At 42.1% G+C, this 72089-nt stretch overlaps 1 protein-coding gene and 3 long non-coding RNA genes across 4 annotated transcripts; 3 read left to right on the top strand and 1 right to left on the bottom strand.

Annotated features, from left to right (window-relative positions):
• Positions 1 to 6930: 6930 nt before the first annotated feature.
• On the top strand, positions 6931 to 9798 carry LOC124607160. Its single transcript, XR_006978785.1, has 2 exons — positions 6931 to 7078; positions 9511 to 9798. It is a non-coding gene; the product is annotated as an uncharacterized LOC124607160 (long non-coding RNA).
• A 13484-nt stretch (positions 9799 to 23282) lies between these two features.
• LOC124605250 lies at positions 23283 to 26050 on the top strand. The gene is made up of 2 exons (XM_047136807.1): positions 23283 to 23495; positions 25760 to 26050. Exons 1-2 carry the CDS (start codon positions 23298 to 23300, stop codon positions 25952 to 25954), a joined length of 393 nt encoding a protein of 130 aa, XP_046992763.1. The 5' UTR covers positions 23283 to 23297; the 3' UTR covers positions 25955 to 26050.
• A 27342-nt stretch (positions 26051 to 53392) lies between these two features.
• On the top strand, positions 53393 to 55824 carry LOC124606975. The gene is made up of 2 exons (XR_006978754.1): positions 53393 to 53597; positions 55542 to 55824. It is a non-coding gene; the product is annotated as an uncharacterized LOC124606975 (long non-coding RNA).
• Positions 55825 to 66788: 10964 nt separating this feature from the next.
• LOC124606976 lies at positions 66789 to 68956 on the bottom strand. The gene is made up of 2 exons (XR_006978755.1): positions 68827 to 68956; positions 66789 to 67071 (listed from the first exon to the last, which is right to left on the bottom strand). It is a non-coding gene; the product is annotated as an uncharacterized LOC124606976 (long non-coding RNA).
• Between the last annotated feature and the right edge of the window lie 3133 nt (positions 68957 to 72089).

Below are 72089 nucleotides of genomic sequence, written 5' to 3'. Positions count from 1 at the left end.
TTCTGGGGCTATATCAAGGACAGAGTCTTCGTCACACCAGCTCCTGACTTTGACGAACTGAAGGCTAGGATACAAGCTACTGTGGCTACTGCGACAGAATACCTGTTACGAAACACCTAGCGGGAACTGGAATACCGCCTCGACTTTCTCCGAGTTACAAAGGGAGCACACGTTGAGGTTTACTAACGTAAGTGGTAAGTGGTCTTAAAAAAAAACTAGTAACACTAACCTATGTAAAGGCATCAAGTGTAACTTATGTCAAACGGTTATTCTGTTATAAATTGTTATAATCAGGGCAAGACTTGGTGCTCACCCTATATATATATGTTTTGCTCTCCTGTTTTGCACCTCCTTCTTAAGCCATTCCCATGTCTTGGAAATAGGGCAATCAGAGCGCTACTAAGCCAAGGTACACACTCACGCACATGTACACACACACACACACACACACACACACACACACACACACATAATGGGACGGAGATAGAGAGGGGGGGAAAGATATTTTGATCTCCCAATCGCATCCCAATATTTTACTGCCATAGTTAATGAAACAGGCAACTGCTACATACCCGAGAGCCACTGTCTCGTTCTGTTAGTTCGGTATCCGATATTCTGCTCCGGTCTTGTTCTCATAGATCGAACTGTAACACTCAAGATGTTACAACAGTAGTTGGATCTCTGACTCGCTACTCCACCATATTTGTTTTCGTAGTTCAACCATCCATCAGCTTTGTTGTCGTAGTTGAGTGTACCATCTTCGTTCCCATAGTCCTATCTCTGCCTCCTGTGCTCCACCATCATTGTTCTTGTAGTCCGTTCCTTGTACCCATGGGCATAACGTTAGGGCCTGCAATGCGAGCGGGTCCAGATATTTCAAGGGCTCACAGAAGAGCAAAGAAAATATGATTTGTATTGTTATCTAGATTAAAAATAAATATAAAAATAAAATATGTACAAACTTAAATACGGAGACATGTATAAGATAAATGGTCAAGTCAAATGGCAGCCTGCAGAGGAATAGTCAGATCAAAACGGTTTCGTAGAATCGGTCAACGTCGAGTCGATTTTAGCATAGCTAGATGAGTGTGTAAACTATGCTTGACCTTGCCGTCTCTCTTAAAACTAAATTTTCAGCATGTTCCTCGGTACTCACAAAAGAAAACTGCATGTTAGTTACAACAAAGCAATAACAATATATACCAAAATATCACATTTAGGTAGAAAATTATTTTTACATTATGTATAGTGTTCAACAATTTGTACTTAGCAAAAATTTTTCGAAATATTTCGCTTTTGTAACGCCATTTTTCAGAAATCAACGTAAGTTTTGCACACCAGTGTATTACAGAAGACGTTGTTCCCAGAATGAACATGTGCTGAAAGTAAAAAGAGGGTGAATAATTGTTTTGAATAACGCAGTGCTTTGCTAGCCATGATGGTCTTGGATGTGGTACGTCCTTTTTTTGCTCCAACTTTTGAACTGACTTGCTCACCCAGTGGGAGGGACATCTATTATGATGAGAACTCAGATTCATGGTATTTTATTTCGCGTATGCGTCTTTTACTTCTGGCAATGATTTGTTACAGAAGAATTTGCGAAGGTACACAGATGTTTCAAGAATCGATACTAAACTTTTTCTGTATATGACTGGATAGGTCAGTTCGAAGTGCAGAGGAAGCTAAAGACATATCTGCTTTAACTAGATCCCCGGATAGTAACGTACCAGAACGTTCAAAAATCTTCAAGTTGCGTAAAGCTGTATATTGTCTGTAACAAGAGGTGAATTCAAGGTCACTGGTCTGGTTCGCTATTACGATAACATCCTGTTTTATCGTGATCGTCTTTCAGATTTCGGTTTCCTTAGTGTTCTGACGTAGAGTAGTGACGATGTTCCTCTCTGTAAGACTGTCTCAAGATGGCGAAACAGGCCATAGCTGTTAAAGTTATGCGATTGTGAAAGCAAATAATTATTGTTTTGCATAATATATGAGGTTTTCTATTTACTGGTTGTGACAGTGATAAATACTATAGAAACAGAAAGATGCACAGAGGTCAGCATTTCCCCATAGCCAATCTACAGACTGCTTTCCCGCTCTAATAAGTGCGGTCGCTTCAAGAAGTGATCATTTGCATACAATCGCCAAATGACGACGTCGTCGACAGTCTATTGCTTTTACGTTATGACAACAAACAATCATAACGACTTTTTAAAATCGAGGAGTAGCTACTCTGTTGCCATGTTAGGTTAGCAGTCTGACCTATTAACGCTGCTGTAAGAAGGCTCGTACAATCACAAGGTGGCGACAAAGTAGTTGCAACGAAGCCTAGCTCAATTGAATAGCCGAAAGAAAGACTAACGGCAGACCTCGATGTAGTGCAAAAGTAATCGTACTTTCGAAAATTGAGACTCTAACCATCTATACAGGGTGGTCCATTGATCGTGAGCGGCCAAATATCTCACGAAATAAGCGTCAAACGAAAAAACTACAAAGAACGAAACTCGTCTAGCTTGAAGGGGGGAACCAGATGACGCTATGGTCGGCCTGCTAGATGGCGCTGCCATAGGTCAAACGGATATCAACGGCGTTTTTTTTTAAAGTAGGAACCCCCATTTTTATTACATATTCGTCTAATACGTAAAGAAATATGAATGTTTAAGTTGGACCACTTTTTTTCGCTTTGTGATACATGGCGCTTTAATAGTCACAAACATATGGCTCACAATTTCAGACGAACAGTTGGTAACAGGTAGGTTTTTTAAATTAAAATACAGAACCTAGGTACGTTTGAACATTTTATTTCGGTTGTTCCAATGTGATACTTGTACCTTTGTGACCTTATCATTTCTGAGAACGCATGCTGTTACATCGTGATTACCTGTAAATACCACATTAATGCAATAAATGCTCAAAATTATGTCCGTCAACCTCAATACATTTGGCAATACGTGTAACGACATTGCTGTCAACAGCGGGTAGTTCGCCTTCCGTAATGTTCGCACAAATTAATAGCATATATCCTTCAACTTTCCCCACAGAAAGAAATTCGGGGACGTCAGATCCGGTGAACGTGCGAGCCAGGGTATGGTGCTTCGATGACCAATCTCATTGTCATGAAATATGCTATTCATTACCGCTTCACCGCACGCGAGCTATGTGCCGGACATCCATCATGCTGGAAGTACATCGCCATTCTGTCAAGCAGCGAAACATCTTGTAGTAACATCGGTAGAACATTACGTAGGAAATCAGCATACATTGCACCATTTATATTGCCATCGATAAAACGGGGGCCCATTATCCTTCCTCCCATAATGCCGCACCATACATAACCCGCCAAGGTCGCTGATGTTCCAGTTTCGCAGCCATCGTGGGTTTTCCGTTGCCCCGTAGTGCATATTATTCTGGTTTACGTTACCGCTGTTGGTGAATGACGCTTCGTCGCTAAATAGAACGCGTGCAAAAAACCTGTGATCTTCGCGTAATTTCTCTTGTGCCCAGTGGCATAACTGTACACGACGTTCAAAGTCGTCGCCATGCAATTCCTGGTGCATAGAAATACGGTACGGGTCCAATCCATATTGATGTAGCATTCTCAACACCGACGTTTCTGAGGTTCCCGATTTTAGCTGTTACTGATGTGCGGATTAGCCGCCACAGCAGCTAAAACACATATTTGTTGCAGGACGTCGTTGAAGTTTCACATGTGGCTCAACACTTCCTGTTTCCTTAAATAACCTAACTATCCGGCGAACGGTCCGAACACTTGGATGATGTCGTCCAGGATACCGAGCAGCATACATAGCACACGCCCGTTGGGCATTTTGATCACAATAACCACACATCAACACGATATCGACCTTTTCCGCAGTTGGTAAACTGCCCATTTTAACATGGGTAATGTATCACGAAACAAATACCGTCCGCACTGGCGGAATGTTACGTGATACAACGTACTTATACGTTTGTGACTATTACAGCGTCATCTATCACAAAGCGAAAAAAGTGGTCCAACTAAAACATTTATATTTCTTTACGTACTACACAAATATGTAATACAAAATACGGGTTCCTATTTAAAACAACGAGATGATATCCGTTTGACTTATGGCAGCGCCATATAGCGGGCCAAGCGCCATCTGGTTTCCCCCTTCAAGCTAGACGAGTTTCGTTCTTTGTAGGTTTTTCGTTTGATGCTTATTTCGTGAGATATTTGGCCCGATCACTATCAATGGACCACCCTGTATAATAAATTCGCTGGAAGAGAACTCAACAGAGATTCTTTAACAAAACTTAAGTACTCACATACATTACCAAAGTACCTGGGAGTAACTCTTGGTAGAATGTATCTGTCAGATGACATCTACCAAAAACGGTTAGAAAATGGAAAATAAGAAACAAGAAAATCCAAAAGCTGTGTCGTACAACGTGGGAGCATCGCCACCCACTCCACATTCCTTTGCTCTTCATCTTGCCTTCCCAATCATTGAACATTGTATTCCACTTTGTATTCCACTTTGGCTAAACAGCCCACATGCAAAAAACTATAGCGAGCTAAATAACATTATGAGAATGATTGCTGATGTCTTCATGTAAAATCCGATACAATCGCTAGCACTAAACCATATTCTGCATCCTCAACTACAACTCATAAATGTTCTCCCAAAAGAGTACAAAAAGACATCGGATAGTAAAAATCTAGCAATGCCCCTGAAGTCACCGATGATGCCAACCAAACCGACTCCGCTCTAGACGACCGCAGACATAAACGACAAGGTTCGCTGTGGAAGATGAGAAAACATTGTCATTGCTAAACAGAATTAGAGCCCAACATGGCAAATGAGTATATTTGTTACACAAATGGGATAAGTAACACACTTTGTGACTGTGGAGTCTCCAAACTCGATAGATTACATAAGTATCCCAGATGGTTGTTCATTTGCATGCTGTTTTATTTCTACAGAGTGATTTTTTCCACCGGGTAGAAATTACGTGGATTGAACGATGAGAGCCGCCCCGTGTGGCCGAGCAGTTCTAGGCGCTTTAGTTCGGAACCGCACTGCTGTTACGGTCGCAGGTTCGAATCCTGCCTCGGGCATGGATGTGTGTGATGTCCTTAGGTTAGTTAGGTTTAAGTAGTTCTAAGTCTAGGGGACTGATGACCTCAGATGTTGAGTGCCATAGTGCTTAGAACTATTTGAACTATTTTTGATCGATGAGAGGATACGGAACAGAGAAGGTCTAACGAACTTATATCCAGTAATGCGTGGTTTCCATGCTGCAGACCATTTATTCGACCTTACTTTATTACAGAGACTGTGGTCTAATATGCGCTGTACCATGAGCCGCAGTTGCCGTATACACGGTTTCCTCCTAAAGGGTCGTACAGTTCCTCACACGTCTTGTCCTAGCGCCATCTCTTACCTTAGTAATTGGTAATGTTGTGTTCGACTAACTTCTCTTGCTGACTCACCTAGTGGTGGATATGATACACCGTTGTACACAATGGTTCCGTATTCCAATCGCGAGCAAGAGCTTGCCGACATGGTGTTTACTTACGGAAAGGCAAATGGCAACGGGTAGCGGGCAGCAAGGTTGTATCAAGAGACCGATCCCCACCGACAACAATGACAGCATTCAATGTTCGCAACAGTGTTTCGCCGTTTGTTTGAGACAGGGTCGTTTCAGGAAGCGGGAAATGAGCCCAAAATATTCGGACACACAGTGGAAGGCGACTGCCGTGTCAGTACCAGGCAGTTCGCCGGCCAGTACAGGGTAGGCCAAACGACAACGTGCACCATTTTCCATGACAATTGTTACTACCTTTATTACTTACAGCACATTCAGGGCTTACTAGCGACAGACTTTCCACATCGGATGCAGTTTCGTCACCGGTTTCTTCAAAAGGCAACCACGATTCCGGTATTTGTGTCCTCCACCTTTTAGATGACATGGTACCTTCAACTTTCATAACAGTTATCTGTGGGACAGTATGCAGAACCCCCATGGTATGGTGACAGCGAATCATGAGCATCCGTGTAACGAGAATGTGTGGATCGGGACAATTGGCTATCGTATTTTGGGGCCAGTCTTCCTTTCATGTCACTTAATAGGCCGGAACTACGGGTGTTTCTTGCGGGTGACTTTGCCTGCCCTGCTGGAAGAAGTGATATTAATGAGTCAAAGGGTTATGCAAGTGTTAAATGATTGTGCTCTAGTCCACTTAGCCATCAACGTTCGGACACGTCTCAGTCATGTCTTCTCGATCGATTGATAGGACGAGGGGGCCATGTTACATGGCCTGCTCGTTCACCGGATCTCACCTTGTGCGATTTTTGGTTATGAAGACATTTCACAAGTATCGTGCATGCAGAGCCAACTCCAGGTGTGGGGACATCGGAGCAGTGTATTCATGCTGCCTTCGACACTGTTCGGATGCAGCCTGGCCGTTGAGAGAGGCGCGTAAACGCAAGCGTTGAGGCACATAGAAACCATTTTCAACAATTTCTCTGTAACGATGCATGGATCAATAAATGGTCTCTAGCACGGAATCCATGCATTTCCGGACATAAGTTCATTAAATCTTATTTGTTCCGTATCCTCTCATCTATCAGCCCTAGAGTTGGAAAACGGTGGAAAAAATCACTCAGTTTATATGTATTATTTTCAATATATCAAGAAGCCATACGACAAATAAGGAAAAGTATCAGCAGAGAAATAAGTGATTCCAAATCAAGGAAACTAATGTGACTGGGAAGAGATGATCTCAGCCTCTGGCTGATAGTGCACCTGAAGTGTAAGAACGCGCCAGTGAAGAAAATACTCGTACTTACGCCCGGATTCAGTAATGCAACGTGACCGTTGGCACGCGCAAAAAACCAAGAGATAACAGCTTATCCAGAATCCCCGACGGCGAGACAAGGCGTCGCCCAAACCGACGTGTCCAGCGGGCAGCGGCAGGAGTCCAGCCGGCAGCCAAGGCCGCACCGCCCTATAAGAGCGGCCGCCGGCGCTACCCACAGTAGTCACTGCAGACCGCGCAGCACACACACCTCAAAGCACCATGAAGGCTTTCGTAAGTACCGGCCACAGTAGCTCCTAGCATAACGTAGGGGGCGACGAGGTCAGACACTCAGACTCGTATCAAACGTTGTATGTCGATAGAGTATCAACCAGAACGCCGATTTAGTTCGTGCTCTGTGTGCTGTCGTCTAGTAGAAAATGAAAGTAACCTCATACCCACGGAAAATAGGAAAAGCGTATGTATGGGGGAATGATTTGAACATCTCGTGTAGGTAAGTTGGTAGAGCGCCAGGTCATCGTACCGAAGATCCCCGTTCAAACCCGCCGGCACGTTTCTTCACCGTGTTTAGTCAAAGTGTTAGGTGCCCTCTGTAATTAAAAAAAACTGAATGAACGAATCAACGTTGATCTTAAATGGGTTCATGGAACGACCGCCACGAACAAATGCAACGAACAAAATGAGATAGAAAAACAGTTATGATGTTTCCTTAACTGCCTACATGGAAGAACATTTTCCTGACATGTAAAATGAGTTTTCGGAGTTTTCAGCAACGTTTTATTAGCAGTCTGCTTTCGCTGTGTTAGTTGAAAGTAGAAAACCTACAGAGTACATTTGTAAAGGTAGGTATGACGTCTCGTCCGACAGAAAACCATACCTATCTCTGCAAATGCACTCTTACTTTCAACTAACAAAGGCCGCGCGTGATTAGCCGAGCTGTCAAAGGCGTTGCAGTCCTGTACTGTGCGTCTGGTCCTGGCGGAGGTTCGAGTCCTCCCTCGGGCATGGGTGTGTCTGTTTGTCCTTAGGATAATTTGGGTTAAGGAGTATGTACGCTTAGGAACTGATGACCTTAGCAGTTAAGTCCCATAAAATTTCACACCGATCTGAACACATCATCTGCTGTCAAAAGAACGTTGCTACAAACTCCGGAAAGTTCTTGTAGATCTCAGCAATATGTTCTCCCATGTAACAGTTTCTCGCGTAAACAATTAAAACAAATAGTTATCAGTGGAGTATGAATGCGGTATCTTTGTTATGGTAACCTGGCGCTCTATCATCTCATCTACGCGAGATCTTCAAAGCATTCCCTCATACATATGCTTTTCATATGCTCCGTAGTTCTGGTGTCATTTTTAATTACCGATTACGCATCTTCTACTGGACGACAGCTCACAGCACGAACTAAATCGGTGTTTTAGTTGATACTCTATCGACACACAACGTTTGGTACCGATCTGATTGTCTGACATCTGGAGATTTGGGTGTATGTAAGAGAAAAATCAGACTACTACTTCTCTGCGTAAGATTCCTTTCACTGGTTCGTGTCATTTTCCTCACTATACGACCAGTCTCTCTAGGAGACTCTAATCGAATGTATACCCAGGTTTGAGAAGTTGTTAATGTCTTTACTGGCTAAATACAAGACATTGTGGTATCTGAGAGCCCAACACGTGAGGGTAGGTGTTCCGTAGCGATGTGAGAAGGGATCGCTAACGTTAATAACCTATGTTAAAGATTTAGAAAATATTGGTTGGTATATTCATCTGATACTTTCACGAGATAGTATTCATTGATACAAATTATGGCCATATCCAGCCCATTCTTAGCAACAAATTAACATGTACCAAAAAGTTATAGTGAGCTCTCACCGTGTCGGAACATTTACTTGTCCATTTCACAAAACGTCGTAATCATAGAGCTGCAATTGCAATTGAAATCACTTTTGTCAGTTACGGCAGTTGAAAGAGGTTGAGACTCTTGAGAGATTATAACTGTGTGCTGTACCAGTAATGGAAACTGAAACTTCCTTTCACACGCAATGCTATCTTTACACGACTGACCACCCACCCTCATAGTGGAAGTTCTACCAGTACCTCATACCTGAAGGTCGTTATATGGCCTATAACGGAACACCTAAGTTCTGCTTTAACTTGCGCTGATGTTCGCTGTTATAAATTTAAACGGTATTTGTAAAATCTAATTGTAAATGTATATCTCTCAGAGTATTAGGGAATGGCAGAAAAACTTGAACGGATGCTATTCTCAGTGAATGGAAATTTCAAATGGCATAGGCAAGTGGTAAAACATAAGTAAGCAGTTAGGAGACTCTGTGACGGTCACAATAAGCATTTCCCGTCAGATCACCGAAGTTAAGCGCTGTCGGGCTTGGCTAGCAGTTGGATGGGTCTGCCGAGCGCTTTTGACAAGCGGGATGCACTCAACCCTTGTGAGGCAAAGTGAGGGGCTACTTGATTGAGAAGTAGCCGCTACGGTCTCGTAAACAGACATACAGCTGGGGGAGCAGAGTGCTGACGACACACCCCTCCATATTGGCATCTAGTGACGCCTGTGGGCTGAGGATAACGCGGCTGCCGGTCGGTACCGTTCGAGCTCCAATTCCTCTTTACCAAGGTATATTATGATTGATTTTCTGTCACTAAAACTCTTTATGTTACATATATATGTGTTTCCCCTCCCCGCAGGTCTGCTCTTTCCTCGTAGTGCTGCTGGTGGCGGCCGTGTTCGCCCAGGAGAAGGCCAAGGAGACCCTGAAGGGCGCCGAGGCCTACTACGCCTACGCCGCCCCCTACGCCTACAGCGCCTTCGGCTACCCCGCCGTCAGCGCCTACTCCGCCTACCCTTACGCTGCCGCCGGCTACCCCTACTACTACCGCTGAACACGGACACGGCTTCTATGAGGATGCAGCTCTTACTTCATTGACTGCTGTACTCTCTTCCTTCCTTCAATAAATACAACTGTATTACAAAACGTAACATCCTGTCTTTTTACCTTACCATCCACTCAATGACATTCCGAATATCAGAAAATGAGAGGAAAAATACTTCTGGTAAAGTGCTAAGTATATCAGATATTCAGGCCATTTCTTTCATTCAAATAAACAGCCACCTGTGGCCAAATTCAATGCAAGAGACAGCAATAAATGTATTGATTTTACATTAGAAATTACGATATGAAATACATTCTCCTTCTTTGCATCTGTCATTAGACGAAACACAGAAAATTAAAATTAGAGTGACTTTTTCTAAGAATTTACTGGACAGTGTAGTGTACTAGATTGTATTCTAAGCCAGATCCCTTCCTTTCGTGCGCTGTGTGGTACAAATTAAATGTAATTGGCAGTGTCTCCTGTTCTGCCATCCAATCCCAGGCCCTTACACAATTATAATTTGGCACAGTCATCACAGCAAGTACTCTGCGTCCACAAAAACAATTATCGTATACAGAAGGTTATCAAAAATAGTTTTACACTTTTAAGAAACGGATTCCTCTCACCAAAACAAGAAACAACTTCATATAAACATAAACATGCTTCCGAAAATTGTTCATTTTTAGGGCTCCATATCTCAGTCGGTAAAGACGAACCCCATAGGATTACTTCGTTGTCCAACTGTATGTCTGACTGTTACGACCCCTTTTTTCAGGAACAGGCAGAGGAATCAAGTTGAGATTTATGTAACATGCCAAGGTCTACGATGCCTTGACGATATAAATAAAGCTTCTAAATCAAGAGAATCAAATGGTATGCCCATTTTTTGATATTCACAAATTCACTCATCTAAGCCCGTGCTGTACTTCCCTTTGACCGAAAATCATGAAATTTGGCCAGAAGCGAAGTTTCACAGTAAAAGTAAAGAAAAAACCTGAAAATTGTTAATTTGTAATTAGATCACACAAAAACATTTTTTTTATCATTACGAACGTACATTACACTGGTAATCCATCAAAAATCTCAGGAACTACTAAACGAATTATAATCTCATTTTCAGCAACAGGTAAAGTGATTCACCAGAAAGGTATCTGTATATATTTTATAAATATGTCATGCATCTGGCTGACCTATGATGGTGTGAAGCCCCTTGACGCTGTGAAAACGATGCCTGTGCCATCTAGCAGTGACGCCCAGTAGCATCGCAATTCCTTTACCGACTGCACTTCCACATGCAATCATTTCCTGCGACCACGACATGTAATGTATCCATGATGTAAAAAGCAAAATAATACTTCTAACTGATGTAAGATTGCGCTTCCATTCTTTAGGATGCGATTCCAATATGCCATAAAATATCCGTTGAAGTGTTCCACAGAGCCATTCGACACTTTCGTTACAACATTAGCCCTATGGCCGGCTGTAACTTTTTCTTCTCTGGAGACTTCCGTCAGATATTACCAGTAACTGAAGCAGAGACAAGTGAAGATGAAGTCAATGTATCTGCAATTGACAGTTAGTACAGTATGTTAATATATTTCCAAAATTAATAATATAAATGTAAAACTACCATACCGCGTGCAAATTACACGAAAATTTAAACTTAAAGTTTAAAATTAAAACATTCTCTAAATTCTTGGAGTTCCCAGGACCGTTACCTTGCCAGTATTGAAACTGATAACAGTCGAAAATCGTTCATATTCTTTACTCCCAGGTTGGATAATCTATCTATGCATGTACATAACATATATATGTTTGCATGGAACTCTCAGAGGGCAAGTGCTACTCACGCATATCAGTCCTTTTTTAGTTACTAACACGGTTTTATATTCAGTGCTTGTTCAAGTAAAATCAAAAACTTAAGTTTGTAAACAGGAATTATAAATCTTTTTGTTGAATAACCAAGTACTGATATCAATCAAGACAATGTACTGAGCCCCTCGTTGCATCCTTGAGGCCAATGTGTTGGCATGGAGTCACATTTACATTTGGCATTTATGTTACACTTTGTCCAATTTTACACAGTACTGTCCTAGTCTTATCTTAGTGTAGCTATGGAGAAAAACACATTTCTCCTAAGGAACCATGAAGCTAAGTACAGATGACAACTGAACACCTGGTAGAAACCTTTTGGCAACTTTTGCATTTGATACTGACGCAGCGTGTGAGATGGTGGAGCAGTGAGACAGTGGAATAAATTTGGAGACAGGGCGGATGAAACCCTGATCCTGTTGCTAGATTTAGGTTTTCCGTGGCTTCCATAAACAGTTTCAGTCTAATGTTGGGACTGTTATTTTGAAGAGGACACTGTTGAGTTCATTCCCCATCCGTCCCCAATAAGAGTGCGTGATGAGTAAAGTTGGAATGAACTGCGAAATTCAAAACCATAATACTATATGTTAAAAAGAATCTATGTAAGCTATGCGATCTTACCCAGAATTTGAAACTGAGACGTTCTGCTGCAACAATAATACCAGTAGAAATCAAGCAGAAAACTGAAAATACTCAAAAAAAGTGAAAGTGTACTTTAATAATAATGCCGTCTGCAACTAATCACAATATTTAAACTCGGGGATTTAACTTCGTGTTAGCACAAATGGCTGTGTTTTTCTAGTAGAAATAGCAGCTGAGATGAGTGAGACGAAGAGCAGTGGGCTTTCCTTTTCAATAAAAAACTAAAATACAGCTTTTATCCTTAGACTATCTAGAAGTAACTCCTAAAACTAAAATTTTGAGTTAATTAACACTATTTGAAATTGGTTGTTAGTTTATTCTATGCACTACAAGTAGCCTGTAGTGTCTGTTTTTCAGGTTAATGTACGACTCGTTCCGCATCTCCGAAGCTTTTCCGTTAAGATAAGAATTATGTACCACGATGTGTGTGTGAATGAATGTATGAATGAATTTATATGAAATGGCTTCCACCACAGAGCACAACCTATCTTGCAAAGTGAAGTAGTAGGCCTTCGGTGCTCTTCTGGCATTTGTCTGCCTTTTCTTCTGCATGTAGTAGAGTTTTCCCATCTTCGTCCATCAATTTTATCAAAATATGGCTCTGAGCACTATGAGACTTAACGAAAATGGTTCAAATGGCTGTGAGCACTATGGGACTTAACATCTGAGGTCATCAGTCCCCTAGAACTTAGAACTACTTAAACCTAACTAACCTAAGGACATCACACACATCCATGCCCGAAGCAGGATTCGAACCTGCGACCGTAGCGGTCGTGCGGTTGCAGACTCAAGCTCCTAGAACCGCTCGGACACAACGGACGGCTCAATTTTATCGCCCGATTACGTGCATGTGTGTGTGAATGAATAAATGAATCAATGAATTTTATGAAATGGCTTCCACCACAGAGCACAAGCTATCTTGCAGGGTTCAGAAACCGGTACAGAAATTTTTAATAGAGATTAACATAACACCATTTCCGCCCTTTTTAATGCTCATGAAAACTACACATTGCATGTTGTACCACCATGCAGCGAGACCTTCAGAGGTGGTGGTCCAGACTGGTGTACACACCGGTACCTCTAATACCCAGTAGCACGTCCTCTTGCATTGATGCATACCTGTATTCGTCGTGGCATACTATCCACTAGATTATCAAGGCAGGCACTGTTGGTCCAGATTGTCCCACTCCTCAATGACGATTTGGCGTAGATCCCTCAGAGTGGTTGCTGGGTCAAGTCATCCATAAACAGCCCTTTTCAGTCCATCCCAGGCATGTTCGATAGGTTTCAAGTAGGAAGAACATGCTGGCCACTCTATTCAAGTAGTTTCATTGCTTTTTGAGCTTCCTGTTGGAGATTTTCACGCTAGTTACCAATCGAGTGTTAGTCCAAATTATTTAGTGAATTAGTTAAATGTTTAGGGCGGCTATAAATGATTAGATAAAAGTTATGGATGCGGGAGTTGTGGGTAGTTCTTTCAATAATTATTGATTCTGTTTAAGATGGATTTACCTGAGGAGCCATAGGCTCAGTCTAGAGAAGAGCTATTTAAGATGGAGGGATCGTTGGAATTTCTGAAGGGTACATGTCTAAGGAAGCAGTGTCGTTAGCATAATGGATGAGTTAGAGGGCGTTTAGAGGATATTACCGATGCGATAGACTCTTGGGGCACTCCTGTACTTGAGTAGAAGATGCGGAAATTGGTATTTTTAACACAGACAAAGGATGGATGGTTAGACAGAAAGGAATCAATTATGAGGACGTAGTTAAATGTGAGAGTATGCATCGAGTTTGAAAAGGAGACTGGAATTCCATAAAACCACATAGGCTCCTTTGAGGTTTAAAGGATACAAAACTGAGGATTTTCTATTGTTACGTCGATGAGATAAGAAATGTGTGAAGTGGGATGAGATAAGAAATGTGTGAAGCGGAGAAGCTTTTCGTCAGAGAATAGAAGCCTCACTGGTCAACAAGGATGGGTAAGTGTTTGTTCAGGCATTTATGGACACACTGCAAGATGATGGGTTTGAAAAAACATGCTAAACAATGAGGCTAAACCGTCTATGGAAGGTTTGTTTGGTTTGAGAAGAAGTATGATTCTGGAGGTGTTCCGCAGATCAACATTATATCCTGTGGAGAAAATGGTGTTACAAAGAGTTACAAGGGCTACGATGAAAGGATGGGGACATCCTTTTAGATGTCTGTAGGTTATGCAGTTGCGACTGGAAGCAGTGTTGCATTTTTTTCTGTGATACTTGTTTTATGTCACGTGGTGTAATTGATGAGTTCTACTCTATCTGTGGTATATTGTGCAAGTAATGGAAGCTGGGAGCAAGTGATGCTACAGAAGTATCGATACTTTCACGGACTGTAGGAAATACGGAGTACTAGCAATGGGGATCCTCCGGAATTTTGAAGATGTCAGGATGGAAAGTGTTTAGCTTTGCTCTGCTCCTTGAGAAGGAGAATTGAGGAATTATGCTGATACACTACTTGCCATTAAAATTGCTACACCACGAAGATGACGTGCTACAGACGCGAAATTTAACCGACGGGAAGAAGATGCTGTGATATGCAAATGATTAGCTTTTCAGAGCATTCACACAAGGTTGGCGCCGGTGGTGACACCTACAACGTGCTGACATGAGGAAAGTTTCCAACCGATTTCTCATACACAAACAGCAGTTGACCGGCGTTGCCTGGTGAAACGTTGTTGTGATGCCTCGTGGAAGGAGGAGAGATGCATACCATCACGTTTCCGACTTTGATAAAGGTCGGATTGTAGCCTATCAAGATTGCGGTTTATCGTATCGCGACATTGCTGCTCGCGCTGGTCGAGATCCAATGACTGTTAGCTGAAAATGGTATCGGTGGGTTCAGGAGGGTAATACGGAGCGCCGTGCTGGATCCCAACGGCCTCGTATCACTAGCAGTCGAGATGAAAGGCATCTTATCCGCATGGCTGTAACGGATCGTGCAGCCACGTCTCGATCCCTGAGTCAACAGATGGGGACGTTTGCAAGACAACAACCATCTGCACGAACAGTTCGACGACGTTTGCAGCAGCATGGACCATCAGCTCGGAGACCATGACTCCGGTTACCCTTGACGCTGCTTCACAGACAGGAGCGCCTGCGATGGAGTACTCAACCTACGAACCTGGGTGCACGAATGGCAAAACGTCATGTTTTCGGATGAATCCAGGTTCTGTTTGCAGCATCATGATGGTCGCATCCGTGTTTGGCGACTTCGCGGTGAACGCACGTTGGAAGCGTGTATTCGTCGTCGCCATACTGGCGTATCACCCGGCGTGATGGTGTGGGGTCCATTGGTTACACGTCTCGGCCACCTCTTGTTCGCATTGACGGCACTTTGAACAGTGGACGTTAAATTTCAGATGCGTTACGACCCATGGCTCTACCCTTCATTCGATCCCTGCGAAACCCTACATTTCAGCAGGATAATGCACGACCGCATGTTGCAGGTCCTGTACGGCCTTTCTGGATACTGAAAATGTTCGACTGCTGCCCTGGCCAGCACTTCTGGTCAATGGTGGCCGAGCAACTGGCTCGTCACAATACGCCGTCACTACTGTTGATGAAGTGTGGTATCGTGTTGAAGCTGCATGGGCAGCTGTACCTGTACACTGCATCGAAGCTCAACTCAATGCCCAGGCGTATCAAGGCCATTATTATGGCCAGAGGTGGTTGTTCTGGGTACTGATTTCTCAGGATCTATGCACCCAAATTGCGTGAAAATCTTATCACACGTCAGTTCTAGTATATTAGATTTGTCCAATGAATACCCGTTTATCGTCTGCATTTCTTCTTGGTGTAGCTATTTTAATGGCCAATACTTGGAGTAGTTGGTGACGGGAACAGGTCAGGTGAGGGAGGGAAGGGGTGAAGCGTAAAATCTGGTGCATGGTTAGCGCCAATTCCAATTGAATATGTTTCTGATATGTGTTTGCAATAGGCAGTGACGTGTGATTCTGTGCTGGTCCCAATGCTTCAGGGGCGAGCGTTGTACGCGAAGGGAGTTTTGTAGGCAACGTAGAACTGCTGGAGAGAGGAGAGGTGATTAGGATAAATGTGCTTGTTACAGATGTGGGTTAACGTGGCGTCTAACAAGCGCTGGCGAAGGAAGTATCCAGCACGATATGCTGAAAGGTTTGCGGCTGGCTTCTGATACGAGCGTCTATGTATTTTCCGTAGGCATTCCAGCTCATTCGAGAGTCTTGGATAAGTTTTGGGTAGATATTGACGGATGAGATCGTAAGTAGGGGGTTGTGAATGGAATGTGTATCTGATCATTCACATTCGGGATCAGAACTTCTATGGTGATGTTTACAACATTAGGAGAAATGAAGATAGCCAGGTATTACTTTCGGAATTGGCATGTTGTAGGATGAAGTTTGTGTTACCGTCGAGAGAATGAGTAAACTTATTCCACCACTGTAGTTTTCAGGAGGTCTAATATTGAATTTTAGATCAGCGGCAATAAAACAGATGGAAAAGTTACAGTCTATGTGGTTCACAAAGTAAAATCAGCAACAATTTAGTTTTAAATATATTTTGATTTTACGTGCTGCTTTGACTATAAAGATTTTGTTGTTATTGCTCCACCTCACCGAAACATAAAAACTGTGCCTTTGGTGATGAAATTTGATCAAACGAAGAACTGAACTATGTAGGTTTGTAACAAAGGGTTACAAATGATAAAATAATTGTACTGACAGGTTAGAACATTTCGGGAAGGTAGCTTTACCTTGCGGCAGAGCCAGTAACTTTCTCTTGGAGGAAGGTCTGTTGCTGCACAGCTGATGCAACGTGTAACTGGGCGAACACATGGAAAAGACGTCGGAGCCACCATCGTTAATCGTTGCACCAGTCGTTTCCAAAATTAAAAAAAAAGAAACAGACACACTCAGTCACCATTGAATCCACTCCGTTCGTTTAGCGCTGCTTGAGAATCTTTGTTTTTATACGTAAAACTGTGCAGGTTATCAAGTACGAAAGATTTTGTTTTGATATTCTGTGTATTTCCACGCTTCCATTCATCTGAACCAACTTGAGCTTAAGAGTTTTTAAGTGAGTCTTCAATGCGCTACCACACCCGTCGTAGCTGTGCTCCCTTAAAATTTGTCATGAAATTCCACCCTGTGTTTCCTGTATAAATTTAACACAAATCATTTTGTACGGTCTTGAGCCAATCTATTTGGCTCGTTTATTTTCAAAGTTTTGTGTCTTTAGTTATTCACGAAGCTGCCTCTGGATTGAAAGCCTATGCTGATATTAGATTTGTTCTAAGGCTTATTTAACTAAAATAATTTAAAGAGAGACTTAAAGCAATCAGAAAGCAATTAAATAATCACACACTTTTTTTATGTTCCCTTAACGAAAATCATAATTATGTAAAACTTCTCTCATCAATCCATTACATGATCAACACACCGTTGCTTCACGTGGATTGCGAGTTTCTCGGTGACTCTATTATTACGGGAACGTTGTCACGTTAACCCTTTTGACATGACCGTACCAACGATTCTAGTGCCGCGACACTGCACTATAATGCTGTCTGCTGGGGTCAGCTGTTGTTCTGTAAGTTTCCCCCTACCTACGATTACCCGTTCACTAGACAAGACAACGAATTGAATTGCTCAGGCAGGAAACACCAGCGGAAGTTTCCCTACCCAACATGCGTCCCTAGCATGCGCTAAATAAAACATTTTACTGTCTACGAGATATTAGAAGCTCTCGCTTTATCCAAATAACCACACTCAATTAGGTAAAAACACATGTACTGCATTTTTCAAGAAGTAGCCATACAAAACACTTACTCCTGGTCATACTCAATATAGTTACCAATTTACTTTTCTCTTGTACAAAAATTCCCATTAACTCATTCACAAAATGTTATAGAATACGGTAGTGGAAATCAGTATAAAGGCACTGATATTTGAAGGAAATTTAACGTTGATGGTAGAAATAGTTGGGCGCAGTGTATATGCAGTAGTATGAGGTCCAGTATACTGACAAATGCAGTCCAATGGATCGCATTTGATTTCAATAGTACAGAACATAATAAGACATGAACCATTTAGCTAGCAGAGGATGGAACTTGGTCCATCAGCAATCAGCTCTGTGTGGTGTTAGTGTGTGTGTACTGTGTGTACGTTCCTTTCCTACAGAAAAGAAACAGATACTATTAGTAATAGTGCGTACTGTGTCTATAAGCCATGACTGTGACAGTCACGCGGAAGACAGTTATTACATTTCGGAGAGGAGTCTCTGAGATGTGGAAAGATTGGTTCAAATGGCTCTAAGTACTACGGGACTTAATTTCTGAGGCCATCAGTCCCATAGAACTTAGAACTACTTAAACCTAACTAACCTAAAGACATCACACACATCCATGCCCGAGGCAGGATTCGAACCTGCGACCTTAGTGATCTTTACTTTTGCGCAAAGCAAGGGTCTCAAACCGTTATTCTTCTGAACTTCCTGCTGATTGGCAGTTGCCAGTAACTGCCTGAGGTGTACGAGAAATTTTGTCAAATGGAAACGTCTGGCAATCAAGAAACTACTGCAGAAACAAGCTCAAACTCCCAAATATAAATACACTCCTGGAAATGGAAAAAAGAACACATTGACACCGGTGTGTCAGACCCACCATACTTGCTCCGGACACTGCGAGAGGGCTGTACAAGTAATGATCACACGCACGGCACAGCGGACACACCAGGAACCGCGGTGTTGACCGTCGAATGGCGCTAGCTGCGCAGCATTTGTGCACCGCCGCCGTCAGTGTCAGCCAGTTTTCCGTGACATACGGAGCTCCATCGCAGTCTTTAACACTGGTAGCATGCCGCGACAGCGTGGACGTGAACCGTATGTGCAGTTGACGGACTTTGAGCGAGGGCGTATAGTGGGCATGCGGGAGGCCGGGTGGACGTACCGCCGAATTGCTCAACACGTGGGGCGTGAGGTCTCCACAGTACATCGATGTTGTCGCCAGTGGTCGGCGGAAGGTGCACGTGCCCGTCGACCTGGGACCGGACCGCAGCGACGCACGGATGCACGCCAAGACCGTAGGATCCTACGCAGTGCCGTAGGGGACCGCACCGCCACTTCCCAGCAACCGTCTCCATGAAGCTGGGCTACGGTCCCGCACACCGTTAGGCCGTCTTCCGCTCACGCCCCAACATCGTGCAGCCCGCCTCCAGTGGTGTCGCGACAGGCGTGAATGGAGGGACGAATGGAGACGTGTCGTCTTCAGCGATGAGAGTCGCTTCTGCCTTGGTGCCAATGATGGTCGTATGCGTGTTTGGCGCCGTGCAGGTGAGCGCCACAATCAGGACCGCATGCGACCGACGCACACAGGGCCAACACCCGGCATCATGGTGTGGGGAGCGATCTCCTACACTGGCCGTACACCACTGGTGATCGTCGAGGGGACACTGAATAGTGCACGGTACATCCAAACCGTCATCGAACCCATCGTTCTACCATTCCTAGACCGGCAAGGGAACTTGCTGTTCCAACAGGACAATGCACGTCCGCATGTATCCCGTGCCACCCAACGTGCTCTAGAAGGTATAAGTCAACTACCCTGGCCAGCAAGATCTCCGGATCTGTCCCCCATTGAGCATGTTTGGGACTGGATGAAGCGTCGTCTCACGCGGTCTGCACGTCCAGCACGAACGCTGGTCCAACTGAGGCGCCAGGTGGAAATGGCATGGCAAGCCGTTCCACAGGACTACATCCAGCATCTCTACGATCGTCTCCATGGGAGAATAGCAGCCTGCATTGCTGCGAAAGGTGGATATACACTGTACTAGTGCCGACATTGTGCATGCTCTGTTGCCTGTGTCTATGTGCCTGTGGTTCTGTCAGTGTGACCCCAGGAATGTGTCAATAAAGTTTCCCCTTCCTGGGACAATGAATTCACGGTGTTCTTATTTCAATTTCCAGGAGTGTAGTTTAGATTGGAGTTTGCTGAAAAACATATTTCATAGACTTGAGAATGGAATAAAGTGATCTTCATGATGAGAAGAAGATAGTTTAGGTGTTCCGAATGGATTTCAGTATTACTGGCATTATCTGAGAACAGTGCAGCAAGTAAGAATCAGTAGAAATTTCGGTGGTAGACGTGTTACGATTGGGCAACATTCTACACTACCCTACAGCACTGCAGGTAACTCACGTTTTGCTTGGGTGAACACTAGTATGAACTCTAATGTGTACCCTAAGATGTTAGAGACAGAATGGAGTGTAATGTATGATGACTTAGGGGACGAAAGTATAATGTTTCAACAACATAATGAATCTGTCAAGGTTTCCGCATAACAAAGAAGTAGTTTTAAGATAAATATATCGATGGCTTGCCCTGACCTACACGCAACATGGTCTTGAGCCCCGTCGAAAACATTTGTGGAATACTTGCAACGCGTGTTTATCGCAATGGAAGGCAATTTGGGGCCATATGTGCGCTGAAAGGAGCGATACGGGAAGACAAGGCGACAATTTCACTGCAAGACCTACAAACTTTAATCAAATTAATGCCGAATTTTTGAAGTAATTAGGTTGGACAAAGTACTAACAATGCAATAATACAACAGGACAGTGAGTGCCTTTATACCAATGTCCATCTAGGAAATGCCAATACCACATTTTGTTACTTGTGTTATGAAAGAAACTGAAAAATATCGTCATAATTGTTTATGTCTTATACGTATCTACTACTTTCATAATAAATTCGATACATCTATGCTTCAGACATTGTATATGTCTTTGGTAGGAACCCTGCCGTTATACTGATTTCCACTAGTCTATATTGCTTACAAAAAGTTCATGAAATACCGTTTTCATAGTGTGCACAACACGTCTTGCAGTATTAATTTTCATTACTGAAAACAAACTTTCAAAACTTAGTAATAAATAAAAGTTCCGACACTGATAATTCAGATGCTCACGAGAAAAAAGTCGCTTCTTCTTCATAGTACAAATCTCTGTTCTTTGTCTCCTGTGTAATTGTACAGCACTACATGAAGTAGCGGGAGCTGCGAGAAACATGTTTTGCTGCTACCGTGGAGCAGCTACGACTCGTTGAGCTTTCTGTCTGGGTAAATCGTACTGGCACTAAAGGGTGCGGGGTGACTCTCTGTTTTCATTCGCTGCGACAAAACTATAGCAAATAAGAAAAAGTCCACTATCACTCAGGAAGAGAAAGAGAGGTGCCCTCCTCGTCCAGTGCGCCTACTTTGATCCTCGTCCAGTGCGCTTACTTTAACTCAAATTTATCTTGTACGTAAATGGATCTATTTGAAATGTGAACAAACTGTGATTAATAATATCTTTAGCTGTCTGCAGAGCATAACTGACGATGTTCCTTCCACAATATACATTTTAGCTACATTAGACTCCCCTTTCAGTCCAAGCACAATGTGTGACATAAATTCATTTATACCCAATAGTTTATAACACTTTCCATTCAATCTCTCATTCACTTTGTTGGCTCTTCAAATGCTTCTTATTGAAGAAAATAACTGCATATGAAAGTTATATATTAAAATAATTACTCACATGATTAAAATTAGGAGTTATCAGATACGGGCTGATAAAATGATTAGCTCAACTGTCTGCATGATTTTATTACAGTACCAGAATTTTGTTACGTGTAAAGAACTGCTAAACAGGTACTTAAGGTTAACTAAAATATTTTATTACTTATCGAAGTTGCAGACGTAAATTTTTTAGTGGGAGTTACCATTGTTAGTTCCAGTATTGCGTTAAAATTTCATGATAATCGTAACTGTATGATGTGCGAAACAATAATGAAGAATTACGCATTGCAGTGATCTGACAAAAGGCACTTTAAAAACTGAAGTGAAAAAGTCATGCGATACCTCCCAATATCGTGTCGAGCCACCTTTTGACCGGTGTAGTGCAACAGTCCGACGTGGCATATACTCAACAAATCGTTACAAGTCCCCTTCAGAAATACTGAACCAAAATTCTATCGTTGTTTGGGAACATGAAGTACATAAATGGCTGAAAATGGTCTACAAGTAGTCGAACATGCCCATTTCCAGTCAATGATTGTTCCACTTAGACCAGGGAACCTAGTCGATTCCATGCAAACACAACGCAGACCATTGTGGAACCACGACCAGCTTGCACAGTGCTGTGTTGGCAACTTCGATCCATGGCTTCGTGGGGGTCTGCCCCATACTAGAAATCTACCACAAGCTCTTACCAACTGAAATCTAGACTTTCTCACCAGGCCACGGTTTTCCAGTCGTCTAGGTCCCAACCGATATGATCACGAGCCCGTGAGAGGCGCTACAAGCGATGTCGTGTTGTTAGCAAAGGCACTCGCGTCGGTCTTCTGTTGCCATAGTCCATTAACGCCAGATTTTACCGGGTTGTTCTAATTGATACGTACATCGTACGTCCCACATTAATTTCAGCGATTATTTCACGCAGTGTTGCTTGTCTGTTAGCACCGACAACTCTACGCAAATGCCGCTGCTCTCGGTCGTTTAGTGAAGACCAGCAGAACTGCGGTGTCCTTGGTGAGAGGTAATGCCTGAAATTTGGTATTCTCGGCACATTCTTGACACTGTCGATTTCGAAACATTGAATTCCCTAACGATTTACGAAATGGAGTGTTCCATGAGTCTAGCTCCAATTACCATTCCGCGTTCAGAGTCTGTTAATTACCGTCGTATGGCCATTATCATATCGGAAACCCTTTCACGTGAATCACCGGAGTACAAACGACTGTTTGTCAGTGTACTGCCCTGTACGCGATATTCCCGCCATCTGGATATGTGCATGGCGCTATCCCATATGACTTTTTCACCTCGGTGTAGCTCTTGGCAGACATCCAGTGACGTCATCTATCGCTTCTTGCAGTGTGAGAATCAAATCTCCTCCCTATTGGCAACTGCACAATTGCAAGGTGTTGTGTATCGTATTTAAGCAAACAACTGCTGTTCCCGTACGTCACTCGCAATGCTGCGAAAACTTTCTGTCCCGTACGCATTCTGCACCGCGACCACTGGCTCGCGCCCTAATCAGGAGATGACGAGCGCCGACGTATCCGGAATCTGCACCGGCAAAACAAGGCGTCGCCCAAAACAAAGCTGCAAAGTGGGCAGTGCGAGGTGTCCAGCCGGTAGCCAAGGCCGCACGGGGCCCTATAAAAGCGGGCGCGAAGACCCAGTCAGCATACAGTGCAGCCCAGGCAGCATCCACACCTCAACCACCATGAAGGCTTTCGTGAGTACCGCCCACTGCAGCCAGCGGCGCGGCGTTAGGGCTAGTAGGAGCGTTACAAAGGAGGGTAGCCGAGATGTCCAGTGGCTTAACCACTGTGCAGCCTTCCCATTTACCTCATTGTGGGAAACTTTGAAGATGCTGTACCAAGCATTTGAGACTAAATGAAGAGCGAGATGTTTTATTTTTTATTTATTTATTCCTTTAGGATTTTCAGAAAATCTCTTACATGGGGTCAAAACAGCATATATATCAAAACTCATTAAGAGATTTGCTTACCAGGTTTCACAATTTCTAAGCATTCTGGTGCTTGTACCATTATGATGATAGTTATAATTACTAATGCAAGTAAATGGCTGAGCTGTGAATGGGAATTTGGAGTCATAAGGGAGGCATGCTAGTGTAGTCCATGCAGTTGTGCAAAGCCAGTGTGCCAGGGTGGTGTAGCGGTTAGTACATCCACCTAGTGAGCAGGGGGCCTGGGTTCGAATCACAGCTTTGGTACAAACTTTCATTTGTTGCCCCAGTCAGGATATATATATCATTGACTTTTGAGACTTGAAAAGGTCTCCGAAAGGGTATACTTTCATTTGATTAATGTTGGTTGGTAATAATATTAATAATAATAACAGCAACAGACATTCAATATAATAATAATAAATTAACCAGACTAGCGGTTCTGAAGTCATTATTAAAGTCATTGGAAACAGGAGTCACAATGTCAGAGGGGTAGACTGAAATGACAGTGACAGTATCTGTTCAGAAAGCAGACTTTCAGCAGGTCGTTAACGAAGAGGAAGATGGAGGACGAAGAGATGAGCTCAGTAAGCTGCAAATAATTACATAGAACAAACATCTGGTCGTTGTGGTTGATTACGCAACATTACCTCTAATTTGAAGGTAGATTTCTGTACAATTTCTCGACATTCCGGTCTGGTTCCCAACGCAGGAAATTATTTTGAGAAAATTACTGTGTTATGTAGTGGTATAACAGAGGATTTTTTGAGAACGATTTCCTCTGCTACGCTGTTCACATGGAGCCCTTAGAGCTGAGGACAAGTAAGAGGGAATGGAATGATAGCGGGGACAGTAAAGTAAATAGAGGGCGTATATGGGTTTTATAGATGATGGATGTCTCAGAGGGCCATGATCCCTGAGGTGAACTCATGGCAAATGTTGCGGGCGTGGGTTGCATTTGAAAAGTCAAGCCTTTCGTTTGCATGATATCCTGTGCTGTTCTCTGGATTAATCTATGCATACTGTTACCTCAGTATCTGTCAAGATCACAAAAGTACTATAGTGTCTTGCAGAGCACAGGTCACTGTAGAGACGCCTCATAAAAAAATATGAGAAGTTATTTTCACTTATGATATCACTGCCATTATTTACAATACGTACCTATAACTCAAAGCAAAGGGATGTTATATACAATCTGCTAATTTGCGCCGATATCATTGAAATACTCAATCGTTTAACTGAAACAATATTCCTACACTCCCTGCAAAATTAGCTTCTGCTGATGTGCTGCAACATTGGCAAAGTTCTTTTAGAATAATAACGTCGGTGCACCTTTAACTTGTGATATACAACTCCTAAATGATGGATAGATACCCGAGAAAAGGCAACGCGTGTTTGTTGAGTTTATTGACAGAATGATGGCAGTGTGTCACCCATAGTATCTTTGCTCAATTTTCTTGAAACGATACTTAATAAGCCATTCCAATAAAATATGTGATCTTTATAGTCGGTGTGAAGCGTAAATGACCTACAGCGTTTGTGTTAAAGCCAACATAAAGTAACTACTGTGACGACATTTATCAGTACTCTAATTTTGTCATTGGTCTTGGAAATTCATTATAATTTTTTACAGATTCCATACAGAGTAGGTCATAGGAACGTATGAGGACGTTAGTGATGGGTAAACACATCTCAAATAGTTGAGACACATAACAGAGACACGGATGCTTTATAGACTGATAATAATTAATGACTTTCTTGACCAATGTTCTATGTTTTGTAATCAATTCTAGTAGAGTATACGTACTAGTACAATAACTAAAACTCCCAGAAATATAACCTGAAAAGAATGAACCTTGATAAATCTCTATAGTATTTTACGTGAAAAATCACAATTATATGTTATTGTTCATTTTCTACATCAGTTTCTCGAACTATTCTTCACCTACAAGCCATTTTACGAAAGCTTTCTGCCACAAATCTACTGTTTTCAAGGCATTCTGATGCATGTATGCTTCTGCTGTCCACAGGTCTGCTCTTTCCTCGTAGTCCTGCTGGTGGCGGCCGTGTTCGCCCAGGAGAAGGCCAAGGAGACCCTGAAGGGCGCCGAGGCCTACTACGCCTACGCCGCCCCCTACGCCTACAGCGCCTTCGGCTACCCCGCCGTCAGCGCCTACTCCGCCTACCCTTACGCTGCCGTCGGCTACCCCTACTACTACCGCTGAAAATGGACATGACTTCTATGAGGATGCAGTTCTCACTTCAGTGACTACTGTACTCTCTTCCTTCCTTCAATAAATACAACTGTATCACAAAACGTACCCCTGAGTCTTTCTAATTATTTATATTTCCTCTGTTCAACAATGGACAGTACTCCTTACACCAACTGCACCGATAAGGGTTTCTTAAATTGGTATAACCCTTTAAATTACTCGTGCAAACATTCAGAATGAACAAATAATTTAAATAAACCTTCACAGATGAGAAATTATCATTGAAGTTCTAATAATTTGTTAGATATAACAGGTTCTTCACTGTATTCCAAGAGATAATGGAAGATCGGGACAATGAGCTAAAGGATGACAGGTGGATGAGAAATTCCAGAACCAAAATGGATTCATATAACTGAAGACCACATACACATCCACACAGCCAACCAACACACACACACAGACACACACACACACACACACACACACACACACACACACACACACCGAGTTGCCAGCAGTCATCGTTCCCAGGAGAAAGGGACATAAGTCGACTCTTACCTTCTGAAATCTATGTGCTGTATTTTTATCCATACAGTCCTGATAGTAACGGCTTCCTGGCAACACACACTCAAATCGGTTGCGATATAACGCACTATAGGTGAACAATTGACCTGCATAGCTTTTACGAGGCGTAATGACGTCCACTCGACAAACGAAACACTTTTGGCTGCCCTCTATGGAACATTATAAACAAATGGTTCAAATGGCTCTAAGCACTATGGGACTTAACATCTGAGGTCATCAGATCCTAGTCCGGCTGAGAGTCTCAGAGCAATGGTGCAGGATCAGAAAGATTCCTGCAGGGGATCCATCACTTGTTTCCGGATGGCAGACTTAGGTGTGAAGTGGCTATGAAGTGCTTGGTCATCTGATTCAATACCTCTCCATAAGTTAACCGACCTTTCAAAAAAATGGTTCAAATGGCTCTGAGCACTACGGGACTTAACTTCTAAGGTCATCAGTCCCCTAGAACTTAGAACTACTTAAACCTAACTAACCTAAGGACATGACACACATCCATGCCCGAGGCAGGATTCGAACTTGCGACCGTAGCGGTCACGCGGTTCCAAACTGAAGCGCTTAGAACTGCACAGCCACACTGGCCGGCCCGACCTTTCATTCTAATCTTCAACCTTCTTTTCTTACACCACATTTCAAAAGATTCTATTCACTTCCTTTCTGTACTGTTGTCGACCACGTTTCACTTCCATACAGACTACAGCTTAAACAAATACTTTTCCAAAAGAATTCCTAACACATATTGGGTGTTCTCTGACAGAGTTTGAAAGGGGCCTCATTGTTGGCCTCTACTTGGCTGGCTGATTGAATAATGCAATATCAAGCTTTGTTGCGTATTCGGATGTGACAATGGCACAACGTTGGACTGCATGAGAATGTGAGGGCAACCATACTCGTTATCATGGTTCTGGTCGACCACCACAAGGGAGGATCGCCGCAACGTGGACCAAGTCATTTCCTTTGTTATTTATTTCTACTTAATGCAGCTACGTGCTGCCACGCCGGCCACCATATTGTCCACACTTGTTGCGGCCAGCTTTGTCATGTATGGTCTGAGACGGCATGAACAGTTAACTAAATTAATTACTTCTCTAACAGTAGACCATTAGCAATAAATACTCTGCTTCTCTGCATGGAATTACGCTTCAGATAGGGGAAAGTACGTCGTCGGCTGCTGTTTTGGAAAACTGTTGATTTTTAATGCAATGTGTAGTGATGTGGTACAGTAGTGGGATACATTGTGGAATATATGTTAGCCAGGGTTTCTCTAATTGTAATCTTAATAGATTATGTTGTTAGACTCTGTTTCAGTCGTAGTGACTCAACAAATTATTTGTTTAAATCTTCTTTCAATTCTGGATTCAGTAAGTACAGGTAAGAGTAGCATATTCAGTTGAAATGCTTGGGGCTATAAGCCAAAAGCAAACACACACTACACTTTTTGAGCAGTTTCCTAGTAGAAAATGACTTACTTTATAACGTTAGAACAGTTACCTGTACAAAATTCCTTACCGTTGCGACTACATTAAGTAAGTGTGTGTGTGTGTGTGTGTGTGTGTGTGTGTGTGTGTGTGTGTGTGTGTGTGCGTGTGTCTGTGCCCACTCCGTTCAATGTTCACTTAGGTTTTCCAGTTTGATTTATGAGGCATGTAGTTTCATATGTTGCAGCATAGCTTAATAGACCATGGTTCTAATCAACTGCTCATGGTGGTAGTTCAGACTTTAGCACGCACTTACACATTATAAGCTTACGAATCGTTGTTTATACTTTGTTAAACTCATGTGCTCTCTAACTTTGTAGAGTAGCTGAAAATGACCAACATGAAGGTATACCTTGCAAGGGCTGGGAAGAAAAAGGAAGTAAGGTTAAGGTTTCATGTCTGAAACATCACAATGGTTGTTTTATAGTCTTGAACTGCGCATTTCATCTCGAGTGAATAATGATATTTAACCAAACAGAAAATCATACGTTTCCTCCGAGTGAGGAACTTGCATAATGTTTAAATATATGTATACGCATATGTATATGTACTCATATGTCTTAGATTCATTTTTCTCCATGCTTGTAACTTTTGCGACGGAAGGTCCATGTAAGTGTTATTAAATAACAAGAAATGTTTACATGGGCGATGTAGGCTGCTTTATCTCTTTATTTCAATACTATAACATGCTCACTAAGTACTGAATGCTTATTATCTTTTAGCAGTCAGTCGGTGAGAAGAATTGGCTGGTTTCGTCGAGATTTGCACACATTGTGGTCATCTCATTGAGATAGTGATCACTGATATTTATTACGTAGAACTGGCATATTTCATCTTAATGAAGTTCTGTCTGTCAGCGGGGACATAAATTGACACATTTACAATTTTGAAGATTCGCGGTCGTACAGTTTTCAACCAAGCCGGTTAATTCTGAAAGAAATATTTCGTTTTCGTTTATTAATGACATCGAGAGACAGACATAGTAATATCATTATGAAAAACTCAGGACAGTACTCTCTCTCACCGATGTAACGAGCGTTTTTGCGTCATCAGGTAAGTGGACTCACCCTGCCAAGTTCCTTTCAACTAAGTCTCATAATTTTAAGGTTGTGAGTTCGATCTTCACCCAGGGCATTTAATCTGTTGTACTTCATTGCTGAATTAAAAGCGTTGATGTTACAGAACGACGTGGCGCAGTAGTTAGCACAATGGATGCACATTCGGGAGGACGACGGCTCAAACCCGTGTCCGGCCATCCTGATTTAGGTTTCCCGCGTTTCCCCTAAATCACTTCAGGCAAATGCCGGGATGGTTCCTTTGAAAGGGCACGGCCGACTTCCTTCACCATCCTTCCCTAATCCGATGGGGCAGATGACCTCGCTGTTTGGTCCCCTCCCCCGACTCAATCAATCACCGTTTCAATTAATCTTTGAAATTCCTTGCCGTCTCTGACAGAATATCAGTATCACTGACAAATATAAAATTTTCTTTATTCTCCCTGAGTTCTGACTCACTTCACAAATTTGTCCTCAGATTCATTTTCTGACTGACTCATATACAAATAAAATACCATGGAGATTTGCTAACAAACACGTCTCAATCACTTCTTAAGTACTGCTTCCTTTTCATGTACAGTCGTGGACAAAACGAGCGAGACCCCTCGCCTTTTCGTTATGCTGAACCGCACAGCTTTAAAGTCTGCTACACAGCATAACAGGCAAGGCGACGAAGTGCTACCAACATACTATGCACAGGTGTGAAAATGAAAAACTATCCGAAATTTGTCAGACTGTTTTCAATCATGTGTAAGACTATATTAATGCTGATTAGTGTGTTAACCACAACACCTAGATATAAGATATAAATGAAAGAAGAAGCGCTAATTAGTATGAGCTGTACTAAAAAATGAATTCCAGCTTATATACATCTATATCTACAGCTACATCCGTACTCCGCAATCCACCTGACGGTGTGTGGCGGGGGGAACCCTGAGTACCTCTATCGGTTCTCCCTTCTATTCCAGTCTCGTATTGTTCGTGGAAAGAACGATTGTCGGTATGCTTCTGTGTGGGCTCTAATATCTCTGATTTTATCCTCATGGTCTCTTCGCGAGATATACGTAGGAGGGAGCAATATACTGCTTGACTCTTCGGTGAAGGTATGTTCTCGAAACTTTAACAAAAGCCCGTACCGAGCTACTGAGCGTCTCTCCTGCAGAGTCTTCCACTGGAGTTTATCATCTCCGTAACGCTTTCGCGATTATTAAATGATCCTGTAACGAAGCGCGCTGCTCTCCGTTGGATCTTCTCTATCTCTTCTATCAACCCTATCTGGTACGGATCCCCACACTGCTGAGCAGTATTCAAGCAGTGGGCGAACAAGCGTACTGTAACCTACTTCCTTTGTTTTCGGATTGCATTTCCTTGGGATTCTTCCAATGAATCTCAGTCTGGCATCTACTTTACCGACCATCAACTTCATATGATCATTCCATTTTAAATCACTCCTAATGCGTACTCCCAGATAACTTATGGAATTAACTGCTTCCACTTGCTGACCTGCTATTTTGTAGCTAAATGATAAGGGATCTATCTTTCTATGTATTCGCAGCACATTACACTTGTCTACATTGAGATTCAATTGCCATTCCCTGCACCATGCGTCAATTCGCTGCAGATCCTCCTGCATTTCAGTACAATTTTCCATTGTCACAACCTCTCGATACACCACAGCATCATCTGCAAAAAGCGTCAGTGAACTTCCGATGTCATCCACAAGGTCATTTATGTATAATGCGAATAGCAACGGTCCTACGACACTCCCCTGCGGCACACCTGAAATCACTCTTACTTCGGAAGACTTCTCTCCACTGAGAATGACATGCTGCGTTCTGTTATCTAGGAACTCCTCAATCCAATCACACAATTGGTCTGATAGTCCATTTGCTCTTACTTTGTTGATTAAATGACTGTGGGGAACTGTATCGAACGCCTTGTGGATGTCAACAAACACGGAATCTACCTGTGAACCCGTGTCTATGGTCCTCTGAGTCTCGTGGACGAATAGCGCGAGCTGGGTTTCGCACGACCGTCTTTTTCGAAACCCATGCTGATTCCTACCGAGTAGATTTCTAGTCTCCATAAAAGTCATTATACTCGAACATAATACGTGTTCCAAAATTCTACAACTGATCGACGTTAGAGATATAGGTCTATAGTTCTGCACATCTGTTCGACGTCCCTTCTTGAAAACGGGGATGACCTGTGCCTTTTTCAAATCCTTTGGAACGCTACGCTCTTCTAGAGACCTACGGTACACCGCTGCTAGAAGGGGGGCAAGTTCCTTCACGTACTCTGTGTAAAATCGAATTGGTATCCCATCAGGTCCAGCGGCCTTTCCTCTTTTGAGCGATTTTAATTGTTTCTCTATCCCTCTGTCGTCTATTTCGATATCTACCATTTTGTCATCTGTGCGACAATCTAGAGAAGGAACTACAGTGCAGTCTTCCTCTGTGAAACAGCTTTGGAAAAAGACATTTAGTATTTCGGCCTTTAGTCTGTCATCCCGTGTTTCAGTACCATTTTGGTCACAGAGTGTCTGGACATTTTGTTTTGATCCACCTACCGCTTTGACATAAGACCAAAATTTCTTAGGATTTTCTGCCAAATCAGTACATAGAACTTTACTTTCGAATTCATTGAACGCCTCTCGCATAGCCCCCCTCACACTACATTTCACTTCGCGTAATTTTTGTTTGTCTGCAAGGCTTTGGCTATGTTTATGTTTGCTGTAAAGTTCCCTTTGCTTCCGCAGCAGTTTTCTAACTCGGTTGTTGTACCACGGTGGCTCTTTTCCATCTCTTACGATACTGGTCAGATGAGTATCGGGTAATATCAACAGCAGCAGAAAATGGTATAACAGGTGTACGATTCGTTATGAATAGGAAGGTAGGGCAGAGGGTGTGTTACTGTGAACAGTTCAGTGACCGGGTTGTTCTAATCAGAATCGACAGCAGACCAACACCGACAACGATAGTTCAGGTATACATGCCGACGTCGCAAGCTGAAGATGAACAGATACAGAAAGTGTATGAGGATATTGAAAGGGTAATGCAGTATGTAAAGGGGTACGAAAATCTAATAGTCATGGGTGACTGGAATGCAGTTGTAGGGGAAGGAGTAGAAGAAAAGGTTACAGGAGAATATGGGCTTGGGACAAGGAATGAAACAGGAGAAAGACTAATTGAGTTCTGTAACAAGTTTCAGCTAGTAATAGCGAATACCCTGTTCAAGAATCACAAGAGGAGGAGGTATACTTGGAAAAGGCCGGGAGATACGGGAAGATTTCAATTAGATTACACCATGGTCAGACAGAGATTCCGAAACCAGATACTGGATTGTAAGGCGTACCCAGGAGCAGATATAGACTCAGATCACAATATAGTAGTGATGAAGAGTAAGCTGAAGTTCAAGACATTAGTCAGGAAGAATCAATACGCAAAGAAGTGGGATACGGAAGTACTAAGGAATGACGAGATACGTTTGAAGTTCTCTAACGCTATAGATACAGCAATAAGGAATAGCGCAGTAGGCAGTACAGTTGAAGAGGAAGGGACATCTCTAAAAAGGGCCATCACAGAAGTTGGGAAGGAAAACATAGGTACAAAGAAGGTAGCTGCGAAGAAACCATGGGTAACAGAAGAAATACTTCAGTTGATTGATGAAAGAAGGAAGTACAAACATGTTCCGGGAAAATCAGGAATACAGAAATACAAGTCGCTGAGGAATGAAATAAATAGGAAGTGCAGGGAAGCTAAGACGAAATGGCTGCAGGAAAAATGTGAAGACATCGAAAAAGATATTATTGTCGGAAGGACAGACTCAGCATACATGAAAGTCAAAACAACCTTTGGTGACATTAAATGCAACGGCGGTAACATTAAGAGTGCAGCGGGAATTCCACTGTTAAATGCAGAGGAGAGAGCAGATAGGTGGAAAGAATACATTGAAAGCGTCTATGAGGGTGAAGATTTGTCTGAAGATTAGATTAGATTAGATTAGATTAGTTTTTCGTTCCATAGACCTGTGCTGAGGAGATCCTCATGGATGTGGAACATGTCAATTTTTTTTTTAAGCTTAAATAACAATACTAATAGTATGAATATATACAATACATAATTTGCTTCTATTAAAAAATTCGTCAATGGAGTAGAAGGAGTTGGCCACTAGTAAGTCTTTCATGCTCCTTTTAAACTGATCTTTATTTGTAACTAAATTTTTTATGTTTACTGGCAAATTATTGAAGATGTGTGTTCCTGAGTAGTGGACCCATTTTTGAACTAAAGTAAGTGCTTTTAAGTCTTTGTGCAGATCATTTTTGTTCCTGGTATTGTATGTATGAACTGAGCTGTTTGTTGGAAAAAGAGATATATTATTTAGGACAAACTTCATTAATGAGTAAATATACTGAGAGGCAGTAGTTAATATACCCAGTTCTCTGAAGAGGTTTCTACAGGACGTCCGTGAATTTACTCCACAAATAATACGTATTACACGCTTTTGGACTCTGAAAACTTTTGTTTGACTTGAAGAGTTACCCCAAAATATTATACCATATGACATTATGGAATGAAAGTAGGCAAAGTATGCAAGCTTTTTCATTTTTATGTCGCCTATGTCTGCTAACACTCGAATTGCAAATACAGATTTGTTAAGGCGTTTCTGCAGTTCTGTGGTGTGCTCCTCCCAACTGAATTTATTATCAAGTTGTAATCCCAGGAATGTAAGACTTTCAACCTCTTCTATCTGCTCTTCTTCATATTTTATGCATATGCTGGGTGGAAACCTCTTACAGGTTCTGAATTGCATATAGTGAGTCTTTTCGAAGTTTAATGTCAGTGAGTTGGCTTTAAACCATTTATTAATATCCATGAAAATATCATTAGCAGATCTTTCTAGAACTACACTTGACATACTATTTATTGCAATACTTGTGTCATCTGCAAACAAAACGAACTCTGCTTCTGGCAGTGTAACTGATAAGAGATCATTAATGTACACAAGAAAAAGCAATGGCCCTAAAATGGATCCTTGTGGGACACCACATGTAATGTCTTCCCATTCTGATGATGACCGATGACTTAATTCACTAGTCCCTTGCACTGACACCCTTTGTTTCTTGTTAGTGAGGTATGACTTGAACCATTTTGCAGCACTGCCCGTGACACCATATAATTCTAATTTACTTAAAAGGATGTTGTGGTTCACACAATCAAATGCCTTTGACAAATCACAGAAAATACCTGCTGCTTGTAATTTGTTATTTAATGAATTAAGTACATTTTCACTGTAGGTGTAAATAGCCTTCTCGATATCAGAACCCTTCAGAAATCCAAACTGTGTTCTTGATAATATGTTATTTGTGGTCAGATGGTTGAGCAGCTGCCTATACATTATTTTTTCTAAAATTTTTGAGAATGCTGGCAAAAGTGAAATCGGTCTGTAGTTTGATGGTATCTCTTTATCCCCCTTCTTGAATAGAGGTGTAATATCGGCATATTTTAGCTAGTCAGTAAATGTCCCAGTTATAATTGACTGGTTACACAAGTAACATAGAATTGTACTAAACTCACAAGAACACACCTTAATTAACTTTGTTGATATTTCATCGTAAGCACTAGAATGCTTTGTTTTTAAAGATTTTACTATGGAAGTTATTTCTTTTGGTGAAGTGAGTGATATATTCATGAAGTTATTTGTGAAGGCTAGTTTAAGATATTCAAGGGCATTATTTACTGATCCTGAAAGTCCCATTCTATCAGTAACGGATATAAAGTACTTGTTAAATAGATTTGCCACACTATGCCTATCAGTTACTAATGTGTCATCTACCCTTAGTGCTATTTGCTCCTGTTCCTTTTTGGTTCTACCAGTCTGCTCTTTCACTATATCCCATATTGTTTTTATTTTGTTCCCTGACATTGCTATCTTCTTCTCGTAGTGCACTTGTTTAGACGTCTGAATTACTTTTTTTAATGTTTTACAGTATTCCTTGTATTTAGCTATATCATCAGCATTGGAGCTATTCTTGGTCGACAGATACATTTTCGTTTTTGTCTTACAGGAAATCTTTATTCCTTGTGTAATCCATGGTTTTATTATAGACTTCTGTTTAATTTGAGTAACTTTTAGAGGAAAACAGTTTTCAAACATGGTACTGACATTGTTCATGAATGTGTTATATTTTTTATTCATGTCATGAACACTATAAACATCTTTCCAGTTCATATCTTTGAGCAGTTTTCTAAAACACTTAATTTTTGGTCGATTGGCTACTGTCCTGTACTCAGATTTAGCAGTCTTGATAATCTGCTTAGAATTTACATCTAAAACAAGGAGCTGCATGTCATGATCTGATAGTCCATTTATAACAGGTTTTATGATATGATTTTGTTCCTTTGATTTGTCTATATAAATGTTATCAGTGGCTGTCCTTGAGGATTTAGTGAACCTAGTTGGAAAGTTTACAGTGTGAGTTAGATTGAAAGACAACATTACTAACTGCAGTGAATGTTTACTGGAAGATTGCATTAGAAAATCTGTATTAAAGTCACCAGCAATCCAAATTTCTTTGTTTCTTCCTATTAAATAACCCAAAAGAGCTTCTATATGATCTAAGAATAGATTATAATTTCCTGCAGGTGTTCGGTAAATAGTTATTCTTATATAGGATCTGTCATGGAACTCTACTTCTGTTGCACATGCTTCTAGATGCTGCTCTAAACAGAATTTATTAATGTCAATGTTCTTGAATTTATGGCAGTTTTTGATAAATGTGGCAACTCCTCCTCCATCCATATCTACTCTGCAGAAGTAGGAAGCTAGCTTAAATCCTGAAATGTCTAACATATCTATATCAGTGGTCACTTGATGTTCAGAGAGGCAGATTATGTTAATTTGGTTAGATGAATTCATTTCATCGATACAAATGAGTAGTTCATCAACTTTATTTCTAAGTCCCGGAATGTTCTGGTGTAATAAAGGTAACTGTTACTGCATACTAATGGGATTGTAACTGCTTTGGTGAAGATGAACTGGCAATTTCTGATTACTTTCTGTTAAACACTGTTTAAATAGAGGCTGTATGATAAAATCTGACTCCTGTTCATCTGTTTTCTCAAACTGAGTGTGTCTGCCAATCTCTCTTAAAACTCGTTTTCTTTCCCCCTTCCCTATCCTAAAAAAGGCATCCCTCTGACACCTGTGACCACTGGTATTTTACCACTTGTGACAGTGTCCCCCCTTAAGTTTTCTGCAATCAACCCAGACAGTTTTCCCTTCCCTTTCCTATTGAGGTGAAGGCCATGCCTAGTGTAGTCCCACCTATCGATAGCATCCACAGGAATCAAACCAATATGGGACCCTATATCCGTCCTAAGCAGCCACTCCAACTCCAAGTTCACCCTCCCTACGGAAGAGTTCAAATGAGGCCGATCAGGGCGTCTCAACACAGACACAAATCCCACACTCGTATGTTTCGTTGCTGATGCTATCTTCACTAGGTCACTCTCTATGGAATATTGAGAGTCGCTGTCAATGCTATTTCCCAGACCACCCACTATAACCACGGCATCCTCCTTTGTGAAATCCTTGCATAAAGCAGCTACATCCTCTGTTACCTGACCCAGGTCTGCACTAGGCTTGAAAAAGTTTATGACCTGGTACTCTGGACCTAGATTTTCCTGCAGTAGTTGGCCAACACCTCTACCATGGGAACTACCTAACAACAGAACTTTCTTTCTCTTTACAAATTTCCCTACCTTTTTCAAGTCCTTTAAAGCTTGTTGTGCCCTTTCTACAGCTTCAGCTACATGAGGCTCATCCGATTCTGACTGAGGCAACAGGTCAGATCTATTTTCAAGATTTATGACAAAGCTGTCTGATGCTCTCCTTTGCTTGTTCCCCCTATTACCTGTTGCCACTTCCCACCTCTGTTCACCCTTCTCCCTCTTTAACCTGTCCAGATCCTCCCTTGCCTTGTCTAGGTCAGCTTGAAGAGCTGCAATTTTCCCTTCCTGTTCCAGTATTTTCCTATCTCTACTGCAGATCCTACAATACCACTGGTGAGCCTCATTTATGTCCCCATTTCCCACGCCACTACATTCGCCACAATGAAAGAAACTACAGCACCCATCACACCATACCCCGGAACTAACGATCCTACGACATGTCACACACTTCTCACACATAGTAAAAACAGAAGTCGAATAAGCTGATTTAAGTAGTGACTAAAACCTAAAGGACCCTAGAAAGTATTCAGGCGGATATAAATAAATTGAAAGAGTACTGAATAAAAAAACTGGTGATTACATATAACTCACTGTTTACTTACGATACGCGCGCGTGAAATTAAGCCTAAAATCCGTGATATAGGCGCGAGAAGGAAAATAAACTTCTTACCCCGTTTAATCTTCTTTAACACTTCACTAACACTTCCACTAATGTAACAACACTTATATTATATTTATACCAACTGGAAACGTTTATCTATGAGTTTAATTCACTGCTTACTTACGATTCGCGCGCGTGAAATTAGAAATACAGGAAGGTCAAAACAACCTTTGGTGACATTAAAAGCAACGGTGGTAACATTAAGAGTGGAACGGGAATTCCACTGTTAAATGCAGAGGAGAGAGCAGATAGGTGGAAAGAATACATTTAAAGCCTCTATGAGGGCGAAGATTTGTCTGATGTGATACAAGAAGAAACAGGAGTCGATTTAGAAGAGATAGGGGATCCAGTATTAGAATCGGAATTTAAAAGAGCTTTGGAGGACTTACGGTCAAATAAGGCAGAAGGGGTAGATAACATTCCATTAGAATTTCTAAAATCATTGGGGGAAGTGGCAACAAAACGACTATTCACATTGGTGTGTAGAATATATGAGTCTGGCGATATACCATCTGACTTTCGGAAAAGCATCATCCACAAAATTCCGAAGACGGCAAGAGCTTACAAGTGCGAGAATTATCGCACAATCAGCTTAACAGCTCATGCATCGAAGCTGCTTACAAGAATAATATACAGAAGAATGGAAAAGAAAATTGAGAATGCGCTAGGTGACGATCAGTTTGGCTTTAGGAAAAGTAAAGGGACGAGAGAGGCAATTCTGACGTTACGGCTAATAATGGAAGCAAGGCTAAAGAAAAATCAAGACACTTTCATAGGATTTGTCGACCTGGAAAAAGCGTTCGACAATATAAAATGGTGCAAGCTATTCGAGATTCTGAAAAAAGTAGAGGTAAGCTATAGGGAGAGACGGGTCATATACAATATGTACAACAAACATGAGGGAATAATAAGAGTGGACGATCAAGAACGAAGTGCTCGTATTAAGAAGGGTGTAAGACAAGGTTGTAGCTTTTCGCCCATACTCTTCAATCTGTACATCGAGGAAGCAATGATAGAAATAAAAGAAAGGTTCAGGAGTGGAACTAAAATACGAGGTGAAAGGATATCAATGATGCGATTCGCTGATGACATTGCTATCCTGAGTGAAAGTGAAGAAGAATTAAATGATCTGCTGAACGGAATGAACAGTGTAATGAGTACACAGTATGGTTTGAGAGTAAATCGGAGAAAGACGAAGGTAATGAGAAGTAGTAGAAATGAGAACAGCGAAAAACTTAACATCAGGATTGATGGTCACGAAGTCAATGAAGTTAAGGAATTCTGCTACTTAGGCAGTAAAATAAGCAAAACACGGACGGAGCAAGGAGGACATCAAAAGCAGACTCGCTATGGCAAAAAAGGCATTTCTGGCCAAGAGAAGTCTACTAATATCAAATACCGGCCTTAATTTGAGGAAGAAATTTCTGAGGATGTACGTCTGGAGTACAGCATTGTATGGTAGTGAAACATGGACTGTGGGAAAACCGGAACAGAAGAGAATCGAAGCATTTGAGATGTTGTGCTATAGACGAATGTTGAAAATTAGGTGGACTGATAAGGTAAGGAATGAGGAGGTTCTACGGAGAATCGGAGAGGAAAAGAATATGTGGAAAACACTGATAAGGAGAAGGGACAGGATGATAGGACATCTGCTAAGACATGAGGGAATGACTTCCATGGTACTAGAGGGAGTTGTAGAGGGCAAAAACTGTAGAGGAAGACAGAGATAGGAATACGTCAAGCAAATAATTGAGGACTTAGGTTGCAAGTGCTACTCTGAGATGAAGAGGTTAGCACAGGAAAGGAATTCGTGGCGGGCCGCATCAAACCAGTCAGTAGACTGATGACCAAAAACAAAAAAATGATCTTGCTTGGCACATACTCATCTAACACATATTGTACGATGGTTTTGAACTTTGTCCACTGATCCTCAACACTATCTGTACTTGAGACAAAACTTTTGTGTTGAGCCGTCAGGTACTCTGTAATCTGCTTTTTGTCACTTTTGCTAAACAGAAAATCTTCCTACCCTTTTTAATATTTCTATTTACGGCTGAAATCATCGATGCCGTAACCGCTTTGTGATCACTGATTCCCTGTTCTGCGTTAACTGTTTCAAATTGTTCGGGTCTGTTTTTCACCAGAAGGTCTAATATGTTATCGTCACGAGTCGGTTCTCTGTTTAACTGCTCAGGGTAGTTTTTAGATAAAGCACTTTAAAAAATTTCACTGGATTCTTTGTCCCTGCCACCCGTTATGAACGTTTGAGTCTCCCAGTCTATATCCGGCAAATTAAAATCTCCACCCAGAACTATAACATGGTGGGGAAATCTACTCGAAATATTTTCCAAATTATCCTTCAGGTGCTCAGCCGCAACAGCTGCTGAGGCCGGGGGCCTATAGAGACATCCAATTACCATGTCTGAGCCTGCTTTAACCGTGACCTTCACCCAAATCATTTCACATTTCGGATCTCCGTCAATTTCCTTCGATACTTTTGCACTTCTTATCGCTATAAGCACGCCTCCCCCTTCACTGTCCAGGCTGTCTCTGCGGTATACATTCCAATCTGAGTTTAGGATTTCATTACTGTTTACGTCTGGTTTCAGCCAACTTTCTGTCCCTAGTACTACATGGGCGTTGTGACCGTTCATTAATGAGAGCAGTTCGGGGACTTTTCTATAGACGCTCCTGCAGTTTACTATTAGCACATTAATATTGTTATTCCCTGTTGCATTTTGCCTACTCCTACCTTGCCGCGTCTCAGGAGGCGTCTTGTCGGGCCTAGGGAGGGAATTCTCTAACCTTATCGAGATAACATAACTGTTTTAGTAAGACAAAGCACCCCAGATCGTCACGAATTAGCAAAATATTATGCGCATTCGGCCGCGAAATGGTCTGTTCAGACCATTAATGTTGGATTGCCGTTGCTGACCTACCATGAAAGTGTGCAAATTTAGCAATGCATAAAGATTCATAACTAAATCCAGTTAGAAATCATTAAGTGCCACACTTAAGTCAATTAAATTATTGACAGAAGCGGAAAAAGTAGGCAGTAACAAGTATGAAATTCTGCAAGAGTTCCATGTCGACATCCACAGGGCGCCGGTACAGAATAAAGGTAGCAATAAAGCGTATTGGGGGTGCGAGAATTTCTTAAAATTCCTTTACTGATAGTCTATCTGCCTCCATCGAGATCAGAACCGAAAACAAACCAGACCTCCCTTGCAGTAGCTAACATCTTTCATTACGCTTAAAGAGTACCCAGGCAAACAGCCCTCTGTTATTACCCCGGACATGAATAAACGGGCAATTTCGCAACGAAAATGGCAAAATGATCTGCATTTTCTGTTGCTTAGAGCTTTCTGGACTCAAAAACATGAATTGTCCATCTTTATGTCACAGCTTATGTGACAACTATTCGGGATGTTTATCGAAATAACAAAAAACTGTTATTAGCGAGTATATTTAGTAGGATAATTCTTCACCACCTCAGGAAATAAACGGCGACGTAGCTGTCAAACGTATTCTACAATGTTTCGAAGTCTCCATTAGACGTGCCACAGCTAGAAAACGTTCATTAGCCGAAGTGTTCCTTAAGGTAGCTAGCAATGGGAATGCTCGCACATCTAAAACGCGGTGGCATTAACAATGGGATCTGAATAACCACGTGTATAGGCAAATGGATTTTGTTTGCATTCCTGTAAACGTGATTCGGATCGAAAGCATAGCTACGATTAATATACTGATGTATCGACTGTAACTGGAACATTTCGAATAAAGAGTAGGGGAAATTATTATGCGGCCCTCATCTTCAGTAACTGTGGTAGCTATTTTCTTTGTTAGGATTTCGTCACGTAAATCGGTAAAAATGGAACCCTACTAGTCTCACTTTCTTTACCGTCTGTCTGTCTACCCAATCCTTAAAACCTGTTTACCTCGAGTACGGGTGGACATAATAAGCGGAAATCTATCGCACTTCCTGTGGTATACGGTCCCTTGGTGGTGTAAAAAGTGAGCTATGTCAACGCAATCTAAAGATACGGCCGTTTATGTAAAGAAAATTTATGCGAAAGGTCAAAAAATACCTCTAAGAACTACGCCAACAAACTGCTTAGGTCATCAGTCCCCTATACCTAGAACTACTTAAATCTACCCAACCTAACACACATCCATACCCGAGGAAGGATTCGAACTAACGGCGCAAGCAGGGGCGAGGTCCGCGATATGACGCCGTTGAGCGCACGGCTAACCCGCGCCGGCAAGCTGTTTTAATATCAACTGAGGTTACTAAAAAGTTATTCACTTCTGGTGAATGATTTTCTGCGCAGTTCATTTAAGACAGAATAACTAAAATATATTTGATGTTACGGAAGCGGAAGGACGGCTAATTCATTTCCCCTTGTCTTTATTCATGATGTTAGAATCGCAATCTGAGCATACGTACTATCCATAACTACACTTTAGATCCAAGTCATAGTCACATGTATGCGAATACAACTCATTGGCTTATACTTGAGGTGTTTCGTTTCCCACGAAGTGGTGGCAGACGATGCTGTGGCGTCTCCGAAGCGCGAGTTCTCAGCACATCAGCTGAGCGAACTTGGGTCGTATGTTAGTAGCACTTCGCCGCCTTGCCAGTTATGCTGTGTAGCACACTTTAAAGCTGTGCGGATCAGCATAACGAAAAGGCGAGGGGTCTCGCTCGTTTTGTCCACGACTGTACTTCGACTATTAGAACTCCAGACTGGTTTCTGTACCTGTACGCTGTATTTTTTTCCGTGACACCCTGACTAGTATTTCTGTGAACTATATCGAACGATTTTTCGAAACCTACAGACGCTATAATTATAGTTTTAGCTCTGTTATATGTTTCTTTTCAGATAAGTAGCGGACTCAGTATTGCCTCGTGAAGTCCTATATTTCTCCATGCCCAAGTTAACATGTACCAGATTTCTATTCTTCTGTACATAACTCGAGTCCGTACTTTTGACTTATGACATATTAAAATAATGGTTTGGTAACATTAGAACTTGTTAATTCCCAAAATCGCTTCACATGAACATCGCGGTAATTTTTTTGTATTTGATCACTTTCGAACTACGAACCAGATAACAGAGAGATATACATACAGTAGATAAAATACAATTAGACACTAAACATAACCTTCATAAATTTTAGAAAGTCGTTCTTCTGTCTGTTTCTGACAAACTTATACGAATCCTTCCAAAACATATAACCACGAACTTTAGCAACCTAATACAACATAACTACGATATCACTTACGTCCATGCTGAATTGGAAAAATTTGGTGAAAATTTTATCTTTGGAAAAGAGTCAACCAACCAAAGATGTAAAATGAGACCAAAAGTATTTACAGAAACTATGGAACATGTCTTTAGAATACCAGTTAGGAGGTAACAGGAATCACAGCTTAATGAAAGAAATTAAAGTACTGACGATTTCTTGGGAGATAGTGTTCTCTTCATACAGACCAAATGAACTGCTCGTGCTTCTGTTCTTACACCCATCTCCAATTGGCATTCTGGCCACAAATCAAGCTACTGTTCCCTATTTCATACACACACTACATTCATATAATCGTATTCTCTTTATGTCCCACTACATATTGTAAGTTCGTACAGCCAAACACTAAATTAAATACAGTGTCCTGTCATGCAGATGCCTCATGAAATTTCTCTTACCATGATATAATAATAAAATGACCTGTGCTTTCTGGTCTCACTGCTGTTCATACAAGACGGTGGAAATGTGACGTAAGGACTTTGATAAAGAATAGAATTTTTGTTTTGTTGCTGCCGAAATAGGTACAGTAGAGCAATTTCACTTAGTACGCTCTAATAAAAATTTATAGTGCAAACTGTTACAGATATGAAGAAGTACAGGAGCAGTACGGTAAAAGCCGGCAGACATAATCTATTCACAGAAATTGTGAAAGGATAAACAACGGTCGAAGTGAAATTGGTAACATTAATTAACATACTCCTCATACAACTGTGAGGTAATTAACCTACTCCTCACACAAATGTACTGTTATAACCACATGATCAAACTGTAGTGCTACAGTAGAATGCTGAACATTAGATGAGTAGCATAGGTAATTAATGAGGTGGTAATGAATAGAACTGAAGAGAAAAGAAATTAGTGGCACAACCTGACGAGAAGAAGGGATCGGTTTATGCGACACATTCTGAGACATCAAGGGATCACTAATTTAGTATTGGAGGGAAGTGTGGGGGGTAAAAATTGTAGATAGCGAGCAGGAGATGCATACAGAAGCAGGTTCAGAAGGATCTAAGTTGCAGCAGTTATTTGAGAATAAAGAGGTCTGCACAGGATAGAGTACCATGGAGAGCAGCATCAAAACAGTCTTCAGACAGAGGACCACAACAACAACAACGACACAGCAATTATACGTACACAGAACTACTTCAAAACTGGCATTGCGTACGTACACATGCGAGGGTACGACCAATATGGGTCTCCATCACATCAACACTAATTATTTTAGACATAGCAATACTTATACACCTTTGCAAAAATTTTGTTAGTCAATAACTTCTTTGTGACACATAAACATCATTCAAGAATACGCCATGTTAGTGGAAGAAGCCTTATACACTAAGATTCTGTTAAAAACTGAAAATGAAATTCTGATTTGAAAAGATTAGCCTACAAAAATACTTACATCCAGCACCCCCAAAAAACTACATTATCGAAATTCTTGAACCTTAGGCGATAAGTAGTTTCAATCATTAAATATCTGTTTGAATATATACCTTAGATTTTCATTTTTGTGACAGGGATGTACACTAGTAGGTAACATAAAATGCGATAATCGCGAGCTACCCTTAACATACACAAAAGTTACAAACAGAAATATAAAAATTCTCGCTCGATATGTCATATTTTCCGACAGCGTTTTCAGTTGAAAGTGCTGATTCTTTCTGTTCTTACGCTGCTGATACTGTGACTACAGGTGATATGAGACTCTGGCAGTACAGACGCCTCCCTGTACATTGGGATCACACACAGAAATCATGAATATCTTCAGGATCTTCTTTGCGATTCACTTTTCAACATCATGCAAGGTAGCCTTGCATGCCACTTTTCTACTTCAATGAAACGCAAATTGCGACCAGTAGTGGCTTCGGTCAAGAATACCATCATAACGACCGGGAGAGCGGTATGCTGACCCCATTCCCTTCTATCCACATCCTCCACTGAGGATGACACGGCGGTCGGATGGTCCCGGTAGGCCACGGGCATACGATGTTGTAATAACCTTCCAGAAACGATAGATACTCGATAACAGATAATTGCCGGTGCACGGTTTTGAAGTGGCACACCAGTCAGTGACGCTAACCATTACGCCTCTTGTCATATACAGGTACTCAAGCCTGCGCAATAGATCCCGGAAACCGCCGAACATAATTATTTCAGTGATCCAGGTATTACGGTGTTCGGAGGCAAAATGTTACGTGGGCATAATGTCTTCCAAATCTTTAAACACGGTAAACTCAGCGGTCAACGTTTCTGTGTTATTGTAATCCTTCCGCATGTGGGTCTTTTCAGGGGTGTATTCGGCCCTGACTTTATGACAATGGGCGACCGCATCGAACTGCACGGGTGGAGGAGCAATTGGAAGCGAACGATATTCGCCGAATGGACCGGCCTGTCCGTTCCCCCCGATTTAAATTCCATCCATCACGTGTGGAATGCGGTGGTGAGACATGCTACAGCGCGTTTACTTCCACCAACGCCCGTCCAACTGCTGTCAACCTCGCTAGTGAAGGAATGGAACGCCCTGCAACAAGAACTCTTTACCTGGCTTGTGGCCATCATGGGAGCACATTGCAGAGCATACAGTACCGTCCGCAGTGATCACACACTCCGTTGAGGACCCTTTCCCACCTTTTGTAATCTCCATAGGACGATAGTCAATCGCGGTCACTTCAGTGTAATTATTATCTTTCGATGAAAGTGTCATTTCTGTTCGTCTCATTACGTATTTCCTTAAGTTAGCAGTTATTTATAACTCATCCCTATTTCATGGAGCTATGTTGCTTGACGGTGACACCCAATGCGAAAGTTACTTTCGTCCTTAAGTTTTGCACACCAGTATATTACAGAAGATGTCGATCCCAGAATGATCAAGTGCTGAAAGTAAAAGTAAGCTGAATATTGCTCTGAATACCGCAGTGTTTTGTTAGCCATGTTGGTCTTGGATGTGGTACGCCCTTGTCTTCCTCCAGTTTCTGAATTGACTTGCTCACCCAGTGGCAGGGACACCTAATGTGTTGAAGACTCAAAATCATGGTATTTTCTTTCGCGTATAGCTTCTTTTACTTCTGGATATTATTATTTTTTTTTATCTGACTGGGTAGGTCAGTTCGAAGGACACGGGAGGGGGGGAGGGCAATGACATATCTGCTTTAACTAGGACCACGGACATTAATGCACCACAATGTTCAAAAACAAGTTGCGTGCAGCTGAATATTGTCTCTTACAAAAGGTGAATTTAAGGTCACTGTTGTGGTTCGCCGTTACGATAACATCCTGTTTTATCATGATCGTTCCTTCAGGTTTTGGTTTCCTTAGTGTTCTAACGTAGAGTGGTGATGATGATCCTCTCTGTAAGATTGTCTGAAGATGACGAAACAGGTCATAGCTCTTAAAGCTATGCGATTGTGGAAGCAAATAATTTTTGGTTTGCATAATCTGTGAGATTTTCTATTTACTGGTTGTGACAGTGATGAATACTATAGAAACACAAAGATGCACAGAGGTCAGCATTTCCCCAAAGTCAATCTACAGACTGGCTGCCCGCTCTAATAAATGCGGTCGCGTCGAGACGTGGTCATGTGTATACAATCACCAAATGACGATGGTATTCACGACCTCGTCCACAGTCTATTGCTTTCACATTATGGCAATAACTAACCAGAACGACTTTTTAAAGTGGAGGAGTTTTGCCACCGAGCCGTGACCGCATCTCCCGAGCTCTGCTACACCAGTTCTCCATGGTTTGGGGCTTGTGTAGCTACTCTGTCGCCATGTTAGGTTAACGGTCTGACCTATTAACGCTGGTGTGAGAAGGCTCGTACAATCACATGGTGACGACAAAGATTTTGCAACAATGCGTAGCTCAGCTGAACAGCTGAAAGAGATCCTAACGGTAGACCTAGATGTAGTGGAAAAGTAATCGTACTTTCGAAAAATGAGACTAGAACCACCTATATAATAAATTCGCCGGAAGAGAACTCGAAACAGATTTTTTAAAAAAAACTAAACTATTCACATAAAATACCAAAGTACCTGGGAGTAACTGTTGGTAGAATGTATCATCAGATCACATCTATCATAAACGATTAGAAAATGAAAAACAAGAAACAACAAAATCCAATAGCTGTGTGGTACAACGTGGGAGGCTCGACACCCACTCCACATTCTTCTGCTCTTGATCTTGCCTCCCCAACCATTGAACATTGTGCCTCACTTTGGTTAAACAGTCCACACGCAGCGAGCAAAACAACATTATGAGAATGACTGCTGATGTCATCATGTCAAATGCTATGCCATGAGCACTCAGCCATATTCTACATCCTCAACTATTGTGCATAAATGATCGCCCGAAAGAATACAAAAAGACTGCGGATAGTAAAAATCTAGCAATGCCCCTGAGGATATCGATTATGCCAAGCAAACCGACTCCGCTCTAGACGACCGCAGACATGAAAAACAAGGATCGCTGTGGAAGCTGAGAAAACATTGTCACTGCTGAACAGAATTAGAACCCAACATGGTAAATGAGTATATTTGTTACACAAATGGGGTAATTAACACACTTTGTGACTGTGGAGACTCCAAACTCGATAGATTACATAAGTACACTAGATGTTCGTTTGCCTACTGTTTTATTTCTACAGAGTGATTTTTTCCACCATGTTGGAATTATATGAATTGATCGATGAGAGGATACATAACAGAAAAGGTCTAACGAACTTATATCCGGAAATGCGTGGTTTCCGTGCTGCAGACCATTTATTCAAACATACTTTATTACAGAGACTGTAGTCTTGTCTTGTGACAGCCAGAGCGAGAGCACCAGCAGCAGCGAGTACTGTTTGTATAAAGCGTTTATTTTGCATTTTGTTTACGACCTTCCACTAAGGAAGGGATTCTATTTGTGTTTATCTGCTCTGCATAGTAACTAACAGTTCTTGATAAAACTTTACGTAGCGTTTTTGTACTTATTTGCTGCGCTTAGCTTTTAAATAGTTTTTCTGGGAAAACCTAGCGTAGTTTTCGCGTCTCGTATTTCAGTGAGTGTTTCTTGATTATCAGAGTAGCTCATCAGAAGATTATCTTGGGAATTTGTCACCGTATAGAGTAGGGTAAACATAGTCATGTGTAGGGACTGTGGTTGTTGTGAGCGGACGCAAGGAGAATTGGCCACTCTTCGGGGGCAGGTGGAGGCTTTGTCTGTTAGGCTCATCGAGCTCGAGGCGCAGGCGTCGGCTCGTAGTGGCGTTGGGGCAACTGTGGTGAGACCTATGCCTACTTCGGTGGCCTTGGAATCACATGGAACCCCTGATGTCGCTGCGTCTTCCGGCAGTGAGCATCTTACCGGCCAGCCATCACTCCAGGGTGAATGGCGGACAGTGGTGGGCTCGCGCGTGCCTGGCCGAAAGGCGAAGGTGGGATCTGGCCGCGTGGCAGCTGCCTTACCCCTTTCCAACAGGTACGGGGTGCTTCCTAGTGGTGATGACATCGTTTCCGAGCCACCACAGGATGCCTCGCCTGTTGGGCCAGTGGCCGATTCTCCGGCAAGGTCCCGACAGTCACAGAGGGCGGGCCTATTAGTTATAGGGAGCTCCAACGTTAGGCGGGTTATGGAGCCCCTCAGGAAAATAGCGGGTAGGTCGGGGAAGAATGCACTCGGTGTGCTTGCCGGGGGGTCTCGTCCGTAATGTGGAGGAGGCCCTTCCGGCAGCTATTGAACGCACTGGGTGTGACCGGCTGCAGATAGTAGCACATGTCGGAACGAATGACGCCTGCCGCTTGGGTTCTGAGGCCATCCTTGGTTCCTTCCGGCGGCTGGCTGATTTGGTGAAGACAACCAGCATCGCACGCGGAGTGCAAGCTGAGCTTAATATCTGCAGCATAGTGCCCAGAGTCGATCGCGGTCCTCTGGTTTGGAGCCGTGTGGAGGGTCTAAACCAGAGGCTCAGACGACTCTGCGACTATAATGGTTGCAAATTCATCGACCTCCGTTATTGGGTGGAGAACTGTAGGGCCCCCCTAGACAGGTCAGGCGTGCACTACACACCGGAAGCAGCTACTAGGGTAGCAGAGTACGTGTGGCGTGCACACGGGGGTTTTTTAGGTTAGAGGGACCCCCCCTTGGGCGAAACGATAAAATACCTGACGGCTTACCAGAGAGGACATTATCATCGTTGATAAAGAACGTCCGTCCTCAGAGACCAAAAACAGGAAAAGTCAACGTAATATTGGTAAACTGCAGGAGTATCCAGGGCAAGGTTCCTGAATTAGTATCTCTTATTGAAGGAAATAGTGCGCATATAGTATTAGGAACGGAAAGTTGGTTAAAACCGGAAGCGAACAGTAACGAAATCCTAGACACAGAATGGAATATATACCGCAAGGATAGGATAAACGCCAATGGTGGAGGAGTATTTATAGCAGTAAAGAATTCAATAATATCCAGTGAAGTTATTAGCGAATGCGAATGTGAAATAATCTGGGTTAAGTTAAGTATCAAAGGTGGGTCAGATATGATAGTCGGATGCTTCTATAGACCACCTGCATCAGCAACCGTAGTAGTTGAGCGCCTCAGAGAGAACCTGCAGAACGTCGTGAAGAAGTTTCGTGATCATACTATTGTAATAGGGGGAGACTTCAATCTACCAGGTATAGAATGGGATAGTCACACAATCAGAACTGGAGCCAGGGACAGAGACTCTTGTGACATTATCCTGACTGCCTTGTCCGAGAATTACTTCGAGCAGATAGTTAGAGAACCAACTCGTGAAGCTAACGTTTTAGACCTCATAGCAACAAATAGACCGGAACTTTTCGACTCCGTGAATGTAGAAGAGGGTATCAGTGATCATAAGTCAGTGGTTGCATCAATGACTACAAGTGTAATAAGAAATGCCAAGAAAGGAAGGAAAATATATTTGCTTAACAAGAGTGATAGGGCACAAATCGCAGAATATCTGAGTGACCACCATCAAACGTTCATTTCTGAGGAAGAGGATGTGGAACAAAAATGGAAAAAATTCAGAAACATCGTCCAGTACGCCTTAGATAAGTTCGTACCGACTAAGGTCCAAAGCGAGGGGAAAGATCCACCGTGGTATAACAATCATGTACGAAAGGTACTACGGAAACAAAGAAAGCTTCATCATAGGTTTAAGAGTAGTCGAATCATAGCTGATAAGGAAAAGCTGAACGAAGCGAAAAAGAGCGTAAAGAGAGCAATGAGAGAAGCATTCAACGAATTCGAACATAAAACATTGGCAAACAATCTAAACAAGAACCCTAAAAAGTTTTGGTCATATGTAAAATCGGTAAGCGGATCTAAATCCCCTATTCAGTCACTCGTTGACCACGATGGCACCGAAACAGAGGACGACCGAAGAAAGGCAGAAATACTGAATTCAGTGTTCCGAAACTGTTTCACTGCGGAAAATCGTAACACGGTCCCTGACTTCAGCCGTCGCACGGACGCCAAAATGGAAAATATTGAAATAAACGATATCGGAATTGAAAAACAACTGCTATCACTTAGTAGCGGAAAAGCATCCGGACCAGACGAGATACCCTTAAGATTCTACAGTGATTATGCTAAAGAACTTGCCCCCTTTCTATCAGCAATTTATCGTAGATCGCTGGAAGAACGTAAAGTACCTAGCGACTGGAAGAAAGCGCAGGTCGTTCCCATTTTCAAGAAGGGTCATAAATCAGATGCGAATAATTATAGGCCTATTTCGCTTACGTCAATCTGTTGTAGAATAATGGAACATGTTTTGTGTTCTCGTATTATGACGTTCTTAGATAATACAAATCTCCTTCATCATAACCAACATGGATTCCGCAAACAGAGATCATGTGAAACTCAGCTCGCCCTATTTGCCCAAGAAATTCACAGTGCCGTAGACACTGGCGAGCAGATTGATGCCGTATTCCTGGACTTCAGGAAGGCATTTGATACGGTTCCGCACTTACGTTTAGTGAAAAAAATACGAGCTTACGGAATATCGGACCAGGTTTGTGATTGGATTCAGGATTTCCTAGAAGAAAGAACACAACATGTCATTCTTAACGGTTCAAAATCTGCAGATGTAGAGGTAATTTCGGGAGTACCGCAGGGAAGCGTGATAGGACCTTTATTGTTTACAATATACATAAATGACTTAGTTGACAACATCGGTAGCTCCGTGAGGCTATTTGCAGATGACACGGTTGTCTACAAGAAAGTAGCAACATCAGAAGACTCGTACGTACTCCAGGAGGACCTGCAGAGGATTAATGCATGGTGCGACAGCTGGCAGCTTTCCCTAAACGTAGATAAATGTAATATAATGCGCATACATAGGGGCAGAAATCCATTCCAGTACGATTATGCCATAGGTGGTAAATCATTGGAAGCGGTAACGACCGTAAAATATTTAGGAGTTACTATCCGGAGCGATCTGAAGTGGAATGATCACATAAAACAAATAGTGGGAAAAGCAGGCGCCAGGTTGAGATTCATAGGAAGAATTCTAAGAAAATGTGACTCATCGACGAAAGAAGTAGCTTACAAAACGCTTGTTCGTCCGATTCTTGAGTATTGCTCATCAGTATGGGACCCTTACCAGGTTGGATTAATAGAAGAGATAGACATGATCCAGCGAAAAGCAGCGCGATTCGTCATGGGGACATTTAGTCAGCGCGAGAGCGTCACGGAGATGCTGAACAAGCTCCAGTGGCGGACACTTCAAGAAAGGCGTTACGCAATACGGAGAGGTTTATTATCGAAATTACGAGAGAGCACATTCCGGGAAGAGATGGGCAACATATTACTACCGCCCACATATATCTCGCGTAATGATCACAACGAAAAGATCCGAGAAATTAGAGCAAATACGGAGACTTACAAGCAGTCGTTCTTCCCACGCACAATTCGTGAATGGAACAGGGAAGGGGGGGATCAGATAGTGGTACAATAAGTACCCTCCGCCACACACCGTAAGGTGGCTCGCGGAGTATAGATGTAGATGTAGATGTAGTCTAATATACGCTGTACCATGCAGCTGTGGCTGACGTATGCATGGTTTCCTCCTAGAGGGTGGTACTGTTCCCCAAACGTCATGCCCTAGCGCCCTGTCTTGCCATGATAATTAGTAATGTTGTGTCCGACTAACTTCTCTTGCTGTCTCACCTAGTGGTGGATGTGACACAGCGTTCTACACAATGGTTCCGTATTCGAATCGAGAGCGAGAGCTTGCCGACATGGTGTTTACTTACGAAAAGGCAAATGGCAACGGGCACCGGGCAGCAAGGTTATATCAAGATACCGACCCCCACCGACAACAACAACAGCATTCAGTGTTTGCAACAGTGTTTTGCCTTTTTTTTTTTTTTTTTTTTTTTGAGAGAGTGTCGTTTCAGGAAGCGGGAAATCATGAAAGATGTACCCGAAATGTTGGGACACCAGACTTGGAGTAAAATATGATTAGCACAGTGGAAGGAGACCGCTCTGTCAGTACCAGGCAGTTGGCTCTGCAGTACAGGGTAAGCGAGACGATCGCATGGTCCATGACAATTGTTACTACCTAACAGCGTATGCAGGGCTTACTAGCGACAGACTTCCCATATCGGAAGCAGTTTTGTCAATCGTTTCTTCACGATTCCGGTGTTTGTGTAATCCATCATATTCACAGATGAGGCCACCTTTTACGTGACATGGTACCTTCGACTTTCATAACAGTCATCTGTGCGATAGTATGCAGAACCCACATAGTATGGTGACAGCAAATCATGAGCATCCGTGTAACGGGTAACGGAAATGTGTGGATCGCGATAATTGGCTGCCGTATTTTGGGGTAAGTCTTCCTTTCACGTCGCCTAAAAGGCCGGAACTATCGGCGTTTCTTGCGGGTGACTTTGCATGCCCTGCTGGAAGAAGTGCCGTTAATGATTCAAAGGGTTATGTGACTGTTAAATGATTGGCTAGTCCACTTAGCCACTAACGTCAGGACGCATCTCAATCATGTCTTCCCTGGTCGACTGATAGGACGAGGGGGCGCAGTTGCATGGCCTGCTCGCGCTGGATCTCAGCCCGTGTGATTTCTGGTTATGGTGCCATCTCAAAAGTATCGCGTATGCAGAGCCAACTCGAGGTGTGGGGACATTGGAGCAGCGTATTCAAGCTGCCTTCGACACTGTTTCGATGCAGCCTGGCCGATGTGAACGTGTGTGACAGAACATGCTACGGCGCGTACACGTATGCGTTGAGGCATATGGAAACCATTTTCAACACGTCTCTGTAACAATTCATGAATGAATAAATGGTCTCTAGCACGGAAAACATGTATTTCCGAACGTTAGTCCACTAAATCTTTTTTATTCCGTATCCTCTCATCGATCAATCTCCAGAATTTGTACACTGTGGAAAAAAATCACACTGTATATGTGGTATTTTTTTTCAATATGTCAATAACCCATGTAATAAATAAATAAATATGTCTACAGAGAAATAGGAGTTTCCAAATCAAGCAGACTAATGTGACTGGTGAAGAGAAGTTCTCAACCTCTGGCTGACAGTGCACCTGAAGTTTAAGAACGCTTTATTGAAGAAAATACTTATATCCGTATTCCGTAATGCAGCGTGACCGTTGACAGCCGCACAAAACCAAGAGATGACAGCGTACCCGGAATCCCCGACGACGAAACAAGGCGCCGCCGAAAACGACGTGTCCAGCGGGCAGCGGCAGGAGTCCAGCCGGCAGCCAAGGCCGAGTGGTCCCTATAAGAGCGGCCGCCAGCGCTCCGCACAGTAGTCTCTGCAGTCCGCGCAGCACACACGCATCTCAGAACACCATGAAGGCTTTCGTAAGTACCGGCCACAGTAGCTCGTAGCACAGAGTAAGGGGCGGTGAAGATGGGTAGATATCTAACACTCGGACCTCCAGATGTCAGACACTCATGTCCTTACCAAATGTTGTACGTCGATAGAATATCAACCAAAACACCGATTAAGTTCGTGCTGTGTGCTCTCGTCCAGTAGAAAATGCGTAGAAGTAATTTAAAGCAACACCAGAACTACGCAGCACAGGGAAAGCGTATATATGGGGGAATGATTTGAAGATCTCGTTGGTATAGCGCCAGCCGCCGTTTAAACCCGCCAGCATGTTAGCTCAGCGTGTTCGGAAAGAGGGTTAGCTGCCCTCTGTAATAAAACATCTGAATGACTTGATCAATAGTGAACTTGAACTCGTGTCATAGCACGTCTGCCACGAACAAATGCAACGAACAATAACGAACAAAATGACATAAAAAAACACCGATGACGGTGTTTTTTAACTGTTTACGCGTGTAACCGTTATCTGGGAGAACATTTTCCTGACATGTAAAAGGACTTTTCGTAGTTTGTAGCAATGTTCTTTTGGCAGTCTGCTTTTGCTTTGTTAGCTGAAAGTAGCAAACCTATAGAGTACATTTGTATAGATAGGTGTGGTGTTCTGTTTGATAGACCACAGCTTACAAAAAAAAAATAAAAATAAATAAACATCATCAGGGGACTTTGAACGCGGGATCTTTGGTACGATGACCTGGCGTCTACCAAATCGTCCTCGCGAGGTCTTCATACTATTCCCTGATACATACACTTATCCTACGCCCAGTAGTTTTGGTTTAACTTTTAATTACCGTTTAAGAGCATCTTCTACTGGAAAACAGCACACAGTACGAACTGAATCGGAGTTTTGGTTGATACTCTGTCGACACATGACATTGGGTACCAATATCGCTGTCTGACATCTGGAGGTTTGCGTGTAAGTAACTGTAAAAGCAGGCTCCTCTTGCTCACGGTAACATTTCTTGCCCTGGTTCGTAGTAGTTTTCTTCAGTATGTGACCAGTCTCTCTAGGACACATACAGTAGAATACCTAGCCATATCAGAGAAGTTGTTAATGTCTTTCTTTCTTTCTTTCCTTGAAATGAACCTTTATCCCGCAATGGTTGCAGGGTCAGCGTGGTTACAATGGAATTGGCAAGTTTAATTGAAAGGGGTGGCTGGATGCCCTTCCTGCCGCCACCCCCATACACTCCAGAATCAGTGTACCCCAGTTGTCTGCGTCTAGTGTAAATCTCGAAATAGTGCGGAAGTGTTACAAATGTCTGCGTGTCGTGTAACTGAGGCGGAATGTGGGGGCCAGCCAGGTATTCAGCTAGTGGGATGTGGGAAACCGCCTAAAAACGACATCCAGGCTGGCCGACACACCAGCCCACGTGGTTAATCCACTGGGCTGATTCGATCCAGGGCCAGCGCGTCTACCCGAGTCCAGGAAGCAGTGCGTTAGCGGTCTCGGCTAACCTGGCGGGTCAGAAGTTGTTAATACCTATACTGGCCAAATTCAGAACATTGAGGTACCTGAGAGCTCTACACCTGAGGAGGGTGTTCCCTTTGGAAGTGAGAAAGTATCGCTACTGTTAATGACCTACTTTAAAGATTTAGAAAATAGTATTAGTTGGTACATTATCTGATACTTTCACGAGATTGTGGAGAAATCCACCCAATTCATAATGACAAATTAATATGCACTGAAGTGCTACAGTTAGCTGTCAATGTGTCGGAACATTTATTTGTCCGTTTCACAAAACGTTGTAAACATAGACTTCATGAGTTCACGAGTTCCAAGGCCTGTTGAGACGAAGTTTAGCTTGGGTTGATTTATACTTTCCTCTTCAAATTTTCTTTACCAGGGTATATTATGATGGATTTTCTTTCACCAAAACTCTGTATGTTACATATATCTGTGTTTCTGCTGTCCACAGGTGTGCTCTTTCCTCGTAGTCCTGCTGGTGGCGGCCGTGTTCGCCCAGGAGAAGGCCAAGGAGGCCCTGAAGGGCGCTGAGGCCTACTACGCCTACGCCGCCCCCTACGCCTACAGCGCCTTCGGCTACCCCGCCGTCAGCACCTACTCCGCCTACCCTTACGCTGCCGCCGGCTACCCCTACTACTACCGCTAAGAAGACACAAATTCTGACATGATGCCTCCTGTACTGATTCTTCTGTTTGTCTCTTTTCTCTAAATACAACTCTATCACAAAACAAAAAGTTCTATCGATTTCATTTTTAATCTTATAACATTAACCCTGTACAAAAAATGTAATATGTAGTATGTCACTAGGTCAATTATTCTGAGATAAACCACACATTTTTAATGTAATATCACCCATTTTTAAAGTCTGTTTAACAATATATACTCACTGCACAAAATAACACAGGCTGTAACTCGACAGGAAGTCGTCAATATGTGGGACAAAAGTTAGCTGCCAAAAGACATCCTTCTCGAAGTCAAAGGCTATAAAACCAGCTAAGTTCAAAAAGCAGTATTTTGCAAAGCATGCCTCTCATTCCAGATATTTTGGATGATTACTTAAATAAAATGATGACCTGATTTTCAGAATGATGGTCTCATTTCATGCACCTTCGTTACTGCTATTCACAAGGTGAATCTGAAATAGAATGTGTCATCAGTTTCAGAGATCAGAATCAACATATGAGTATAAATGCTGATACTGCGTCCCATTCTCTGTATGGTAGTATTTGGAGAAGGGGGGTATAATGGAAGGCATGTTTATAGAGATGTGTCTGATAAAATTGTGCATTTTGTGAATCACACAGTATTATTTCATCTTGAAGGATGTGTCAATGTCAGACTATTGTCATACCACACACTGATTAAATACACATGTGTCATCAATAAACAATGCTGGTAAGAAATGATGACTTATTATACAAAAAGTAACTACTGAACTTTGCTTATCTTATTTATCATTAACAGCAATGATGGCTAACGAGAACGTCTGAACGATTGCATCAAGCACAACTCAATACTACACTCACGTTTTATCTGGACATGAATAAACATCTAATCCTAGACCACCTAACCAAAGCTTCATTGTGGAGTCAGACATATCGAATAGTTGCTGGCAGGTTCATATGTGCCGGCTGTCGTGCCCGAGCAGTTCTAGGGACTTCAGTCTAAAACTGCGTGACCACTACGGTCGCAGGTTCGAATCCTGCCTCGGGCATGGATGTGAGTGATGTCCTTAGGTTTGTTAGGTTTAAGTAGTTGTAAGCTCTAAGGGTCTGATGACCTCAGATGATAATACCCATAGTGCTCAAAGCCATTTTCACATTTCTTCGTGATAGTTGCCTTCACTCGGTATACAATAGGAAGTAAGCCTTGCTGTTGTTCACAAGAGATCAAAGCTGATTTTTACACTACAACAACCTGAGTTTACGTTACATAAAAATCTCAAATACTCCATTACAGGGAATAACAGCTAATCTCTATAGCAGGAAACCTGTTTGAATCGAGGTACCGAAATCTGTGTCGTACAACTACAGTAATCAACTTGTTCTCCTTAATACTTAATTAAATAGAAAAGGGAGGCACTTTATAGGACGGCGCAACGCATCAAAGTCGACAACCTTACTACAGTGCAATATATGAAACGCATTGGATACCGCTTCTGATTTTCACTGTAATCTAAAGATTACTGTTTGTAACACCCCAAGTAACCCGAAAACCCAAATAAGAATGTCATAATAATTTAAAGTAGGGAAAAGTGTTATCCTGACGGGTACGACGAATTAATGAATTTAAATTATTGGAGATATTATTGTTGGACTCAATCTTCATCAAAGTGAACAGTTACAACGAAGAATGGATATAGTATCGAAGACTGCCATACCTGATTAGCCTGGGGCAGGAAACATTAATACGACCACACGAAGATAATACGAATATGCCGATTGTAAAAGCTGTCGTAATTGTCATGATCACCGAACTGAAAAGAATCGTATTTGATCTGATCCATAGGTGTGCGTGTGGGGTGATGATTATAAACTAACTGCTAAGAAGGAAGAATAAAATTGTTCGTCAGTAATGGAAGTCACATATGTTGGCTCCACCATTAATTGAACTGTCTGAAAGTTGATGATCAAAATTAATTAGCTGTAAACATTTTGATTTAAAGAGTGACTTGACGAACATTGAGCATTGAAAGGAGTGTTTTGCCGAGATAATATCACGACGCACGAAAGCAAAATAGCATTATAGATTATCTCTGGATTTGCGTCGTGCCGTAGTGAACAGTCCTGCCTAGCAACGTAACAACAACTACTGATACTGAACCGCAAATGAATTTTTCCTCGCTTCAGTGGTGTGAAACGACGCCAGTGATGAATGATTCACTCAATACTGCAATAACTAACTAACCGGGCATAGCAAATTGCCATAAAACCATGACAGAAAATTAAAATCAGCAGTTCGCATCGCTGAGAAGACTGTGCGGACTCGCAAACGGACTATCATACATTACGCGAGGAACAATTTTCTTTAGAGATTTTGAGGCGCTGGTCCACGTTATCCGACGGGGACAACCATCACTGCGCGTCGCGTCTCCATTCCACCGACCGAGCTGTAGCAGTAGCGGCTCAACATCAGCAGCGACAACAAAGAGGGGAGAGGGGACGTCACATGTTCCTGCTGTAGCACGTATAACAGTGTCGTCTTCACACTATGACACTTGCTACAGTAAAACATAGATGCCTGCATACAGTTTGTGAACCTACCCAACTTAGACAGACGCAAATCACTTTTTGATTTAAAGGACATGTCAATTCAGAAATGTTGCTGAAATAAACATTCATTGACATCTAATACTGTAGTGCGCTATGAAAGCTATTTCATACGATATCATCCATGTGTAAAACGTTCTCAGTCGTCTTGAAGCGTCAAATTAAAAATTCGAGCTATCCTCACGAGCATAGATAGACGAGGATTTCCTTCATCTTAAGGGATACTCGCCAAAAATCGCTATCTGGTACTCCACAGAGATATTCGTTGTTAATCTTTAATTGATACATCCTGTCTGCAGAATATAGTTTAAGCAGAGGCAGTAATTTAATCATCCATTTATCAGGTTCCTTGAGACCATGCGAGACAAATGTGCCTCGTCATGGAATGAGTCAGTACATAGTCTACAGAATGATGACTAGAAAAATGCCATATCATCTTCTGTGCGGGGAATTCATGTATATAATAGGAGGATGTTATAAGGAAACCTTTCGACTTACATTCGAAACGGGATTTATCATTCATTTTTTTGAGTTCCGTTGAAAATCCACTGAAAATTAACCTGCTGAACACCTTCCTGTACACCGCTTGTGGTAGTCTTATCCAACTACACGTCGACTTCCCGTTTAGTGTTCACTGAATTAATGTTGCAGTTTCCTCTGAATGATCCAGTACTATCGACAACAAATCCCATGATATGACACATGAATAGGTATGGTACAGTTACAGTCCCGAAAAACCCGAGCAAAGACCTACAAGAAGTTTAGGCAGGTCTGACTACTCTTTCCTGAGCTAAGAATATTCCTCGTGAGTGCACTATGCTATCTCAGAATATTTTGCAGTAGGATAATACATGCTGCAAACTTAGTTTTACGAGAGACGGCAAGCTCAAGCATAGTTTACACACTCATCGAGCTGTGCTAAACTCGAATCGACTTTGGCCGATTCTACGAAACCGTTTTGATCTGTCGTTTCCGTGCAGACTGTAATTTTACTTGACCATTATTTGTCTTATACTTGTTTCTGTATTTATGATGATAAATGCTTTATTTTTTATATTTATTTCTAATCTAGATAACAATAGAAATAATATTTTATTTGTTTTCCATAGGCCCCTGAAATACCGGGACCACTGGCACTGCCATCGCTAACGTTATGTCCATCGCTACAAGGAAGGTGTACTAGAACAAACATGGCGGAGCAGAGGGGGCAGAGATAGGACTTTAAGAACGAAGATGGCAGAGCAGAGGGTCACAGACTGAAGTATTGGAATAAAGCTGATGGACGGAGGAACTACGAAAACAAATATGGTTTAGTAGCGAGACAGAGATCCAACTACTGTTGTAACACCTTGGGTGTTACAGATCGATCTATGAGAACAAGATGGGAGCAGAATATGGGATATCGAACTAGCAGAACAAGACAGAGGCTCTCTCGTATGTAGCTGTTGCCTGTTTCATTAACTATGACAGTAAAATATTGGGTCGTGATTCAGAGATCAAAAGTCTCTCCCTTAGTCTCTCCCTTTGTCTCTCTCTCTCTCTCTCTCTCTCTCTCTCTCTCTCTCTCTCCCTCCCTCCCTCCCTCCCATAAAATGTTTGTGTGTGTGTGTAGTGTGTGTGTGTGTGTGTGTGTGTGTGTGTAGTGTGCCCAACATGTTTGTGTGTGTGTGTGTGTGTGTGTGTGTGTGCGTGTGTGTGTGTGTGTGTGTGTGTAGTGTGCCCGCGTGTGTTTGTGCACGTACCTTGACTTAGTAGAGCTCTGATTTCCCTATTTCCAAGAAAGGCGTATCGCTCAAGAAGGAACTGCAAAACATGTTAGGATATATATATATATATATATATATATATATATACTGTATGTATGTGTTTGTGTGTGTGTGCTGATGATGCTTCGTGGGTTCTGCAAATATTGTCAAAGCATTTTGCCACTCTCCTCGCCTCAACCCTGCCACCGCATGTGGGAAAACCTAAAGTCAAAGACCGTATCATTCAAGGAGTACTCTCCTACTAAGGGCCTTTCGGATTCTCTCAAATTTCAGTGTTGCAAGGAATGACTTGACTGTTCTCAAAGGATCACCTTCTCCAAACTTCTGAAATATACTACGAAAATACTCCCTTCTCCTCAGAGGTAGGCATGACAGTTCTCGTTAAAACAACTGGTTTTCTGTTATATCGTATTTTTCCACGCCACTTAAACCTGACTGTTAAAACCGTTTAAAATAATCCGTTTCGGAAATAATCGATTCTCGACTTTTAGTCATATTATTTCCCGTAATAAACTTAGTAATAGAGCAAAGATTGAAAATTTTTGATTCTCACAGTTCCAAGCTACAAATAATCAAATTATTACATTAAATAGGCAAATAAAAGGAAACGTAAGCCATCCAACCTTCGTTGCTTTTCTCGAAAAGTGATAAGTGGTTGAATACTACAAAAATCACCAGTATTCTGCTACTGATTATAATTTTTTGAATCTCTGCTCATAGCTCATGTTCTAATTGAGGATCATACCACTATTTCGGCATAACAAATATTCAGTGCTGAAGGATGAGAAGGGAGGATGATGAACTCTATTTTCCGTGTTAATTTGTCCGGTTTCAACGGCTACAAGCAGATAAAGTCTACTATGCAGGCGCAGTCAGCAGATCAACTACTTTCTGTTTTTATTGTATGCTATAAAAGAACTATTGTTGTTTTATTAATGTTACCATAATTTCCTTTCTCTTTTATTGTTTCATAGAACTGTCAGATAAAACCTTAATCTCTTAAAGCAAATGAAGCATTGTACCTCATTGCTACGCCAGTTCGTAAAAATATTTTCGGATAAGGCCCTTGCTGCTATTCTGCAATACAACGGCTGTCCAGCCCCTCCCTCTGACAGACCTTCTGTAAGGTGCTGCTACCTGACAGCACTTTTCCTTTTTTCTGTACGAGAAGTCTCAGAAACGACAAACCAGTAGGCCAGCCATGGAGAATCCGTCCACAGCCAGTTTAGGAGATTTAGAAAAAGATCAGTCTGTCACTACCAGGTTAGAGAACACCCTCTTCCCCCCCCCCCCCCCCCCCCCCCGGCCCCGGGTACTGGCTGTGTTGAACGTGATAGCACACAAGCATTGCTAGGAAACGATATGTTACAATGGGTCCACTTGTATTGCAAACATTTAAAGCTAGTTTCGAAGAATAAACTTGACAAGAAATTTAGAACACATGAAACTCTAACTAAAAATTTAATACAATTCTACAAACCTTTACCACTTTCTTTAACATATCTTTCACATTAAAAATTTGCAGTCAGATACACAGAAATAATGAGCAAGAGTATGGATTTAGAATATCATGCAGGAGGAAGATGGAGATGTTTCTCAGTCTCTAATGCTGTCCGATTCCAGTTACAGAATTTCACTACAGTCATTACTGCAAAGTGAATGCATTACATCAAGAAAACAGAAAGTTCTCGGAAGAAAATTGAAACTATGCTGCTAATTGGGGAACGACTTCCAGAGGAGAATATGGGTCTTCAACATGTTACACCCATCTTGTGTGTTTATGAAACTATTAGTGATCTACCAGAGCTGTGCAAAATGTTTAATAATCAATTCCTGACAATGGTCTGCAACATAAATCAAAATATTATTGCTGTAGGTGAATGTAGAACCCTCGATATTTGGTTTTCAGATAGTTATGTCAAATGCGTTTGAAAGGAAAGATAAAACTGAATCAGTTATTAAAACATAAAGGATAAGGGCTCCAGTCGGTATAATGAACTTTCATATAGTATTCTGAAGATCAAAGTATCACATGCGAGCTTTGTACTGTCGACCATACAATGGGACCCACCGGTGTGGACGGTTTCCTGACGGATTGACTCCTTAGTAAATCCTATTTATAAGAAAGTGTCAAAGAGATGATGTTTTCGAAAGCACGTGCAAAGTCCTGTTTAGGGCAGTTGATGCACATCTTAGTACATATAAATTTTGTTAGTCTCGCTATTTGGTTCAAGAAAGGAGTATCCACAGAACTTTGATTTTATTCTTTTGTGTGTGAGGACATGACAGGGCTACAGGATAGACTGAGAACTAAAGAGTACTCTCGATACATTTAACGCACAGAGAAGAGATTTCAGCATCAATTATCTGCCATTAAATATAAGAAGTGATTCAAAAACGTTTCTGTTCGGAGATGACTCAAGTGTTGTTGTTAAAGGGGTGGAAAATAATTAAAATGATATGGCTAGTAGGTTAGTCGGTAACGTAAGATAGATCAACGCTTAATTGAAACAAACGCTATGCATGTAGTTTCTTAGATTCATCTCTTGTAAAAGTGTTGTCCCAAAACGGTCAAACCGTAAGTGAGGTCGGTTGTTTTAACTTTTTCCACTGAGGGAATATGAAAAGGATTCTCGCAAGTGTCACGTTCAATATCTTGTGCGAAAACTGAATGCTGCCGTCTTAACAACAAGATTAATCTCCACTGTCTGTGAAACTGAAACGGGAATACTTGTTTACTTTGCTTTCTTTCAGTCAGTAATCTCCTATTGCAAAATATTCTGAGACAGTTTTGTGCACTGACAAGGAATATTCTTAGCTGAGAAAAGAGTAGTGAGATCTGCAGTGTCAGTTCATGAACTTTGTGCTGGTCTTTGCTCAGGTTTTTCGGAACTCTAACTGTGTTGTTGTTGTTGTTGTTGTGGTCTTCAGTCCTGAGACTGGTTTCATGCAGTTCTCCATGCTACTCTATCCTGTACAAGCTTCTTCATCTCCCAGTACTTACTGCAACCCACATCCTTCTGAATCTGCTTAGTGTATTCATCTCTTCGTCTACCTCTACGATGTTTACCCTCCACGATGCCCTCCAATGCTAAATTTGTGAACCCTTGATGCCTCAGAAAATGTTCTACTAACCGGTCCCTTCTTTTTGTCAAGTTGTGCCACATACTCCTCTTCTCCCCAATTCTATTCAATACTTCATCATTAGTTATGTGATCTACCCATCTTAACTTCAGCATTCTTCTGTAGCACCACATTTCGAAAGCTTCTATTCTCTTCTTGCCCAAACTATTTATCGTCCATGTTTCACTTCCATACATGGCTACACTCCATACAAATACTTTCAGAAACGACTTCCTGACACTTAAATCTATACTCGATGTTAACAAATTTCTCTTCTTCAGAAACGCTTTCCTTGCCATTGCCAGTCTACATTTTATATCCTCTCTACTTCAACCATCATCAGTTATTTTGCTCCCCAAATAGCAAAACTCCTTTACTACTTTAAGTGCCTCATTTCCTAATCTAATTCCCTCAGTATCACCCGACTTAATTCGACTACATTCCATTAACCTCGTTTTGCTTTTGCTGATGTTCATCTTATATCCTCCTTTCAAGACACTGTCCATTCTGTTCAACTGCTCTTCCAAGTCCTTTGCTGTCTCTGACAGAATTACAATGTCATCGGCGAACCTCAAAGTTTTTATTTCTTCTCCATGGATTTTAATACCTACTCCGAATTTTTCTTTTGTTTCCTTTACAGCTTGCTCAATATACAGATTGAATTACATCGGGGAGAGGCTACAACCCTGTCTCACTCCCTTCCCAACCACTGCTTCCTTTTCATGCCCCTCGACTCTTATAACTGCCATCTGGTTCCTGTACAAATTGTAAATAGCCTTTCGCTCCCTGTATTTTACCCCTGCCACCTTCAGAATTTGAAAGAGAGTATTCCAATCAACATTGTCAAAAGCTTTCTCTAAGTCTGCAAATGTTAGAAACGTAGGTTTGCGTTGCCTTAACCTTTCTTCTAAGATAACTGTACCATACCTATTCATGTGTCATATTATGGGATTTGTTGTCGACAGTATTGGATCATTCAGGGGAAACTGCAACATTCATTCAATGAACACTAAACAGGAAGTCGATATGTACCTGAATAACATTTCATTTCACAAGCGGTGTAGACCAAGGTGTTCAGCAGATTAATTTTTAGTAGGTTTCCAACGGAACTCAAAAAAGTCCCACGTCTTCGATACTACATGGAAAGTTTTTCTTATAACACACTCCTATTACGTACAAGAGTTTCCCCGAAACCTGATGATATGACATTTTTCTGATCACCACTCTAAACTATGTACTGACTCGTTCCACGGCGAGGCACCTTTGTCTAGCATGGTCTCAAGGAACCTGATAAGTGAATGATTAAATTACAGCCTCTAATTTACCGATATTCCACTGCACACAGGTTGTATGAATTAAAGATTAACAATGAATATCCCCGTGGAGTACAGATAGTTACTTTTGGCAAGCATCTCTTAAGATGAAAGAATTCCCCGTCAATCCAACCTCGTGAGAGTGATGGAGGCAAGTGATGAAAGCTCGAATTTGACGCTTCAAGATGACTTAGAACGTTTCACACGAGGATACTATCGTGAGAAACAGCTTTCATAACGCACTGAAGAATTTGATTTCACTGGATGTTTCTTTCACCAACATTTCTGAACTGACATATCTTTTAAATCAAAAAGTGATTTGCGTCTGTCTAAGATCGGGTAGATTTACAAACTGTATCCAGAAATCTATGTTTTACTGTAGCAAGTGTCATAATGTCAGGACGACACTGAAGGAGTTGTTATACGTGCTACAGCAGGAACTATAACCTCTAGATTCCAGTGACAACCAGAAGCGGTATTCAATGCTTTTCGTATACTGCAGTGTAGTAACGCTGTCCACTTCGATGCGTTTCCCCGTCTTACACCGTGCCTCCCTTTTCTATTTAAGAATTAAGGAAAACAAGTTGAATGACACAGATTTGGGTACTTCGATTCAAACTGGTTTCCTGCTATAGAGATTAGCTCTTATTCCCTGTACTGGAGTATTCTAGATTTTTATATAATGTAAACTTTGGCTGTTGTAGTGTAAAAATTCGTTTTGTTCTCGTGTGAACAACAGCAAGGTTTACTTCCTTTTGTATACCGAGTGACAGCAACTATCATGAAGAAATGTGAAAATATAGATTGTTTGGCTGCAATGTTATTTTGTTTTTACTTGCGAGATTTATCCGAAATCTAAAATGAATTACTTAGGTAAAACACAGTTTCACCTGGAGAACAAAGTGTTGGTAAAACCTGTTGTCATTAGACGAACACTGAACCAGCCGAAAGTAACTGGCGACGACTGAAGTAGGGATTTTTCATTTCCATATTGCTTTTGCGTGGTAACGAGCTACTGTTATAAATGTCCAAATAAAACATGAGTGTAGTATTGAGTTGTGCTTGATACAATCGTTCAAACATTCTCATTAGCCATCTGTGTTTTGCTGTTAATAATAAATAAGATAAGCAATGTCATGTAGTTACTTTTTGTATCATAAGTCATCATTTCTCTTCAGCATTGTTTAATGATGACATGTGTATTTGATCAGTGTATGGTATGACAATAGTCTGACAAGGACAGATCCTTCAAGATGAAATAATCCTGTGTGATTCACAAAGTGCTAAATTTTATCAGAGACATCTCGATAAACATGCCTTCCACCGTACTCCCATTCTCAAAATACTACCATACGGAGAATGGGACGCAGTGTCAGCAGCTATGCTCACACGTTGATTATCATCTCTGAAACTGATGACACTTCTATTTCAGACTCACTTTGTGGATAGCAATAATGGAGGTGCATGAATCGAGACCATCACGCTGAATATCAGGTCATCATTTTATTTAAGTAATCATCCAAAATGTGTCGAATGAGAGGTATGCTTTCCAAAGTTGTTTGAACTTAGCTGGATTTATAGGCATTTATTCCGAGAAATAAGACGGATATTGAAACTTCCTGGCAGATTAAAACTGTGTGCCCGACCGAGACTCGAACTCGGGACCTTTGCCTTTCGCGGGCAAGTACTCTACCATCTGAGCTACCGAAGCACGACTCACGCCCGGTACTCACAGCTTTACTTCTGCCAGTATCTCGTCACCTACCTTCCAAACTTTACAGAAGCTCTCCTGCGAACCAGGTTCGCAGGAGAGCTTCTGTAACGTTTGGAAGGTAGGAGACGAGATACTGGCAGAAGTAAAGCTGTGAGTACCCACGAAAGGCAAAGGTCCCGAGTTCGAGTCTCCGTCGGGCACACGGTTTTAATCTGCCAGGAAGTTTCATTTCAGCGCACACTCCGCTGCAGAGTGAAAATCTCATTCTGAAGACGGATATTTTCTGGCAGCTGTTTTGTCCTGCTTATTGATGACTCCCTGTTGAGCTACTGCCTGTGTTATTTTGTGTTAGTGAATACATAGCGTTAAACAGACTTTAAAAATGGGTGATTTTTATCTAAAGTTTAAAAATGGGTTTATTTATCTCAGAAAAATTGACCTAGTGGTATACTAAATATTAGATTCTTTTGTACAGGGTTAGTGTTATAAGATTATAAATGAAATCGACACAACTTTTTGTTTTGTGATAGAGTTGTATTTAGAGAAAAGAGACAAACAGAAGAATCAGTACGAGAGGCATCATGTCAGAATTTGTGTCTTCTTAGCGGTAGTAGTAGGGGTAGCCGGCGGCAGCGTAAGGGTAGGCGGAGTAGGCGCTGACGGCGGGGTAGCCGAAGGCGCTGTAGGCGTAGGGGGCGGCGTAGGCGTAGTAGGCCTCAGCGCCCTTCAGGGTCTCCTTGGCCTTCTCCTGGGCGAACACGGCCGCCACCAGCAGGACCACGAGGAAAGAGCAAACCTGTGGACAGCAGAAACACAGATACATGTAACATATAGAGTTTTGGTGAAAGAAAATCCATCATAATATATCCTGGTAAAGAGAACTTGGACAGGAAAGTATAAACTAAACTATGCCTCCGTCTGAACAACCCTTGGAACTCGTGAACTCATGAAGTCTATGTTTACGACGTTTTGTGAAATGGATAAGTAAATGTTCCGACACATTGGCAGCTAACTGTGACACATTAGTCCATCAAAATATCCACGGGTGTACTGCCGGTCTTCAGTGTCCAACGGGCACAATATTTCGGCGATCATACATGTCGCCACCATCAGGTGAACTGACGGACTGAGCTCCTGTGAACGTGCCGGCACGGAGATCCGTACGCTATGGCTGCTCAGGGGGAACTGCTCAGTCCCCCCAATATACCCTTGGATATTTTGATTATCAAATACGCCGGGAGGAACTCGAGAATCACAACGTCAGTCCACGTTAATTTGACGTTATGAATTGGCTGGATTTCGCCACAATCTCGTGAAGGTATCAGATAAATGTACCAAGTAATACTATATTGGAAATATTTAACGAAGGTCATTGACAGTAGCGATACTTTCTCACTTCCAAAGGGAAGACCCTTCCTGAGGTGTAGGGCTCTCAGGTACCGTAATGTTCTGCATTTAGCCAGTAAAGCCTAAAGCCATTAGTGACTTCTCTGATATGGATACATATTCTACTGTATGTCTCCTAGATAGGCTCGTCTCATACTGAGGAAAACTACTACGGACCAGTGCAAGAAATGTTACCGTGATCAGGTGGAGCCTGGTATTACTGTTACTTACACCCAAACCTCCAGATGTCAGTCACCCATATCGGTGCCAAACGGCGTGTGTCTACTGAGTATCAAGCAAAACACCGATTTAGTTCGTAGTGTGTGCTGTTGTTCAGCACAACCTGCTTAAACGGTAATTAAAATTTACACAAGAACTACGGCGCTTAGGAAAAGCGTATGTATCAGGGAATGGTTTGAAGATCTCGCATGGACGATTTGGTAGAGCGCCAGGTTATCGTACCAAAGGTTCAGCGTTCAGAGTCCCTTGACGATTTTTTTTAAACTGAGATGTCAGCCGGAACAGCACACCTATCTATACAAATGTACTCTTTAGCTTTGCTACTTTCAGCTAACAAAGCGAAAGCAGACTGCCAAAAGAACACTGTTACAAACTCCGAAAAGACCTTTTACATACCTGGAAAATGTTCCTCCATATAACGCTTTCAAGTGTAAACAATTGAAAAAATCGTCATCGGTGTTTTCTTATGTCATTTTGTTCGTTATTGTTCGTTGCTTTTGTTCATGGCAGACGTCCCATGACATACGTTGAAGTTCACTCTTGGTCCAGTCAGCCAGATTTTTTATTACAGGGGGCAGCTAACCCTCTGACGGAACACCTGAGCTAACGTGCCGGCGGGTTTAAACGGCTGATCTTTGGTACGATGACCTGGCGCTCTACCAACGAGATCTTCAAATCATTCCCCCATACATACGCTTTTCCTATGCTCCGTGGGTCTGAGGTTACTTTCAGTTACTGTTTCTGCATTTTCTACTAGACATCAGCACACAGCTAGAACTTAATCGGTGTTTTGGTTGATATTCTATCGACATACAACATTTGGTAAGGACCTGAGTGTCTGATATCTGGAGGGCTGAGTGTTAGATATCTACCCATTCTCACCGCCTCATACATTATGCTACCAGCTACTGTGGCCGGTACTTACGAAAGCCTTCATGGTGTTTTGAGATGTGTTTGTGCTGCGAGGTCTGCAGTGACTGCTGTGGGGAGCGCCGGCGGCCGCTCTTATAGGGGCGGCGCGGCCTTGGCTGCCGGCTGGACTCCTGCCGCTGCCCGCTGGACACGTCGGTTTGGGCGACGCCTTGTCTCACCGTCGCGGATTCTGGATAAGCTATCATCTCTTGGTTTTGTGCGCGTGCCAACGGTCACGTTACATTACGGAATCCGGATATAAGTATTTTCTTCACTAATGCCTTCTTACACTTCAGGTGCATTGTCAGCCAGGCGCTGAGAACATCTCTTCACCAGAATGAGATTTTCACTCTGCAGCGAAGTGTGCGCTGATATGAAACTTCCTGGCAGATTAAAACTGTGTGCCGGACCGAGACTCGAACTCGGGACCTATGCCTTTCGTGGGCAAGTGCTCTACCAACTGGGCTATCCAAGCACGACTCACATCCCGTCCTCACAGCTTTACTTCTGCCAGTACCTCGCCTCCTACTTTCCAAACTTTACAGAAGCTCTCTTGCGAACCTTGCAGAACATTTTTTTTTTTTGTCATCAGTCTACTGACTGGTTTGATGTGGCCCGCCACGAATTCCTTTCCTGTGCTAACCTCTTCATCTCAGAGTAGCACTTGCAACCTACGTCCTCAATTATTTGCTTCACGTATTCCAATCTCTGTCTTCCTCTACAGTTTTTGCCCTCTACAGCTCCCTCTAGTACCATGGAAGTCATTCCCTCATGTCTTAGCAGATGTCCTATCATCCTGTCCCTTCTCCTTATCAGTGTTTTCCACATATTCCTTTCCTCTCCGATTCTGCGTAGAACGTCCTCATTCCTTACCTTATCAGTCCACCTAATTTTCAACATTCGTCTATAGCACAACATCTCAAATGCTTCGATTCTCTTCTGTTCCGGTTTTCCCACAGTCCAGTTTCACTACCATACAATGCTGTACTCCAGACGTACATCCTCAGAAATTTCTTCCTCAAATTAAAGGCCGGTATTTGATATTAGTAGACTTCTCTTGGCCAGAAATGCCTTTTTTGCCATAGCGAGTCTGCTTTTGATGTCCACCTTGCTCCGTCCGTCATTGGTTATTTTACTGCCTAGGTAGCAGAATTCCTTAACCTCATTGACTTCGTGACCATCAATCCTGATGTTAAGTTTCTCACTGTGCTCATTTCTACTACTTCTCATTACCTTCGTCTTTCTCCGATTTACTCTCAAACCATTCTGTGTACTCATTAGACAGTTCATTCCGTTCAGCAGATCATTTAATTCTTCTTCACTTTCACTCAGGATAGCAATGTCATCAGCGAATCGTATCATTGATATCCTTTCACGTTGTATTTTAATTCCACTCCTGAACCTTTCTTTTATTTCCATCATTGCTTCCTCGATGTACAGATTGAAGAGTAGGGGCGAAAGGCTACAGCCTTGCCTTACACCCTTCTTAATACGAGCACTTGGTTCTTGATCGTCCACTCTTATTATTCCCTCTTGGTTGTTGTACATATTGTATATGACCCGTCTCTCCCTATAACTTACCCCTACTTTTTTCAGAATTTCGAACAGCTTGCACCATTTTATATTGTCGAACGCTTTTTCCAAATCGACAAATCCTACGAAAGTGTCTTGATTTTTCTTTAGCCTTGCTTCCATTATTAGCCGTACCGTCAGAATTGCCTCTCTCGTCCCTTTACTTTTCCTAAAGCCAAACTGATCGTCACCTAGCGCATTCTCAACTTTCTTTTCCATTCTTCTGCATATTATTCTTGTGAGCAGCTTCGATGCATGAGCTGTTAAGCTGATTGTACGATAATTCTCGCACTTGTAAGCTCTTGCCGTCTTCGGAATTTTGTGGACGATGCTTTTCCGAAAGTCAGAGGGTATATCGCCCGACTCATATATTCTACACACCAACGTGAATAGTCGTTTTGTTGCCACTTCCCCCAATGATTTTAGAAATTCTAATGGAATGTTATCTATCCTTCTGCCTTATTTGACCGTAAGTCCTCCAAAGCTCTTTTAAATTCCGATTCTAATACTGGATCCCCTATCTCTTCTAAATTTACTCCTGTTTCTTCTTCTATCACATCAGACAAATCTTCACCCTCATAGAGGCTTTAAATGTATTCTTTCCACCTATCTGCTCTCTCCTCTGCATATAACAGTGGAATTCCCGTTGCACTCTTAATGTTACCACCGTTGCTTTTAATGTCACCAAAGGTTGTTTTGACTTTCCTGTATGATGAGTCTGTCCTTCCGACAATCATATCTTTTTCGATGTCTTCACATTTTTCCTGCAGCCATTTCGTCTTAGCTTCCCTGCACTTCCTATTTATTTCATTCCTCAGCGACTTGTATTTCTGTGTTCCTGATTCTCCCGGAACATGTTTGTACTTCCTCCTTTCATCAATCAACTGAAGTATTTCTTCTGTTACCCATGGTTTCTTCGCAGCTACCTTCTTTGTACCTATGTTTTCCTTCCCAACTTCTGTGATGGCCCTTTTTTAGAGATGTCCATTCCTCTTCAACTGTACTGCCTACTGCGCTATTCCTTATTACTGTATCTATAGCGTTAGAGAACTTCAAACGTATCTCGTCATTCCCTAGTACTTCCGTATCCCACTTCTTTGCGTTTTGATTCTTCCTGACTAATGTCTTGAACTTCAGCCTACTCTTCATCACTACTATATTGTGATCTGGGTCTATATCTGCTCCTGGGTACGTCTTACAATCCAGTATCTGATTTCGGAATACTGTCTGACCATGATGTAATCTAATTGAAATCTTCCCATACCTCCCGGCCTTTTCCAAGTATACCTCCTCCTCTTGTGATTCTTGAACAGGGTATTCGCTATTACTAGCTGAAACTTGTTACAGAATTCAATTAGTCTTTCTCCTCTTTCATTCCTTGACCCAAGCTCATATTCTCCAGTAACCTTTTCTTCTACTCCTTCCCCTACAACTGCATTCCAGTCGCCCATGACAATTAGATTTTCGTCCCCCTTTACATACTGCATTACCCTTTCAATATCCTCATACACTTTCTCTATCTCTTCATCTTCAGCTTGCGACGTCGGCATGCATACCTGAACTATCGTTGTCGGTGTTGGTCTGCTGTCGATTCTGATTAGAACAACCCGGTCACTGAACTGTTCACAGTACCACAATCTCTGCCCTACCTTCCTATTCATAACGAATCCTACACCTGTTATACCATTTTCTGCTGCTGTTGAC

Source organism: Schistocerca americana, chromosome 3 (assembly GCF_021461395.2).
Source record: "Schistocerca americana isolate TAMUIC-IGC-003095 chromosome 3, iqSchAmer2.1, whole genome shotgun sequence".
In the NCBI taxonomy this organism is placed as follows: Eukaryota; Metazoa; Arthropoda; class Insecta; order Orthoptera; family Acrididae; genus Schistocerca; species Schistocerca americana.
Note: the sequence above shows the minus strand (reverse complement) of the source record. Positions and strands in the feature narration are given on the sequence as shown.

Coding starts and splice junctions, on each gene's coding strand:
- LOC124605250 (XM_047136807.1), top strand. CDS start 23,298: ATGACGAGCGCCGACGTATCCGGAATCTGCACCGGCAAAACAAGGCGT. Junction 23,496..25,759: donor CAACCACCATGAAGGCTTTC/GTGAGTACCGCC, acceptor TGCTGTCCACAG/GTCTGCTCTTTCCTCGTAGT.